General features: G+C 33.6%; 8 protein-coding genes and 1 long non-coding RNA gene across 11 annotated transcripts; 6 read left to right on the top strand and 3 right to left on the bottom strand.

Moving 5' to 3' along the window:
- Positions 1 to 2161: 2161 nt before the first annotated feature.
- Positions 2162 to 8869, bottom strand: LOC25486745 (nudix hydrolase 19, chloroplastic). Its single transcript, XM_013608463.3, has 6 exons — positions 8255 to 8869; positions 6300 to 6440; positions 6110 to 6214; positions 5677 to 5776; positions 3450 to 3542; positions 2162 to 2824 (listed from the first exon to the last, which is right to left on the bottom strand). The coding sequence occupies exons 1-6, from the start codon at positions 8819 to 8821 to the stop codon at positions 2532 to 2534; spliced, it is 1299 nt and encodes a 432-aa protein (XP_013463917.1). The 5' UTR covers positions 8822 to 8869; the 3' UTR covers positions 2162 to 2531.
- Positions 8870 to 16387: 7518 nt separating this feature from the next.
- LOC120578062 (uncharacterized) lies at positions 16388 to 18705 on the top strand. Of its 2 annotated transcripts, XM_039830140.1 has the most exons (6): positions 16388 to 16659; positions 17425 to 17530; positions 17622 to 17743; positions 17838 to 17922; positions 18014 to 18141; positions 18391 to 18705. In XM_039830140.1, exons 2-5 carry the CDS (start codon positions 17493 to 17495, stop codon positions 18099 to 18101), a joined length of 333 nt encoding a protein of 110 aa, XP_039686074.1. In that variant the 5' UTR covers positions 16388 to 16659; positions 17425 to 17492; the 3' UTR covers positions 18102 to 18141; positions 18391 to 18705. The 2 variants fall into 2 exon arrangements, with proteins under 2 accessions (XP_039686074.1, XP_039686073.1); XM_039830139.1 differs by lacking the exon at positions 18391 to 18705 and having other exon boundaries at positions 18014 to 18197.
- A 1446-nt stretch (positions 18706 to 20151) lies between these two features.
- LOC120578362 (uncharacterized) lies at positions 20152 to 20998 on the top strand. The gene is made up of 4 exons (XM_039831041.1): positions 20152 to 20351; positions 20458 to 20547; positions 20708 to 20842; positions 20991 to 20998. The coding sequence occupies exons 1-4, from the start codon at positions 20276 to 20278 to the stop codon at positions 20996 to 20998; spliced, it is 309 nt and encodes a 102-aa protein (XP_039686975.1). The 5' UTR covers positions 20152 to 20275.
- An 88-nt stretch (positions 20999 to 21086) lies between these two features.
- On the top strand, positions 21087 to 21355 carry LOC120578202 (uncharacterized). Its single transcript, XR_005644144.1, has 2 exons — positions 21087 to 21217; positions 21324 to 21355. It is a non-coding gene; the product is annotated as an uncharacterized lncRNA (long non-coding RNA).
- Positions 21356 to 21519: 164 nt separating this feature from the next.
- On the top strand, positions 21520 to 26555 carry LOC112419185 (uncharacterized). Of its 2 annotated transcripts, none has more exons than XM_039830578.1 (6): positions 21520 to 21603; positions 21700 to 22141; positions 22240 to 23134; positions 23223 to 24441; positions 24731 to 26405; positions 26498 to 26555. In XM_039830578.1, exons 4-5 carry the CDS (start codon positions 23955 to 23957, stop codon positions 25324 to 25326), a joined length of 1083 nt encoding a protein of 360 aa, XP_039686512.1. In that variant the 5' UTR covers positions 21520 to 21603; positions 21700 to 22141; positions 22240 to 23134; positions 23223 to 23954; the 3' UTR covers positions 25327 to 26405; positions 26498 to 26555. The 2 variants fall into 2 exon arrangements, with proteins under 2 accessions (XP_039686512.1, XP_039686513.1); XM_039830579.1 differs by having other exon boundaries at positions 21539 to 21603; positions 21724 to 22141.
- LOC112419393 (ATP-dependent DNA helicase PIF1-like) lies at positions 25326 to 26390 on the top strand. The gene has a single exon (XM_024777034.2). The coding sequence runs from the start codon at positions 25326 to 25328 to the stop codon at positions 26388 to 26390; it is 1065 nt and encodes a 354-aa protein (XP_024632802.1).
- Positions 26556 to 36374: 9819 nt separating the features above from the next.
- Positions 36375 to 37924, bottom strand: LOC25486749 (zinc finger Ran-binding domain-containing protein 2). Its single transcript, XM_039830138.1, has 4 exons — positions 37805 to 37924; positions 37046 to 37348; positions 36685 to 36755; positions 36375 to 36595 (listed from the first exon to the last, which is right to left on the bottom strand). Exons 2-4 carry the CDS (start codon positions 37345 to 37347, stop codon positions 36582 to 36584), a joined length of 387 nt encoding a protein of 128 aa, XP_039686072.1. The 5' UTR covers position 37348; positions 37805 to 37924; the 3' UTR covers positions 36375 to 36581.
- A 10943-nt stretch (positions 37925 to 48867) lies between these two features.
- LOC25486750 (deSI-like protein At4g17486) lies at positions 48868 to 52584 on the top strand. Its single transcript, XM_013608469.3, has 4 exons — positions 48868 to 49140; positions 50950 to 51237; positions 52034 to 52108; positions 52217 to 52584. Exons 1-4 carry the CDS (start codon positions 48975 to 48977, stop codon positions 52354 to 52356), a joined length of 669 nt encoding a protein of 222 aa, XP_013463923.1. The 5' UTR covers positions 48868 to 48974; the 3' UTR covers positions 52357 to 52584.
- A 2522-nt stretch (positions 52585 to 55106) lies between these two features.
- Positions 55107 to 61634, bottom strand: LOC25486751 (acyl-protein thioesterase 1 homolog 1). The gene is made up of 10 exons (XM_013608470.3): positions 61484 to 61634; positions 60710 to 60774; positions 60478 to 60592; positions 58564 to 58600; positions 58366 to 58435; positions 57985 to 58089; positions 56433 to 56583; positions 56262 to 56344; positions 55611 to 55704; positions 55107 to 55514 (listed from the first exon to the last, which is right to left on the bottom strand). Exons 2-10 carry the CDS (start codon positions 60732 to 60734, stop codon positions 55427 to 55429), a joined length of 768 nt encoding a protein of 255 aa, XP_013463924.1. The 5' UTR covers positions 60735 to 60774; positions 61484 to 61634; the 3' UTR covers positions 55107 to 55426.
- Between the last annotated feature and the right edge of the window lie 9763 nt (positions 61635 to 71397).

Raw genomic sequence — 71397 nt, 5'->3', positions numbered from 1 at the left:
ATTTTGTCCACCGACTGCTGTTTATTATTGATAAAAGCGAAGAAGAGACGCACCGGCTGCTATTTCAATAATATAGATGCTATTATAGAGACGCATCATCTATAATATTTTAGCTTAATCAATGCCTTGTTTTAGTATATAATATATAGTTTTGGCTATGAATATTAATTTTAAAAGGCTATTCTGTGAACTGTGATGAAGTTGTGCTTGAATTTAAAAACACAGAGTCATTGTAATTTGATTTTGCTACAATTGAAATAGCAACAAACATGTTTTCTGAAGATAGCAAAATAGGCAGAGGGGGATATATGGACAAGTCTACAAGTAATAAAAAATTGATGAGTTCCTCGGCACTTAAGTGCCGAGGTTTTTTTTTTTTTTTTTTTCGTTTTTTCCTCGGCAGTTAGCTACCGAGGTTTTCCTCGGTAGTTAACTGCAGCCGGATTTCTAAAACTTCGGCAGTTAACTGCCGAAGGGCAAAAACGTCATTTACTCGTGTGGCACAGCCTTATCAAATGTGTAAACAGCAATTCTCCTCAATTTTTAGACCCATGACAGGGTTAATTTGGGGATTTCGACCTAATAAAAACCCTAAATCCTATCTTTATCAGTTATCTCAACCTCTAAACAGGGGATTTGGTTTTTCATATAACATATTTCACTCCTCATCACCACTACTTTTGCTAACACAGTTATGAGCACACAATACTAACATAGCCAGTGTAGTACGGAAAAGAAAGTAACTCAGATCTATTGTATAGAGTAAGTAATAGATAGATATAACCGTACAATACTTGTATTATAGTAGTATTTCACAATACTAGGACTATTACCCGTGCTAACGCCCGGGACATTAAAAATGGAGAAGCTAAAAAAGTTCTGATATTATTCATTACATAAAAAATAAAATAAATAAACATAAAAAGTATTTAAGGGCATACAAAATATTGGGTCACACATTTTCGAATATCTCCTTATAAACTACATTTGAAGTGGTGCTGATACAATCCCCATTGTCATCCGTTAATAATTTCTTCAGACCATCCCTTGATGTAACACGTGATATTGCAACATATAGCTGCCCATGTGAGACGACCGACTATGAAAGATAGATGTCAACTTGCTTAAGTGATTGTCCCTGACTTTTGTTTATAGTCATTGCAAAACACAAAGCTATAGATCCAAACAGCTGCAACCGCCAACCCTATAGATGCCAGCCAGCAGCTGAAACCAGCAACTAAACTGCCAACAACACCATGACAACACCCTGAAACCACCAAAAACCTGCACAGCACCACCAGAAAAGCTCCCAAAATGACAGTAGAACCCGTGCAAGATAAATGAATTGAACGTAAGGAATGTTGAATAACTAAATATACTTCGCAATCATATTTTCAATTTATAAACACAGAGCGAAGTGGAAAGCACAATCATTAAAGGTCAGCATCAATGGACATATTGGTGTGTTTGAAAAAAAAATACACATATGATTTTAAAGTATCAATCAATTTATTAACAGCATAATACATGATGGTAAAATCTATTTAAATATCATCAATTCACTTACAAACAAACCAAAAATGTAATGGAATAACAAAGTTAGGGAAAAGTTACAAGAACAACGATTTAGGATATATATAGTAGCATCTTCAACACACCTGGCTGATATGATGCCGCAGACGACAACGACGAAGGTGATGTCGGAATCAAGAGCATTGGTGAAGGGCGACGACAGGAGAGAGCTGCGGCGACGGAGAGAGCGGCAACGGCATAGAATTTTGTTTGAATGTCTGAGATTGAGGTGGAAGATGAACAACTCAAAGGGCGAAGAGATTTTTTTGAGTAAAAGCAATCTGAATTCCAACACATAAAGAAGGAATAATGGGAGAGGAGAGAAGAGAACTTAAAAATGAAGGAGAAAGAGGTGGACATCGATAAGTGTGGAGTCAATTTGGGAATTGGAGGATAATTAATGAGTCAAAACTTGGATAAGTGCATAGGAAATATACATCAAATTTGAAAATTTGACTCAGATTAGATCAAAGGATGAGATGCATGCTTAGCCAAATGATGAGATCCAACGGCCTCCCTTGTTTTGGAGCCAAAACCATTTAGGTTTAGGGTTTGCAATTTCATTAGCAATGTTAACAAAGATTAGATATAAGTATGATTATGGAAATATAAATAACACTATGAAAGTTGGTTACAAGATCACAAAGAAAGTACAATAACTACTAGTTGCTAACAAAACCTCTAGGAGCCAACTCTATCTCAACCAAACCAACATAAAAACACCTGAATGGAAGTAAATCTCCATACTTATTCTATTTAATACATGTAAATAAACTATATTGGGCCTGCTAACAGCAACATCAAAGGTAGATGTTTTCAAATCTAGGTGTGCATACTCTTTACAACTGTTGGAAGTGAAAATTTTGAAACCCATTTGGCCACTTAACCCTTCTAGAGGTTTATGACAATAATATGATATACTTTATATCCAAGTTGTCTTCAAAAGCAATCTGCCAATACTACAAATTAGACACAGAACCACTAGGCTGTTTTGAATGGCATTCAGTACCTTTTACATTTTGATCTGGGAATGCCCAAGAGGAAATAAGGTGATGGGCTATTGCAAAGGGTCCAGGAACAAACATTGGTGCAAGTTCACCACTTTCCACATTGAAATCAGTAGACAGGCTGTGGGTTTTTTCAACTCCTTTACACATTTGTTCTACCTTTGCTGCTGCTGTTGTTTGAGCTTTCTTGTACTCGGCAAATGTCAGAGCTTTTCTTACATCTTCTCTACTGTGCCACTGAGCATCTACATAAGAAAGTTGAAGCATATTATATGTCACTGATCATAAAAAATAATATTACGATAGAAATGGAAGTGTGTGTGAAGTGGCATGGAAGCGAATGCTTGGGAAGTTAAACGAGCCATCAACATAAGAGAGAAAGGCTTGCTAGATAAGAATGCAAATGGGGTAAAGAGAAACACGACATCAATTAAACACTCTTCGTGCATGTTTGGTATCACAATGGCGTTGCCGAAATCATGGTGAGCCACCGTGATTTTACAAAAGCAACAAAGTGTAGCTTTTACACTATTTGCCATCCCCACTGTGATTTCGGCAACCCCACTATGCTTATCACCAGTACTTGCAACTATACAAGTATACAAGACGAATGCATAAGAATGACCTATATCTCAGCTGCATAAGAATACACCTGTAGGGCTCAATCCTCACTGCTCATAATTTAAACGTCTTCCACTCACCGCTCGTGAATGCAACTATACACATGTATGCAAGTGTCAGTCATAACTCATGATTAGTACGTCGTTCTCTCACCACTCAATGTCATGCATATATATCAGGGAAAAAAGGATGCATTAGGTGAGGAGTGGGTATTAAATAAATTCAATGAAACAATGGTGGCTATTATACCTTCCAACTCTTCCTTGTCGACGTTAATTTCCAGGGATTTAGCATATGCAAAGAATCCAACCATAAGCTGACATGGCATACTGTTTGGTCCAACTATATAAAACCAATAGAAAAGAAAGTATTAACATACAAAAGAAAGAAAGTATTAGCATACGAAGAATGTTTTAATCCAGTAATTTAGACTACTTTGCATTTAACTGCTTTTGAAAAGTGATTTCATCTTAAAAATATTAGAACATTCATGTAGACTGAACATATTCAAGACACTAACTCAGATTATGTTAATTTGAATATGATCAAAACACCACACAAGTGATAAAATTTCTTCTTAGATTATGATAAAGGAAGAAATAGTGTATCCCATAACTTTCTTAGATTATGATAGAGGAAGAAATAGTGTATCCCATAACAGATCCTAAAGTAAGTTGAAAATTGGGACAAAATAATTAGTTAACATATACCAATAGTGCACAGCCTATAAGTTTTCTATGACGTTCTGTTTACAACAAAAAAAGTTAATTCATATCATAATACAAATTGCAACATGATTACACATTTGGAAGGTGGTAATAAATGTAGTCAGACTTGTAAGATGTAAGCAACTACATCCATTGTAGTTAAAATCGGGAGTCAGAGCATGGAATCGTGTGATTCTGTGATCATACTAGGTCTCATTGTGTTCATGCATGCCAAGAATAGTTAATTGGTGGGAGCGGCATGGATGTCCATTCAGAGCTGTAAAACTGGTTGAATCATGTGTTAAAGACATGAAAAGGGTGTGGTAGTTAGTTTCTAAGTCACTAAGCCTAACTTGTGGAAACCTGGTACTCTCGTTTGAATTGCTCTGTTTTGCGCTCTTTTTTGGCCTTCAGCCACTGCTTCTGGGTGCTGCCTTCCCATCGTGCATACATAACCGTTTCCATCTCATAGAGTCAAACGAGGTAGAAACCTTCTGGCTTTGTGCGAGTGCTACCCTTGAGCAGTAACACATTTGACCCTTTCCATCTGTCCTGGCACTGCTCTTTTTTATATTCTTTCCCATTGACATTTTATATCCATTGATGTGGCTGTTTGTGCCATTTATGAATTTTGTAAGACATCATGTTATGAATCTTATGATCCTAAATTTGAGTTTCATGAAGTATTTTGGGTGCGATTTGAAGCTTATTTCACTTAAGTTGTTATATTAGGTATTTTGGTAGGATCTTACGATCTTTGTGACATTCCACGATTTACGATCTGGTTATATCTCCCTCATCCTGCACAGGATCTCGACTCGGACTACCCTGACTACATTCATTTCCTTTTTAATAAATTCTACCAAAGACTCCATAAACTAAGTATAAGTCTCATATTCAATTTGGTCATCCTTAAGACCCTCGAAGATAATCATGGGAGAAAGAAAAAGCCAAAGCCAAAGCCAAAGCCAAAACCAATTTTTTTTTCCTTTTTTATACACACAACAGTTAGAACATCCACTAATAGATGTTTATAAACGAAGATTTTTCGGATTTTTGCTGATACTAACAAATGGAGAAATTGGGTGAAGTTATTTGGCAACCCCCTATTGCCAATTGGGTGAAGTGCAACACTGATGGAGCTTCAAACACAACAAACTCTTCTTGTGGAGGTATTTTCAGGAACTCTGATGCTATTTCTCTTTGTTGCTTTGCTGAGAACATTGGAGGTGGATCTGCGTACCATGCTGAGATTTCAGGAGTGCTAAGAGCTATTGAGATAGCTAGCCAAAGGAGATGGCCGAACCTTTGGATTGAAACAGACTCAGCTTTAGTTGTGATGGCTTTTAAAAACGAAGCTCTTATTCCTTGCAATCTGAGAAATAGGTGGTACAATTGTAAGCTACTGCTAAATGCCATGAATTTTATTGTCTCTCATATATACAGAGAAGGCAACCATTGTGCCGATATATTGGCAGCGTTAGGGCTAACTGTCCAAAATTTAACAATATGGTCAGAAGTGCCTCTAGATATCAGAGAATTTTATGTCAAAAATCGTCTTGGTATGCCTAATTTTAGGTTTATCAATTTTTAGGAGGTTTTGGTCTTATGTCCCCCTCCTTTTCTTTTGTATTTCTCTCTTTTATAATGAAGTTTTGAGGTAGCATACCTTTACTGCTCCTCTTTTTGGTTAAAAAAAAACAAATGGAGAAAATAATCACAGTACAAAAGTTAATTTAAATAAAATCATTATGCAAAATATGTTATACCAGGCCATGGCTGAGAACTGTGATATACAACTTCTCCAACTTCAATACCAGTCTCCTCCCATGTTTCTCTTCTCACAGCCTCCTCCAAGCTTTCTCCTGGCTAAATGCAACACCCATAGACAAATTTTAAGTTTTTTAAATATAGTGATAAAATGTTACAACTAAAAAAATAAAAATAAAAATAAAAAGAGGAGTGTTATTTGAACAACCATTTGGTTGACAACTTATGGGACAACCATAATTTACAAAGAAAAAGTATGTATTTGCACGAAAACCAAAGCAATAGAGATAAAGTAAAAAATAATGTGAGTATGAGAGAGAAAGTTGTCACAAAATGGCTGTTCAAGTATCATTTCTAAAATAAAAAATATTCATGCATAAACTAAAATCTAATCTCATTCCAAAGACACATTAAATAAGGTCAAGAATACACCTCTATAAAACCTGCTAAGCAGCTCCACATTCTAGGCACAAATCTGGATTGTTTGCTCAAAAGGGCACGATCGTTCTCTCGATCAATTACCAGCATAATGACCACCTGCATAAGATCAATTGATCAGTCTTCAGCAAAACATCAAATCATTCAATTGACCATTAAAAACTTAGAACAGAAACTAGCAAACCGGGTCAACTCGTGGATATATCCTCTTTTTGCATGATTCGTTTGAACACTGCTTCCGCTTCCCAGCTTCCCTTGGGACTGTTTTCTCTCCACAATGTCCACAAAAACGTGATATATTATGCCATTCTAACAGTGCTCTTGCCTGGCAAAATCTAGGAATTAGTAAAGCAGCAGTTGCCGATTTGTATTTAGATATGTAAATATCTTACAGCAGTCATTTACAACTGAAATATGATAAAGATCAACAAACTAGAAAAATAACATAACTGCAGACACTTGCATAAGTATTTTAGTATTTGTCACAGTGAAATATGATAAATCCTAAATAAGATGAAGACTAATAACTCTCAAGCTTGTAAAATCTATAAACAAATTCTCAGACAATTGAAAGGTGGGAAAGTAAAGAAGGAGATGAACATGAGCAAGTAGAAAATCATCTTCTCTTCCTGTAATTTGATGCCAAACATATAAAAAAAAAGGAAAAACTGAAATCACATATTCAACCCCAACACATTTGGATGCTCTTTTCAACTTCTCCAATTTTCAGAGACTAATCTGAACATAATTTAATTCAAATATTCTGCCAATGAAAGTCGGTCCAACTGGTAAGTGATATGAAACATAGTCGGTCAACAATAAGGTGTTGGGTTCCATTCTTAAAAGATGAAGAAACCAAGACAATGATTTCTACTTTCTAACATTACAAAACTCATTGCTATATTATGTTCTGAACCGTCCTAAGTCCTAATATCACCCATCGCCAACAGTTTTTTACTCGATAAGCATGTTGTTTTGTTATTTATGTATGTTTTTATTATGGTTATATAATATAAGATAATATATTGATATAGTGATAACAATGAACTACATTACGGTGTCATTTGATCCATGTAGCCGACCCCCACTTAGTGGGATAAAGATTGATTGTTGGTGTTGTTTTACAACAATGAACAACATGCAAATCCTAAATGTACCATTCTTCAATCCATCGTTAGTTCTCTTTTATTTTACAAAATATGTTATGTCTCGACCAAATACATAACTTGGTTGGTGAGCTAAGAAACGTTAAGGTAATTCTAACCAAGAGTTTCAAACTCAAACCCAAAAAACTAACATAACCATCAATTCAATCACAATTAACATTTGTTTATCAACAAAAACAACAACCACTAAATCTTATCCACTAAATTTGGTCTGCCACATAGATCAAACGATGTCATAATGCTTTACCATATACCATATTTCTTAATAGTTTCTATAGTTTTTCTAAGTCTTCCTTTGCCTCTAGTGATTCGACTATTCCCCATCTAATCTACTCTCTTATGCTCAAACACATAGTTTCAACCAAACATATATGAACCACGGACACTCCTCGGATTAGGCGTGTCCCGTGTCAGACACCGGTCGGTGTCCGACCCCGACACCGACACGACACCTATGATTACACTAAATTATATCATTTTCTCAAATTATTATCTGTGTCAGCATGTCGGTGTCCGTGTCATGTCCGGTGTCCGTGTTCGTGTCTGTGTCCGTGCTTCATACAAATTACCCTCCAAAAACAATGTCTAAACTAAATTAAAAGTTTCTATAGTTTTTCTAAGTCTTCTTTTGCCTCTAGTGATTCGACTATTCCCCATCTAATCTACTCTCTTATGCTCAAACACATAGTTTCGACCAAACATAGCATCAATTACATGAAGCAAGGACACTCCTCGGATTAGGCGTGTCCCGTGTCAGACACGGGTCGGTGTCCAACCCCGACACCGACATGACACCTATGATTGCACTAAATTATATCATTTTCTCAAATTATTATCTGTGTCAGCATGTCGGTGTCCGTGTCATGTCCCGTGTCCGTCCGTGCCCGTCCGTGCTTCATACAAATTACCCTCCAAAAACAATGTCTATACTAAACGATGTAATTACTCAACAACACAACAAAAAGAAACTCACATGACCAGCAATAGCCAAATTCCCCATAGCTTTAAAATCAACCCAATCAGTAGCAACCATAAGTGTCCTCAACTCAACAAAACTAAACCTCACTCCACCAAACTCCGCCACAAAACCACTCTCCCCAGACACATCAATCGTCCAATAAACTACATCTTCTTCAACATTCGAACCCAAATACACAAACAAATCACCATTCAATTCAGTCCCCAGCACTCCCCTAATCTCCCCAACACCAATCCAACCGAGTCGCCACGGCTCACCACCACCGGCAGTCGCGAGAGGCCTCCCATTCCTGAACGGAAGTATCTTGAAATTCGGAGAGTGGTGGTTGGTATTGTCGGTGATTCGGGATTTTAGGGTTTCGAGAGCGGTTGTGGGGGAAAATAGATCGTTTTTGTTTTGGGTTTTGGAGATTAGTGGGTTTCCGGCGAAGGCGTGGGTGGTAAAGTTTATGGACATGGTTGGGTTGTGATTGGAATGAGAGAAATGTGTTGTAGATTTTTGTGAGAGGTTCTTAGAGAGTGAAAGTAAGGAAATGAGTTTTGTAGATTGTAGCTTCAACATGTTCTTCTTCCATAGAGGTGGTGTTTGGTTTTGATTGAGAGAAAAAAATAAAATGAAAAACAGTTATTGAAAATTTCAAATAAAAAAATTGTAATTTACTTTTTTTTATTTTACCTAAGAAGTAATCCTTCAAAAAAAGATTAAGAAGTGTTTTTTTTGTTGCGTAAATTGATATCCTCTCTCGGCAACTATCGAAGCTAATTCATTAGTATTATGTATTATAGAATCCAACTAACCGACAAATTCTCGCTAAAAATAAAGAAGTGTCTAAGATAAAGTGCTTAATAAAGAACAATAAGTTAAAAGAACCTGAATTAATTATTGGATAGAATAATTTTTAATCAAATAATATGTATTTTACAACAAAATTTTATATCCGTGATTCTAAGGTATCACCACTATATATTGTTACAAAAACTTTATTAATATATCCATATCCATAAAATTTGTAGTTGTTTTATAATAAGAGAGATTGAAAAGATACATGCATCATCGTGTAAAGTGTAAACTAGTGCAACTATTTTTATTCTCATTACAAATTTAGTATAACTTAGGCTCTGTTTGGTAAAATAGCGGATAGCTGATAGCTTATAGCTGATAAGCTAATTGAAGTGTTCGGTAAAATTAGCGGTTCGGCTAGCTGATAAATGTAAAATGGCATAAAAGAGTATTTTTAATTTATAATAAAACTTATATATCAATTAAAATTTAAGTATTTAAAATTTCTTAATTTAGTCATTTAAATTTATTATTCTAATCAATATAATTTTTTTATATTTTTTTATTTCATTCAGTTTGTATACTTTATTAATGAATAAAGTATAAAATTTTATTTTATAGACAAAGTAAAAAATAATCTATCAATAAGATTAAAAATGATAAAACAAAATAAGTTTTAAAAGAATAGCAACAAAAACATAAAATACGTAATCTCTATCAATAGGATTAAAAATGATAAAAGAAATAAGTGTTAAAAGAATAGCACCAGAAACATAAAATACGTAAAAAAAAAAGTTGACGGGAAAATATGTAATCTATATGTATACCTATAAAAATCATAGGTCATTTTTTTTAGGAAAATCATATGTCACTAACGTTGTTGCATAGAAATTGTAAGTGTTAAAGAGAAGCATACGCCGTTTTGTTTTTAAGTATAATAAATGATAAAGGGTAAATTTGACTTTTAGTTAAAATAATAAGGGTAAAAATGGAACAAAAGATAAAAAGCTAAAAGCTATAAGCTCAGACGCTACTTGAAATAGCTTCTGAAAAATAGCATATAAGCTCGTGAAATAAGCTATAAGCTCGTGGTAAGAGAGCATTACCAAACATAGCTTTTTTTGTCAAACGAGCTTATAAGCCTATAAGCTATAAGCTCATTTAATGGGCTTACCAAACAGACCCTTAATCGCAACTGATAAGTGATCTCTTTCTTACATCAAATAAATAAGGGATCTCTTTCTTCATTTATATCATACTCTCTGCCACAAATTTGATCATTGATTGATAGAACACGTCTTCCTAAAAATTTGTTCTTAGTCGGTATATTGGTAAACAACCGTCAAGCAAAAAGAGTTACTTTGAGCATAATCGTTTTAAGCCAAAGAATGTGATAGTTGTCGGAAGGATTGACTATGTCCACCGCTGTAAAGTAGTTTGTAAGTGCTACTCACTTAGTAGCATTTGGAAGAATTAGTATGTGTTTGGCAACCCGTTTGAAGCAGTCAAACCTCCGTTTCCTTTTTCGAACGTGGTTTCTAGAATATTTTTTTTGTTTGGGTGAATGAAAAGTGCTTCCAAAAAACTCAGTTTTGAGATCAAAACGCATGTACAGCTAAATCAGGAATTCCTAGTTTCTACGTTAGAGAAAACGCAGGTACAACCTCTAATTTTTCAAGTGGCAAGAACTTTACCAAATTACCCATAAATTCAAGCCTTCAATTTCTCTTTCTCACAACCTTTCTTCCTTTCATTACTTCACATCACTTCAACCTTGTATTTTACCTTGAAACTCAACCACATAGATCTGAATTTCAACCACACAGATCTGAATTTCCTTCTGTAAGTTGAAGGTCATTGCACAAAGAAGCTTTCAGTTTATTCAATAAGGATGGTAGAAAGAATGGAATGAAATTATTGCGAGATAGAGGAAGAAATTGCAATTGTGTATTAAGAGATGAGGAAGTGTGTAGAAACAGTGAAGAAGGTTGTGGAGAAATGGAAGGGATATGCCGAAACTGAGAAACAGAAGCGTGGTAGTTTTTTCTTTTTTATTGGACGTAGTGTTTTTTTTGTTGAAAAAAGAAAATCATTTTTTTTTAGTTTTAAGTTGGGTTAGGTTGCAGTTATTTTTGTTATAAATTTGATTTTTTTTTATCACTACACGTTAAAAAATACAGCTTTGGTAAATGTGATATAATTGTTTTTTTTTTGTTGGAAAAATACAACAAATTCTACGTTTAGGGGTGTTTGGTCATTTTACATTCAAAATCAATTTTGATTCAAACTATCCAAACAACATTAACTCATCACAATCACTTTTAAACAAGTGTATCCAAACATAAACTATTTCATCTCAAACTCACTTTTAATCAAAATCAATTCTCTCAAACTCAATTCTATTAAATCAATTCTCGCCAACACCATACCAAACACACACTTAAATATCCAAACCCACAAGTCCGCCGCGAACCACCTTGAAAATCAATATAAGTTAGAGGAATGATATTTTAACAACCATTTGCTAACAACTTCAATGACAATCTCTTTTTCTCTCTTCTCATTGGTCAAAAACAATGGAGAGAAAAAAAGAAAGAGAAAAAGTAAGAATATAATGTGAGTATGAGAGAGAAAGTTGTCTAAAAGTTGTTAAAAAATTGTAGTATAAATATCATTTCTCTATAAGTTAATAGCTCACAATATTCACCTACGTGCTCTTCCATCCAAGCAAATAGCCTTCCATGCTTCTTCATTCACCCGAGCCTAAAGAGGAGAGGTTGGCTGCATACTTGTTAAGTACGAACTTAGTTGGGATCTCAATAACTTAAGTTATAATGATAGTAGTACATTTGCATGCTCTTTATTCATAAAATAAATAACTAAACAATTTGTAGTCATACAATCCTTATCTCACAGCCGAACTCTGGATTACTAGGGCCCCTTTCCCTTAAAAACCAAAGGTTAATACCAATAAATAAATGTGTCAGATTTTCTTAAAATTAAATGTTTTGGATTATATTCTATGCGTACCTTTTTATGGGACTGTTTTACTTAAATCACGAGTATTATGAAAAATGGTTGGGTAAGGAATTTATCACAAATGTATGTGACTTTTTTTTGTGGTGGCCGGGATTTGAACCCCGACTTTGCATATTTTTTTTATGCATTGTCTATACCAACTGAACTAAGCTCACGAGGACACAAATGTATGTGAGTATTAGTATTACCAAATTTTGGCTTCTATAGGCACTCCTTGTGTTAGGAAGCAAACTTATTTGTCGTTAATATATATCTCATTTTGGCTTGTTCAAAAAAAATTAGTATTACCAAATTTTCATTTTTTACAGATATATTCAATATGCATTTATGGATAAATAGTCATTTTTGTCCCGAAATGTGTAACGAATAGTCACAATAGTCCTTCAATTGTATTGAAATTATAATATAGTCTATGATTGTGTACTACGTTAGTCAAAATAGTCTCTAACGTTAAAATGTTTTGTTACTATTGTCATATCAGTCCCTTAATATAGTTATTGTCATATCAATCTCTAAGTACATACTTTCATATCACTCTCGTCACTATTGTGATATTAGTCCATATAAGAAAATAGTTATTGTCAACATTAAAAGATTACTTTAACGTCTAAAACTATTTTGACCAACATAGTATACAATCAATGACTATTTTGAAATTTCAATACATTGATAGACTATCATGGCTATTCATATACATTCGGAACAAAAATAATTATTTACTCATACATTTATAGTATTGATAGAGTATATTCAAAGAAAAGGAAAATAAATACATTTAAAAATTTATAGATAATTTTATAGTTAAAGATAAAACTTTTCTTACATAGTCTTATAATTAAAAATTAAAATAATTTGATTTTTTTTCTCGAAGGAAAAATAATTTGATTATTGCGTGAGTTTGGTTGTGCGGTGGAAAAAATTGATTTTGGTAGAATTGATTTTGGTTAAAAGTGAGTTGAATGTAAAGTGATTTATGTTTGGATACCTTCAAAACAAAAGTGATTAGTATGAAAAATGTTGTTTGGATGTTTTGAATCAGAATTGCTTTTAGATGTGTAAAAGACCAAAATGAGCTTTAAAATGGAATATATATATATATATATATATATATATATATATATATATATATATATATATATATATATCAAATTTTACATATATTTGATTTTTTAATCCTTCATTTATTTCTGATTAACTGACAATAAAATTACTAAATTAATATAATTGTTAATCACACAATATTCAAATAAAAATGCATGTAAGGAATATATATAATTTTTTTTTTAAATATGAACCTTCCAATGGATTTGAAATTCATCAATTGTCCAATTCTTACGATATAGTAGTCAACACAAGCATATAATGATTTTGACCACTGTAAAGAAGAAAGAAAATGGAACACTAAGGAACAATACAACACCTAGATGAACAAAATAAAGAGATAAAATCATTTTACAGTTCCACGTTGAATTAGAACTGAACAATTTCATTAGACAATATTAGCAATCTTGGAAAACACAAAATTCATTGCATCCATTTCATTTGAGACAATCATCTCCAACTCGCTAGCATAACTAAGTGTTTGGTTGATGAGTTGCAGAGAGGGTATTTCTTTGCAAGATAGTCATTTGCCTTCTCACTGCATCCTGCTATCTCATCTCTGATGGTCTTTTAAAATTAAACATTACTACAATACTAATGATTTTTCTTGAACACTATAATTTGATCTCGAACCGAGTTTCGAACATGATTCATCTCAGATAAGGAAGCTATATTTAAATTTTGAGATAAATCCAAATTACCTGGTCTACGATAATCATCATGATCAAGGGTTATGTCTTCATCCTCATACAGATTGAAATCGACGTCCATATCAGCATTCCTTCTAATAAAGTTATGTATAGTCATTGTTGCAGCAACGACTTCAACTTGTGTCTTAATTGTGAATTTAGTCATGCGTCGTAGAATTGCAAATCTATTCTTTCATACACCAAAAAGTTCTTTCTATTGTGCACCTTAAACTTGAGTGATAATAATTGAATACCTCGTTATTATTTTCAAACCCATGAGAATGCCGAAAATCAGGGAGGTGATAACGTTCACATCTGTATGGACCAAGATACCCCATCGGTGTTGGATAACCGGCATCCACCAAATAATACATACCTAAAAATAAATTAAATTATAAATTGTAAAAAAATAATACTAAGAAATAAGTTGTAAAGGATAATATTAATAGCTGGAGGAGGATGTGGAAAATTTAGATTTGCATTTGTGAGAGCATGGTCAAAAACACGAGCATCATGGGCAGTACCTTCCCATCCAGCTAAAACAAAAGTAAAGCACATGTTCCAATCACATACAACCATTACATTTTGTGTCAGATATCACTTTCGTCTAATAAATCTAGTTTGATCATTGGCACTAACCACACAGGGAATATGCGTACCATCGATTGCTCCTATGGCATTCTTAAAAAATGGCCAATACCGTGGATCACTTTGAATTTTTGCATGACTATCACGGAACAAAGGATCTTAAGGCTTTATATATTCGATGGACAAACTCAAGAAAGAAACTAACACATCATGAAAACGTCTACTCACAGTTTCTCCTGAGTGTTGGAACCTTTCTTGAATCATTCTATTACCCACTCCATGTCCAACAACAAGTAAGAACATTGCAACCATCTCTTCTACTCCTATGTGATTAGTGGGCTTTAAACCATGATCAACTAATTTAGTGCAAAGTTTATGAAAAATATGTTTTTCCATTTGAAACATCTCATAACAACGAGTGGGATTTCCTTGCAATACTTCTTTCACTCATGCATGCTCTGTTAGCTCACTAGTTCTACATGGCTCTTTACATAAATGTTTTACAGCATACTCACCCATTAGTGCAGCCACTAAAGAAGTTTGTTAAAAAAAAATCATCGTCTTCATTTGATTCTTCATTCCAATAGTTCATTTTGCAATGAGATTTGGCTATGTCAAAGGTAATTAATTAGTAAGAAAAAACAAAAACAAAAAAGTTAATTTAATGAGTTATCTTGAATGTCACACAATCTAAAACATGCTTTGAAACATAAAAAACATAACAATGACCAGAACAATCAGCAAGTGAATGGTCTTTTAAAAATTAAACATTACTAGCAAGTGCATAATATAGTGCAGAAATCACAACAACATTGCAAATAACTGCAATCTAAAACAAATATAGTGCAGAAATCATAACAATATTGCAAATAACTATGATCAGGACATTACTTTCACACAATCTAAAAGGGTGGTAAAAACTGAACAAGAAAACCAGCAAATCAGAGTCAAAATACCAGTTAAAACTGAAGCAAAAAAACAACATAAGTGAACCAAAAATACGAGCATAATTATCACACAACATAAGTCTTCATTAAGGGATAAAAACATTACATAAGTTACTAGTACTTCATGGTTACTACCACTTCTTAGATTACTTCCTAATTGAAAGGAAAAACATAACAGTACTTCATAGTTATTAGTACTTCCTAGATTACTTCTTAATTTAAAGACAACGGAACATTACAACATTAAAGACTAAACATAACAATACTTAATAGTTACTAGTACTTCGTAGATTACTTCTTAATTCATAGTACTTCATGTAACACCCCAATTTTCCAACATAAATATTATTAAATAAAATCAGAGTTAATCAACAAACGGAGTGTTACACTGCTTCTAAAAAATTCTTGAATAGGATAAATTGCTATTCATTAAATAATAGTTTCAATAAAACATATCAATTCATCGCAGCATAATTTATTTTCAACATTAAACATCCTTCAAATAAATCTGGCACATAGCCTCAACATAAACATCTTTAAAGATTTAATCCAACAAAAGGTTCATAATGATACATAAGGAATCTTAATCTTAATAATATACAAATGTAAAGACACAAATAGGAAAAAAAAATTGCACCAATCCAATGTGTCAAAATTCTAAGCCTCCTACAATAAATCATCATTTTTTATAATCTCATTTTATCATCACTTATAGTAATAGGGACCACAAAACCATAACAATTTGAAATTTACACAATAAAAAAAACATGAAAATGCATTTTATGGTATTAAAATTTGAATGAGTTGTTTTCCTCCAAGAAACATGTGCTATCGGGCCTATTTTCAGCAAAAAAACAAAAATCCAAATTGAATTGCAGCCCATTTCAGACCCGGCCCAGCTAAAAAGTCCAACCCGGCTGACCCTTTTTCAGTGGCATTAATTGGAATTTCTGAAAAGAGACATCCTTTCCCTTCTTCTCCGTCGAATCTCAAACCCTAATACTCAAAGTTGAAAAAATCAGGTGCTATGAGACAAACACTATCAAAATCCATCTGATATGACCCAGATACAAAATTTCCCAATTGATGATTGAATATCCAACCCATCGCCGTCGCCTCTCACCCAAAAACGAAATTTTCCATTCAAAGTGCTTTCAACCCAATGAAATTCAGATTTTTTGCAAAGCAAATCTGCTATAATCAGTCTTGGATGAAGGGATTGAAGATAAGGATGAGGTTAAAATCAAATGAAGAGGTAAAAAATTTCACCCAATTCGATTTCAATTTTTTTCCCCACAAAATCAATCCCAAATTTTAATGTTTTTAAATTCAACCCTAACCCTAGGATTTTAGTATAAAAGGGGGTATTGTGTGTCTGTTCAGACTTGCCCCAACATTGCAAAGTGTTAACATTGCACTACTTTTTTGCTCCCCTCTTTTAGTTTACGTTTTTCTGCATTAATATTTACAAAAACATTTTTCATCCTTTTAGAAAAATAGGATGTCTTACACATCTGATTTTTCAGCAATTTCTGAGATTTGTACTGAAAAAACTTTTTGGAACTTGAAGGGTAAAATCATCAGGCTTTGGCAAGTGTCTGATTTCAATGGAAATATGATGCCTTTTTCCATTGAAATGGTCATTCTTGATGAGGCTGGTGATAGGATACATGCCTCACTCAAGAAGACTCTGATTTACAAGTTTAGAAATGATCTCTTTGAAGGAAAATGCTTTAGTTTTGAAAATATGGGTGTTACCAACAATGGTGGTGGTTATAGAACCACTAAGCACACCTACAAGTTGAACTTTCAGTTCAGTTCAAAGGTTAAATACCTCCCTGCCCTTACAATCACTAAGTCACCTTATCAGTTGGTTCCAATCTCTGAATTTATTGGAGGAACCTATGACACTGATTACTTAGTTGGTAGTTTTCTATTTCCCTTTCGATTTTTTTGTTATCTTTCAATAATAGTTTTTATTGTTAATAGTTGTCTATTTAACTTTGTATTATTTTTACAGTTGTTTTAGACATCATTGGTGTCTTGACTGGTGTTGGAAGTGAGAGGGAACGTGAGAGGAATGGAAACATGACAAAGCTCAATGTCATTGAACTTGAGGCTGGAGGGTAATACAATGTTTTTTTCAACTGCTTGATTTCTTTCTTTATTAGTTTATACATTATTGGTTCTTATTTAACTTGATTATGTTTGAAACAGGTTCAAGATTCAATGTACTTTTTTTGGAAGTTATGTAGATGATCTCAACAGTTTTATAGCAAGTGGAGATATCCAAAATGCTATGGTGATCATCCAACTTGCTAAAGCAAAAAGCTTCCAAGGTTAGGACTATTCATAACTTGCTCCCCTCTTATATTGTGTCCTTTCTTTACTTTATGAAAAATCTACTTAATTAATTCCTATATATTCCTTTAGATAAAATACATATTCAGAACTGTATTGGTTGCACCAAAGTTATTTTCAAGCCTATATGTGATGCTGCTGTTAGCATGAGGAATAGGTATAACTTTAGTATTTTGTAATCTATTTGGGATTTCATGTAAAACTGAAATGTAGTAGTTTGTTTGACATTTATTTTTGTGTTTTTTTAGGCTGAGTGAGACTGTTGATACCCCATCCCCACTTGGTTTAACCCAGCTGCAACTAGAAGCAAAACTTATTTTGGTGCTAAGTTTATGACTGATTTGTTGTTTATCAGTTTATTTTGCTACCTTATCAGGTCTGTAATATGTTGATCTCAGCACATTATTAAGTAATCTAATTTCATTATGTTAAGTTTTTGTGTTTGTTCTAGTATATTCAAGTCAGATATTTTTGTGTTTTTTAACTGTCCTGTGTATGTCAACTAAACAAGGTAATCATGTCTCATTTGCAGTTTTTTTTTTTATCATTAATTGAGATTAATACTGCTTATATTAAACTTATAGTAAAATGCAAATAACTTACAATTTCTATTTTGTTTCCATAGGTTTTATTGGTTGCGTGTATGATTGGATGCAAAGAGAGATATTTGGATGGAATGAAGACAGAAACTTGAAGTGTGAAAAGGGTGTCCTAAGGAAAGCGATTGCCTATTGACCAAAAAAAAAAAAAAAAAAAAAAAGGAAAGCGATTGCCTATAATAACACAATATTCTGCTTAATTAGTTTTAATGATGTATTTATATGAAAGTCAAAATGTATACATTACTATATTTAGTAGGACTTATTACTATTAATAAGAATGTCTCTTTGGTGATGTATAAACTTAATTGTTGTGTTTCAATATTATTCATTACCATTCAATTCCCTTCTGAATTCTGATGTAAACTTAATTATATTTATTGACTGTTAATGAAAAGATATATTTTGACTAATGTAAATAGCTACTATTTCAGTTACTTTTGGCATTAAAAAAAAAAAAAAAAACTCTTACAATTACTCTTTACATGGATATTTGTAATAGGGATATGTATAAGGGGGTTAGGCTGTTCACATTTTAGTAGTATCCAAGCAATTAGCTCAAAAAAAAAAAAAAAAAAAAAAGTAAACCCATCATATGCCTAATAAAAAATTGATGTCAGTAAAAGAGATTCACACTAATTTCACACCCATTCATTATAGAGAGAGAAACCGCCCCATTCATATTCAGCAACATAAACCCATTCTTTTAATTAATGAAACAAGCATTTAAGCCCTTTAGCCTTTCACTTATGGAACAGTGCAGATACTCCCATTTCTCTCACACGTGCTTATCTTCAGGTAGCCATAGGCCATGGCAGGTTGTACTCGAAGGTAATATCTCTGCATGGAAAAATACATGTTGGTTGCTGATACTATTTTGAGATCAAGTAAATAATTGGTTCAAGCTTGCATGTTTAGATTAATGACATTGGATTGTTTGATGCACATCATTGCTGTATTTGAAGTATCAATTGGATGATTTTTTGTCATTTTTTCTTCTTTTTTCAAAAGTAAAGTTTTCAATTTTATAGATCTACATTATTGGGAAAAAATCGTGTAAATCTTCTAACAATGGTAGGTACCAATTTTAATTATGGCAATGAATAGGTACCAATTATCAGGTATGAATTTGTCTATATTCTAAGCTCAATTGTCAATTTGAATTATTGAATTTAGATTTATATGGTGCAAAAACCTTTGGTTATTGTTGTTGATAACTTTGGAGCTAAATAGAGATGATGCATCTGTCTTCCACAAGGATTCTTTTTTTTTTTTGGATTAACTGCTATTGAAAGTATTGACTACTTTTTTTTTTTTTGTTATTTAGAGGGCAAAACGAGTATTCATTGTTATTTGTCAAGGATATGCAATTGCTTTTAATAGCATCAAAGTAAATTTTAATCAATGACATATTCAATTTTATGATGACAACATAATAAAATTTAGATTTGTATATTATTAAGATGACAAACTTTATGATGTTATTTCTTATGTCATGCTCAATGCTAATTATATATTACTTATGCTCATGTAACATGATGCAGCTTTAATTGGTAGTTGATATTATATCATATATGAAAAAAGTCAAAGCAAAGACATTCCTTTTCTTGATAATGCTTACAACTTGGTATATGAACTTTGTCTTCTATTGAGACATTAAACAATGACATTCACGTTAAAGCATTGCCTTGATTTTCATATACCATATTTGTGTTTGTCTGTAGAGAAAAATTCATTGACAATGACATATCAATGCTTTGGCAAAGCTTTAATTTTGTCCTATAGTGTATAGGCCAAAAATGTGTTTCATTTTTCCAACACAATATTTCATCTGTCCTTAATCAAACACAAACCTATCCATTTAAAAAATCAGCAATGCAACATTCTTCTCTAACATAAATTTCTTCAACAATGGAACCAAATGATCCATCAAGTAAAGGGATGAAGAAAAAATTAACAGTTGCACAAAGCAATTTTATCAACAAAGGTATGTCAAAATGTTCTTCACCATGTCAAATATATATTACTTGGGTAATGAAATGGATAATATTATTTCCAATCATGATAACTATGTTATTTTATTACCATTGTAGAGAATGTGTTTTGCAGTAAATCTTCAATGAAACAAGTTAACAAGTTATCCAGGGAGCCTTTTAGAAGTCCTCTTTCTCCATTGATGAATGGTAATATGATATATCTACTTATTAACTTTTGTATAATTTTTAATTTTATCATATCACATCCCACCATAAAACAAACCCAATTGTTGTTAGTTTATGTTAGTACCACAAAGATTTGAAGTTTGCAATTAGGTTCATTGATTAATATTACATTAATTTGTAGATACATCGGTGCATCATTCTCCAACTCAATCAATAAGTCCTCCATCCATTGGTAAATCTGGTTGCTCACTTGCAAAGATGAAGAGAAAACATGCAATGTTGCAAAGAGGGTCTAAAGAAAAAAGAATTGATAAAGGTATGTTTAGTATTGAATGTTTATAATTTATTTTACATTTTCATGTATGTTTAATACATTACCGAAGGAATTTACCAAGATGAAAGTATGCTTAATAATTAACCCGTCTCTAACTTCTATAATTAACCCGTCTCTAACTTCTATGAAGTCATGTGAGTTATTTATATGTCTGAATCAATATTCTTAATCTGCAAGATTGGACTCACACTTACATATTTTAATCATTGACATACTATGATAATATTTTAACAGTTCCATCAACACTAAGTCATACCATTTTGTGCAAGAGGAAGGTGGCAGAATCATCTCAACCAATAACCTTACAAAGAAGTCCGCTATCCAACATTACGAACATTGAATATGTTCCTTCTGGCAGTAAGACATTAAATTATTTTTATGCTTATAAATTAGTGCATCTAACTTACTTGGGCCATATCATTAATCTGTTGACATCATCAACATACACTGATGCAATATGCAGTGCCGCGAGTTCTAAATACAACCAAAAAGGGACAAAAAACTAGAGTTCAAAAGAGAAGGAGATTTAAAGAGCTTCCTATTACAAGACTTAATTTTGATTCAGTATTTGAAGAAGGTGGTCCATCATCAAACTCATCAGCCAATGGTAATTGTTGAATATTCAACTTTCTATATTACACAAATAATAGTTAAATTAATACATTGCCTAACATGAGTTAATCAAGAAAATTGAAATTTGGATGCCTTCAAAGTAGATATATATGATGATGCTGAAATCAAAGGTTCGCCCATAATCTTTATTAGTATATATACATATAGTTTAACTCCTTAATGATATTTTCGATATCTAATATATATATACAAAAAAACCTCCATAGGAACTCTTTATTTTGGATCTCTAGATGTCACATGCAAATGGTGCAAGGCTAAACTTTGGATAGAAGAGAGGGCAATAAAGTCTAAACCACCGACCATAGACTCTGAGTTTTCTCTATGTTGTCAAAAGGGATATGTTGATATTCCATACGTAGAGGAACCACCTAAACTACTGTTATCATTGATTGATGGAAGTGAACCTAGAAGCAAGCATTACCAAGCCAACATCAGAGCATACAACAGTATGTTTGCCTTTACATCCCTTGGAGGCAAAGTGTTTACAAAGCTCAACAATGGAAATGGACCGCCTCAATTTATCTTAAGTGGATAGAATTATCATAGAATTGAAAGTCTACTGCCTGAGCCTGGAAATGCTCCAAAGTTTGCTCAACTATACATCTATGACACTCAGAATGAAATTCAAAATAGAACAAGAGTTTTTGAGTATGTAAAGTGTTAACTTTATCATTAATTGTTGATTGTTTTTATATATGAGGCTATTGTTGATCAATTTATTTATGATATATTAACTTTGGTTGCAGTGCAAGCGATGCCGATGGTGGGTTTGATCTCTCATTGGTGGAAGATCTAAAAAACATGTTGGACGAGTGTAACCCTCTGTGCAAAAGTTTTAGAAAGATCCGTGATATGGTTGAACAGGGTCCACCTCCTAAGATGGCTTTAAGATTGTTTCGAAAGACGGAAAAAGACACAAGGATGCACAATCTACCTACTGTAGATGAAGTTGCTGGGTTGATAATAGGTGATTATAATGAGGCCGAGCAGGGAAGAGATATTATAGTGGATGATGTACACAAAGGCTTAAGAAGGATACATGAGACACATCCCTTATACGTGCCACTTGAGTATCCTTTAGTATTTCCTAAGGGTGATTATGGTTATGAGGAAGATATCCCTTATAGAGAATTTGAAGATGAAAATAGAAAATCAAGAGGTTCAAGGGATAGAGTTGCTATCAGAGAATATATTGCCTATCGAATTCAAGATAGGGATTGCGAGTTTGGAAACATTGTTTATGGAAGAAGATTGCTTCAGCAGTTTTCCGTTGATAGTTACACAATGATTGAAGCTCAAAGGCTATCTTATATTCGGAATAACCAGGGAAATATTCGTTCAGATCTGTTGAATGGATTACAAGAAGCAGTTGAGATGGGAGACAATGACCCGCGGAAAGCTGGACGTCGTGTCATACTTCCTGATTCCTTTACAGGTTCACCAAGGTACATGTTTAATACCCGGACCTATTCATCACAGTAACTTGCAACCAAAATTGGAAAGAAATCAAGGAATTTGTTTTAGAGAGAGGCCTTAGTGCATCTGACAGGCCCGATATTATTTGTAGAGTTTTTAAGATGAAGCTTGATCAAATGATGGCAGACTTTAAGAAGGATGAAATGTTTGGCAAAGTTACAGCAGGTTTGTATAGAATTTAGTATGTTAAATAAAAGTTTAATTTCTTATAAATAATACATTGTACAAATATTAATATTTTCACATTTCATAGGTATGTATACTGTAGAATTTCAAAAGAGGGGGCTACCACATGCACACATTCTTTTATGGTTAGAAGGTGTCAACAAACTGCACACAACTAAGGAAATAGATAGGGTGATATCTGCAGAGATTCCCCATCCACAACTATATCCAAAGTTGCACTTGGTCGTTTCAACATACATGATGCGTGGACCATGTGGAGGTGTGAACTTGAACTCACCTTGCATGAAGGGAAAAAGGTGCACAAAATACTTTCCAAAGAAGTTTTTAGATTCAACTTCCATAGATGAGGATGGTTTTCCAGTCTATAAAAGAAAAGACAATGGTGTTAGTGTGATAAAAAAATGGAACTCCTTTGGATAACAGGTATGTTGTTCCTTACAATCCAACCCTCTTGATGAGATATCAAGGACATGTTAATACTGAATATTGCAACAAGTCAAATGCAATAAAGTATCTATTCAAATATGTCAACAAAGGTCCTGATAGAGCAAACCTCCATATTAAAAAACAAGCAGGAGACAAAGATGAAGAAGGCCCGATTGATGAAATTAAGCGTTACTATGATTGTCGATATGTGTCACCATGTGAAGCATGTTGGAGAATATTCATGTTTGATATACACGAGAAATGGCCTTCTGTTATGAGATTAGCTTTACATCTAGAGGGTCAGCAATGTGTTAGGTACAAGGAAAACCAGAAGCTCCAAAATGTTATGAATTATCATCAATAGGTTCCAACTATGTTTCTTGCTTGGTTTGTTGCAAACCAAGAGTATAGTGAGGGTAGACATCTAACATATGCTGAGTTTCCATCTAAATTTACTTATTATCCTGACAAGAGGAAATGGCATCCAAGGCAAAGAGGTTTTCAGATTGGGAGGCTTTCTTACATTCCTGTAGGCTCCGGTGAACTTTACTATATGCGGATTTTGTTGACATTTCAAAAGGGTTGTAAAGGGTTCAATTGTATTAAAACTGTTGATGGCAAGCTGTATGACACTTTTCAAGATGCATGTTATGCGCTTGGGTTATTGTCTGATGACAAAGAGTTCATTGATGGAATTTTCGAAGCTTCTAGATCACAGAGTGGTCAAATGCTCCGTGTTTTGTTTGTTAGACTTTTAATCATGAGTACAATGCACAAGCCTGATAATGTATGGAAAGCTACTTGGAAGTTATTAGCTGATGGAATTCTCTATGCAAGACGAAGGATCCTCAATATTCCAGGTTTTTGTAAATTCTTTCTACCTTACTCAACATTGTACTTGAGAAATATTGCATATAAGTGGAAGTATTCAGTACATATTATTTACATAAATTTTAGGTATAATATAATGTTGTTATTTTTTTTACAGAACAAGAACTGCTAAATGTAGTGATGAACACCACATAAATAAAAGGCAAAGTGTATTATATATTTTTCAACTTTAACATCATAACATGTCTGATACGGGATCGTTATATATGTCAACATTTAGAACCATAACTTTATGTTGTTATATAATAAATGATGCAGATTTGCGCATTCCTGAGAGTGATTTGCAAAATCTTTGCCTTATTGAGATAGAGAAGTTGCTGATGTGTAATGGGAGATCATTGAAAGATCACAAAACTTTGCCTTACCTAGTGTTCGATGAGTTACTGGCCCAACCAAATAAATTTATTGCTGATGAATTGAACTATGACAAAGATCAGCAAGGTCAGCTACATCAATCCCTTCTTGAAAAACTCACTGATGAGCAGTATGATGTTTATGCTACAATCATGAAATCTGTTGAGGGACAGGATGGTCAGTTCTATTTTTTGTATGGATATGGTGGAACCGGAAAGACCTTTATGTGGAAGACACTATCAGCAGCCATCAGGTCACAAGGCAAGATTGTAATTAATGTTGCATCGAGCGGAATTGCATCTTTATTGTTGCCTGGAGGCAAGACTGCACATTCTACCTTTTGTATACCATTAAAAATAAACGAAAAATCAACTTGCAATGTGAAACAACAAGATCCTAGAGCCAAGTTGCTTAGAGAAACAAGTCTTATTATATGGGATGAGGCTCCTATGATGCACAAATTCTGTTTGAAGCATTTGACCGTACTATGCGTGATATAATGAGAGTTGTAGATGAGGATAACTTGAACAAACCTTTTGGAGGAAAAGTTGTGATTTTGGGTGGAGATTTCAGGCAAATTTTACCTATCGTTAGGAAAGCCAATCGACGTGATATAATGAAGTCCTCTGTTAACTCTTCTAATATATGGCATAGCGGTAAGGTCTTAAAGCTCACAAAAAACACGAGGTTAATTGGTGATGGCACAAGTGATAGTGCAAATGAGATCAGAGATTTTGCAAAATGGATTTTGGGAATTGGAAATGGTGATATGGTTGCAGATGAAGATGGAGAGAGCATCATGGATATTCCAGAGGATTTGTGCATTCCTCCATGCAACAATCCTCTACAAACATTGGTTGATTTTGTTTATCCAGGTATTGTTAATAACATTGACAATCGAAGGATCTTTGAAGAGAAAGCGATACTTGCTCCTACTCTTGATTCTGTTGAACAAGTCAATGAGTATGTTTTGTCACTAATTGAAGGGGAATCAAGAGAGTACCTCAGTTCGGATACACCTTGCAAATCCGATGAGGACTATGATATTCAAGGGGATTGGTGCACTACTGAATTTCTGAATGACATAAAGTGTTCGGGAATACCAAACCACAGGTTGATTCTGAAGACCGGAGTTCCCATCATGTTGTTAAGAAACATTGATCAAGCAAATGGCTTATGTAATGGAACACGACTACAAGTCAATCACCTTGGAAAAAATATCATTACTGCTACTGTCATTACTGGCAAGGGTATTGGCCAAAAAGTACTAATCCCAAGGATGGATTTAGTTCCCACAGATTCAGGATTTCCATTCAAATTTTCAAGAAGACAATTTCCGATCTCATTGTGCTTTGCAATGACCATAAACAAGAGTCAAGGACAATCATTGTCTAAGGTTGGATTGTATCTACCTCGACCTGTTTTCACACATGGGCAGTTGTATGTAGCTGTGTCTAGGGTAACCACAAAGAAAGGGTTGAAAATGTTGATTTTCGATGAAGAAGGCAATCCATGCACCTCAACTCTCAATGTTGTTTATCCGGAGGTGTTTTCTAATTTGTAGAAATTATCTTATCAGGTATGAACTTGTCTATATTCTAAGCTCAATTGTCAATTTGAATTATTGAATTTAGATTTATATGGTGCAAAAACCTTTGGTTATTGTTGTAGATAACTTTGGAGCTAAATAGAGATGATGCATCTATCTTCCACAAGGATTTTTTTTTTTGGATAAATTGCTATTGAAAGTATTGACTACTTTTTTTTGTTATTTAGAGGACAAAACGAGTATTCACTGTTATTTGTCAAGGATATGTAATTGCTTTTAATAGCATCGAAGTAAATTTTAATCAATGATATATTGAATTTTATGATGACAACATAATCCGTTTTCTCTAACCACACATTATAAATTTGTATATAGGTAGTATGTTTAGAGTAATAATATGTTAAAGCCACGAAAAATGATTGTTTGCCCGTGCGTTGCACGAGTGGAAATACTAGTGATGAAAATACAACGACAAAGTTTTCCATCCCGTTACGTATCAGAGCCCTAAGACACATGTGAGGAAAGTCCACTCACAACAGCAAATAACAGCAACTACTCTGGATCATCTGCAAGTTACCCATACGAAGGGCAACATTTCCAAGCAAAATGGGTGAGATTCACAAACAATAATAATAGATATATATAAATCATCACTGTATTTAACAACTTAATTAAATAACATAATTAGCAACATATATCCAACAAAAATGTTCATACTTCTTCAACTTTAATAACACTTACTAATTCAACCAACAACGACGACAACAACAAGATTCAACAACAACGACAACAACTCACTCAACAACAACGACAACAACAAGATTCAACAACAACAACAACTCACTCAACAACAACTACAACAACTCACTCAACAATAACGACAACTACAATATGCATGTGGTACCATTTTCAACATGTTGAATGACTAAGCATTCCGGGGCATAAGCCCCCAACAATTTGAATGATAAACATTCCAGGGCATGAGCCCTCAACAGTTGAATGACAAAGCATTCCAGGGCATGAGCCCTCAACAGCTTATGAGTATACAATGGACTCGACTTTGTGTATATCAACATACAACTCAACTACAACATCAACAACATGGACAACGACAACTACTACTCAACAGTGCATATTTAAATATGTCTTACACCTTAACATGGTCAACTCATGACACAACGACTTTTGACAATGGAATCCAACAACTTGTATATTCTATTTAAATGCAACTATGCATAAATCAGAAATCAACAATCAATATATTCAAATCAACAGCTTAGGTAAAATAACATAATTCATCATAACTATTTGTTCCCCCAAAGAATCCAACCCAACAGTACGTAAAACACAAATACGGCTTCAGCCACTGTGCAACTCGCCAGGCGAGTGCACTGCTCGCTATGGCGAGCTCAAGAAAATGGGCTACTCGCCATGGAGAGTAAGTCGTTCCCCGTGGCGAGCAGAAAATTGCTGCTCTCGGGAGTTTTGACATTTTTCTTACTAAATCCTCATTTTTAAGCTCCCTAATCCTCTTTTTGATCTAAAAACTTGATCAGTCCTCTCCATAAACATCTAGGCACTCAAAACATCCAACATACGACCTAAAACAACATTTTAAAAATCAAAGTTTCTTTCTCTGGTACTCGCTATGGCGAGCAATCTTGCTCGCGAGGCAAGCGATGAACATGGTTCACTCGCGACGCGAGACAAGCTACTCGCTGAGGCGAGCGATGAATGTCAGTATAGGCAGATTGCAGTTTTTCTCAAAAATTCACCCAATCCCATGGTTCTAACCTTAAAACTGATTCTAAACATTAACCTATGAATCTTCTAAGGTCTGTACACGGTTTTTGCACCAATTCAACATGTTTCCATCATATAACCCTCAATTCTCACTCTTAACCCTAATTTCCAATTCTCCAAAACTATCCATAACCTTTGCTAAAACAGAATCAGAATTATATAAACTATATTCATTGAAAGTTAGCCTCACCCTTACCTTAGATCGATGAACAAAGCTCTACAGAATATGATTCTCCCCACTTGGCTCTTCTCTTGGTTTTTCTCCCAAAACTCTGTTGTACGAGAAAACTGCTTCTGACTTCTATTTTCTAGTTTTCTTAATAAATATAACGTCCCAATATTTAATTAACTCCCACTTAATTCACTTAATTCTCATTTAACCCCAAAACTCCAATTAAATCCTAATTCTCACTTATTCTATTAAATAATAAAAATAGTCATTTAATAAAATACACCACACCACAAAATCAACATAAATCATTTAAAATCATATAAAAGACTTTAAATCAACTAAAAATAATTAAATAACAACTAGGGCGTTACACTTCCTAGCTTAATTCCCATCACATCCTAGTCACACAGGTTCCAAATTACATAGTCATGAATGGCAATGAGTTATCAATTGTATGCTTAAGCCAATTCAACCTCTTCTCCTCTGAACCTCGTAGGGAAATAAAAATCTCCCTTGCAAGCCTAAACATCAGCAAGTTGCAACATTGAGCATGCAAATAAAGATCATTTGAGATTTCATCCATGGTGTGAAGCTCAACCATCACTTCACCAATAGATGCATTACCCGCAACATCATTGCAAGAACGACATGTCTCTACAATTAAATTAACAACTTCAGCTAGCTTTGATGATGCACTTGCTTTTTTCTTACTTGGCTTGTCTGTTCTAACAGCTCTTTTCCTCTTCTCACAACTCTTTTTACAATCGGTTTTTTGTGAAGAATTCAGTCCAATATTTGCAAATTCAGTTGTTGCTCCAACACTTGCATCCTCGCTATTGCCAGATCCTTTTATAGAGTTCAAGAAAAATCATTAGTATTGTAGTAATGTTTAATTTTAAAAGACCATTAGAGATGAGATAGCAGTGAGAAGGCAAATGACTATCTTGCAAAGAAATACCCTCTCTGCAACTCATCAACCAAACACTTAGTTATGCTAGGGAGTTGGAGAGGATTGTCTCAAATGAAATGGATGCAATGAATTTTGTGTTTTTCAAGATTGCTAATATTGTCTAATGAAATTGTTTAGTTCTGATTCAATGTGGAACTGTAAAATAATTTTATCTCTTTATTTTGTTCATCTAGTTGTTGTATTGTTCCTTAGTGTACCTTTTTCTTTCTTCTTTACAGTGCTCAAAAGCATTATATGCTTGTGTTGACTACTATATCGTAAGAATTGGACAATTGATGAATTTCAAATCCATTGAAAGATTCATATTAAAAAAAAGTATATATATATATATATATATATATATATATATATATATATATATATATATATATTCCTTACTGCATTTTCATTTGAATATTGTGTGATTAACAATTATATTAATTTCGTAATTTTATTGTCAGTTAATCAAAAATAAATGAAGGATGAAAAAATCAAATATATGTAAAATTTGATATATATATATATATATATATTCCATTTTAAAGCCCATTTTGGTCTTTTACACATCTAAAAGCAATTCTGATTCAAAACATCCAAACAACATTTTTTATACTAATCACTTTTGTTTTGAAGGTATCCAAACATAAATCAACTTACATTCAACTCACTTTTAACCAAAATTAATTTTTTCCACCGCACAACCAAACACACGTGAATAGAAGCTTCACTTAGACTTGAGTTTGAGGAGGGAAACGTACGGTGGCTTCATCTAGTTGAGAGAGAACCAAACACTCAAGAATCACGTTGGGATGGTTGGAAGTGCGTATTTCACTTTTCACCGTGTAACCAAACACTCACTAAGTATAGTGTAGGCTGCCACGTTCATGACCCAAATTGTGGTGGTTGAGGGTGTGGTTGGTTCCTGGAGCTTGGTAGGTGTTGTAGAAGAGGAAACTTTTGGCTTTCCTTTTCACTTGCATTTAATGATTAGGGTATTTTGCAACAGTCACGTAGTATATCATGTCATCCTCTTTTCACTATTATTAGTAAAACTTTGCATTTTAGATTCATTCAATTAATGATGTATATGATCTTTATTGTAGATCACATACATCATTTAATAAATGAATCTAAAATATTAATTTTTGCTTATAATAATGACCGGAGGGTGTAATCATTTTCATTTGTAATATGTGTCATTGAATGTTGCTCTCCTACAACTATTTCTACAATGCTATGTAATCAAACTAAAGTAAGACCGTCATTGATTGAAACTTTGTTAAGTAACAAAATACTTATTTAAATTATCTATAAATTACATTATATATTTTTAGCATTAAACATTATGTTTTGAGAGATAACATTTGCAAAAAAAGAACTCATTTTACAGAATGATGCCTATTGGCAACAACGTGCAAAGATACATTGGTACAAGGATGGTGATAGAAATACAAAAAATTTCCATGCATCCGTTTTAGCTCGAAAGAAGGTAAATCGCATTATTTCTCTTGACGATGATGTAGGTAATAAAATCACTAATGCACACGGTTTGTGTGATGTGACTCGACATTATTTTGTGAACATTTTTCAACAACAAACAGGTGATTTTTCTCTCGTTATTGATGTTATCAATCCTTCTATTTTCACTTTTGATAATTAAAAACTTACTGCTCCGAGCTATTTACAAAGCTCGTTACTTCCCCTCGGGGTCCTATTTGACGGCTCAAATTGGTCACAATCCGAGCTATGTTTGGCGTAGTATCATGCATGCTAGATTTCTAGTGTGTGGTGGTGCAAGGTGGAGTATAGGTTCAGGTGCGTCTATTTCTATTCTTAATGAACCTTGGTTACATAATGGGGAGTGCATTCGAAGTGATATCCCTGGAGCTCATTTTGTCCAAAACTTAACCATTAATAGCTTGATGAATTTGTACGATAAAAGCTGGAATGAACAGGTTGTTCGACAGGTTTTTAATGTTGATATTGCTGATACATATAGAATTATTTGGAAAGCGGAATGACATGGTCGTTACTCTGTTCGTAGTGCTTACAAGTTATGTGTGTTTGATATATATATATATATATATATATATATATATATATATATATATATATATTCCATTTTAAAGCCCATTTTGGTCTTTTACACATCTAAAAGCAATTCTGATTCAAAACATCCAAACAACATTTTTTATACTAATCACTTTTGTTTTGAAGGTATCCAAACATAAATCAACTTACATTCAACTCACTTTTAACCAAAATTAATTTTTTCCACCGCACAACCAAACACACGTGAATAGAAGCTTCACTTAGACTTGAGTTTGAGGAGGGAAACGTACGGTGGCTTCATCTAGTTGAGAGAGAACCAAACACTCAAGAATCACGTTGGGATGGTTGGAAGTGCGTATTTCACTTTTCACCGTGTAACCAAACACTCACTAAGTATAGTGTAGGCTGCCACGTTCATGACCCAAATTGTGGTGGTTGAGGGTGTGGTTGGTTCCTGGAGCTTGGTAGGTGTTGTAGAAGAGGAAACTTTTGGCTTTCCTTTTCACTTGCATTTAATGATTAGGGTATTTTGCAACAGTCACGTAGTATATCATGTCATCCTCTTTTCACTATTATTAGTAAAACTTTGCATTTTAGATTCATTCAATTAATGATGTATATGATCTTTATTGTAGATCACATACATCATTTAATAAATGAATCTAAAATATTAATTTTTGCTTATAATAATGACCGGAGGGTGTAATCATTTTCATTTGTAATATGTGTCATTGAATGTTGCTCTCCTACAACTATTTCTACAATGCTATGTAATCAAACTAAAGTAAGACCGTCATTGATTGAAACTTTGTTAAGTAACAAAATACTTATTTAAATTATCTATAAATTACATTATATATTTTTAGCATTAAACATTATGTTTTGAGAGATAACATTTGCAAAAAAAGAACTCATTTTACAGAATGATGCCTATTGGCAACAACGTGCAAAGATACATTGGTACAAGGATGGTGATAGAAATACAAAAAATTTCCATGCATCCGTTTTAGCTCGAAAGAAGGTAAATCGCATTATTTCTCTTGACGATGATGTAGGTAATAAAATCACTAATGCACACGGTTTGTGTGATGTGACTCGACATTATTTTGTGAACATTTTTCAACAACAAACAGGTGATTTTTCTCTCGTTATTGATGTTATCAATCCTTCTATTTTCACTTTTGATAATTAAAAACTTACTGCTCCGAGCTATTTACAAAGCTCGTTACTTCCCCTCGGGGTCCTATTTGACGGCTCAAATTGGTCACAATCCGAGCTATGTTTGGCGTAGTATCATGCATGCTAGATTTCTAGTGTGTGGTGGTGCAAGGTGGAGTATAGGTTCAGGTGCGTCTATTTCTATTCTTAATGAACCTTGGTTACATAATGGGGAGTGCATTCGAAGTGATATCCCTGGAGCTCATTTTGTCCAAAACTTAACCATTAATAGCTTGATGAATTTGTACGATAAAAGCTGGAATGAACAGGTTGTTCGACAGGTTTTTAATGTTGATATTGCTGATACATATAGAATTATTTGGAAAGCGGAATGACATGGTCGTTACTCTGTTCGTAGTGCTTACAAGTTATGTGTGTCTGAACTTGCCGACTCCTATTATCTTTGGCGCCCAGGGTATTGGGCTGGAATTTGGAATCTTAAAGTCCCGCCGAAAGTAAAGAATTTAATTTTGCCGCATATGTCGGGGCTGCTTCCTACGCGGATACGACTGTTAGACAAAGGTGTTACTTGTCATACCAATTGTGCTAGCTGTGCATCAGATTACGAAAACCTCACTCATGTTTTTTGCTATCCAGGTTTGGAATAGAATTGGTCTATGGGGTTCTATTCAACATGCTCTTTCAAACACTACATCATCTACGGCTGCCATTTTTTCTTTGCTTGAAAATTTGTCGGTTGAACTTTCACAATGTTTAACAACTGTAATTTGGAGCATTTGGAAACACTGCAACCTTCAAGTATGGGAAGATGTCACAGAAACCAGCGCTACAACAGTTGAACGAGCCCGGAATATGGTTCTTGATTGGCAGCTAGCTAACACTCCCGAAGTGCCTGCATCAACTAGTCAAAACCAGCCGACACTGTCACTTGAGGGGGGACCTACCACTTCGGTTTCACCCAATGTCTGAAAGTGGTAGCCTCCTCTGCCGGGTAGATATAAATGTAACATTGACGCTGCTTTCTCCTCCTCCCTCAACCAAACAAGTATTGGCATCTGTGTTCATGACTCCGATGGTACTTTTGTTCTGGCCAAAATTGTGTCTCTACCTTGTCTTGTTCCAGTTGATGTGGGCGAAGCTTTTGGTCTACATTTAGCTTTACAGTGGTTGAGTGACATGCAATTTGATAGCGTGGATTTCGAAATGGATTCTAAATTGTCTGCTGATGCCTTTCTTCTGACAGGAACGACACATCCGAATTTGGTTGCATTTCTTCTTGTCGTTCTTTGTTTACTGCTGTATTTTCCAACTCTAGGGTGGAGTTTATTAGGTGACAGCCAACGAGGTTGTTTATGCTCTCGCAAGAGAAGTCACATTACTAGCTAGTTCCGCTGTTTATTTTAAAATACCCAATTGTATTGAAACTATTATTATTAATGAAATGTTATAAGCATGTTTCCCTAAAAAAAATTGTGTGTTGCATGTATCAAAGACTAATTCTAGTTCAACAAAAACTACGATGTCTCAATGTATTGTGTTGATGGTAAAGATGAAGTAAATGTTGTCTACCAATAATTTGAAGGTTGCAAAAAGTATTTTTCTCAATGCAAAATGCGTACGCCAAACAACATGACACAATGAGTAAGGTGTGTTGCATCAATCATGTGTCTAATCTAATAGAGAAACATGGAAGCAGTTTGCTCAGTGATCTCATTCATGTTCTTGGTTTAGTATCCAAATCTTTGGTTTTATTTTCTTATGCCTTCTACCTTCTCACTATATATATTTTAATAGATTATTAAAAAATATCTTAGAAAATAATAAAAAAATGGTATGCAATTCTTTCATATGCAAGGATTCAAACTGATTTGTTAGAGTTTTGAGAGAGGTTAGAAGCTTCTCCCATGCCTCCTTAGTGGATGTTACATTGGAAATATTTTCTACTTGATCTTCATCAAGTGCTTGGTAAGTGAGGAAGACAACTTTCTTGTCTCTGCTCAAAAAGGGCCTTCATTTTGACTCCTTCAAACAATGCTACATCTCCTTATCATTTTATATCTTAGTTAATTACATTTCTTTGATCCCCCAATTACCAGAAGGTATTTAGGATCAATTTTTTTTGTAGAGAAGTCGTACATTCTTTCAACTAAAGCCATTTAAATGGTCACTTTTAAGGAAAAATTTCATGTTAACTCTAATGTTTTATCATCCCTTAGCTTAGAACTTAGACAAAACAATTTAGTTTGAATCTTAGGCATCAATTAAATATTGCATACTTTTTATGAATATCTAGTGCATCTTTTTTCTATAATGAGGATAGCAAGAAAAGAAATATTAAAAAACAATAAGAGGAAAATAAAAGCATCCGACATATGGACATAAATGGTCCTGCACTTTGGATCCATGCTATATATGCTAGGGAACTAGTTCATGAAAAGTGGGGTACCTTGCTAAGCTTAACATCTTCAAAGCATATGGCTAGAATATATTGATAGCTAAGTAATAGGGAACAGTTAGAAAGTAAGAACATATATATATGCTTTTTGACTCAACATCCACATACCAAGATTTCTATCCAAGTCAATGAAGGAAAACAATAAAGGGTTGACAGTACCTTACCTCTTGTAATATAGGTCATTTCTGATTTTTCCTCTATAATTTTTTTTTTAGATTTTGTCTTTGTAATTTGAAGCTTTTTTATTTTGGACTTTCATGAATTTTGACTGCACAAAATCGATGATATGACAGGGGTGGTAACCAAAATTTGCTCAAATTACAGGAGTAAATCGAAATTTACTCAAATTACAAGGGGCGAAAGTACCATAAATTTTGTAATTTGATGCCATAAAGATTTTACGGGAGCAAAACCAAAAAATCTCCAAATTACAAGGATGGAATCTAAAAAGAAAAATTACATGGGAAAAATCGGAAATAGTCTATATTACAAAGGTAAAACACTATTAACCCAACAATAAATGATAAGGATGCCCCTATTATAGAACTCAAAAAATGTCATATGATAAACCTCTTAAAATTTACATGTTATGGAAGGTTATAACATACTTTTTAATTTGTAAATGATATGTTTATGTAGTGAAAATTAAAAGTAAAAAGTATGTGAACCAGCTATAGCAAGTAAAATTCAAGAGGTCCACCATTAAAAATCTTTTTTGGGTGCATATTAGGGGCATCCAAATGATAATGAAGTTCTATATGCTTGATTTGAGACTAAGAATTTTACCCATTTTGGAGCATAATAAGGAATAATCACTGTACTTATTCCACCAAAACAAATTAATTAAGAAAAGCATAATTTGCTTGACATACTTGGAACTTACTTATAGCTTTTTGCTTTAAATGGTGCATCAGGTTCTTATCCATTCAATTATTTCATGCTTGGGAATTTTTATTTTTATTTTTTTTTGGATTTTGAAGCAAGAACAAACTTGATTTTTAACTCATTTTAATTTTCATTGCAATTTTGTAGTGCTGTTGAATCTATTGATTATGCTTATCCAATACATGGGCTCTTCTAATTCAAAAGCCATGCAAATCATTATTTTTACCACCCCAAAGGAAACAGCTGAATAATGTAAAAGTTCCACACAATAAGTTTCTCAATTTGGTAAAGGGCTTGAAATAGCAGTTGCGGTAACAGTCGCGCCGCGATCATTGATATTATGAAGAATCGCAGTCAAAGGCGCTCATTGCAGTCTCAAATGTGGTTGCATTGTCGTTTTAGCAATAGAAAAAATTGTTACGTCACGTCCCAGATCACACGATCGTAGACCTTTATTTAAAATCTAGCTAAGGGAAGCAAATAGTGGGAGTGCAAGGTCCAACATGACAAAATATATAATTTTCATTAGTATCTTGTCAAAACATCTGGCATAACAACAAAGGCAAAAACTTCCTAGTACAAAAACAAAGGCTGTGATGATGCTAACAAAGGACCTTTGTCCATGATCACTCAACACTTTGGAGAGCAAGATCGAATGTTAATCGCAGAAGAAGGCTGTGAACGAAGCCGGTGACAGCTGAAATTCTTCTTTCAATCTGAACCACCTGAAATAGAAATTAATTATATAAGCATCATGGATCTAATGAGGTTGAATAGCATATACTTTAAGTAATGAAGGATAAACATTTCATACCAAAACTTTTGGGTGTTTTGCACTTGAAGCATTCGCCTCTGCTAGCATAATTGTGCACTCCACAGCCATATCTGATACATGAGAAGCAAAGAAAATAAAAATGTATTTCTACAATATTTCATATTTCTTTTTATGTAATATAATGAAACGAGTTATTTTCTGTCAGCGCCGAGGTGAGAGTTGACTTTGAAGTCTAAACCGATAAATTTCAAATCTCCTCGGAGACAATTGTAAACATGTCATTAGCGTCATTCTTATTAATAATAATTTCTCCGTTTCCCAAGTCTAATTATAGATATGTTTGATTTGTATAAGCAATTTCAGTACATGAAAATCCAGCAGCATATTTTAGTGAAAATACCTAGTGCATATCCAATCACCAGTTTTCCATCCAGGGGGGTAATTGCAATCAGATCCATAAGAGTTATCATTTTTCAATGCACCACATCTATAACAGCTTGTTCTACTAGCATAATTATGAGCTCCACAGTTCATACCACTGCAATACCAGTCCCCTGCCAAGGTTTCAGTCCAGTTATATCTATAGGTTTCTGGATCAGGGCCTCCAATCTTAGGGTATCCACAATTTTGGCATGCATCCCTCTTCTTGAAATTTATATGCTGGCAAGCATTGCACATCCAATCTCCTCCTGACCAGCTCATTTTTTCCTGTTAACATGTATACACAAACTTTAGTTCTATTATATTTTTCCATCAATTCCCAATGCAGCCTGAAAAAATAAATATAGCATAACCTCATTGCATGTATTCTAGTTCTAGAAATAAGACATGTCGGTGAGAAATAATACCGACATTTCAGATCGAGGGTGTGGTTGGTGTTAGAATGTTTCGGTTTCCAACAAAGACGCGACATAGGATATGTGGTTACAATAAAATATTTTACTTTCTCAAATTATTACAGGTGCGGATGTGTCAGTGTAGTTCCAAGTGTTCGTGTCTATGTCAAATGGAGCCATGAAAGTTATGAATAACATGCTTCTTAATTTTACTATTCTAGCTTGGTTAATTTAAATATTAGGAATTTCAAGTACCCTTTTATGTTAGGTATATAATTGAACTATGAAATTCCACTTCACAAAATTATTATTGAAAGAGAAATTTACCTTATAGAAGAAGGAAAAGGAATGATAGAAGTATGAGACAAGTAATGACTAATATCCTTTGAAAATCAAGATGGTTGATGAGTATTTTGCTTAGGTTGAGAGGCTATATATACTAGCTGGTGACTTACTGTGTGGGGAACATATGAATGAATGTCTCTTTTAGTACTTTTGTAATCTAGATATCAAAGAACTATCACTTGTCACATATTCTCGTTTCCTTACTTTTCCCTCCAATAAAGATGAGTTAAATGCGTATGGATTGAGCGTGTAGTTTTCTTTTACACAATCATATTCTAATTATTTACGTGGTAATTTTTGGTGTTAACCTTCCGATTTTTAGAGAAAAATAAATTGAATATCTCCACACGCAACTGCGGAAACTAATACTTCAAGCATTGTGGGTCTTAAATGAACGGTAAACTTTTTATAAGAGTTTTATATAATTAGATGACTATGTAATTCTTTTTACAATCTTACGAAATTACTCAAGAAAAAATTTTAACTTGCACTTGACCAAGAAAAAGAACCTACTTGCCACAATACTTTTTTATCCTTTTTTTTTTTTTGAAGAAACTAAAAGATATATATATATATATATATATATATATATATATATATATATATATATATATATAAAATAATCAGTCCCTTAAGCATAAGATGTGCCAAAGAAAGCTGAGAAAGTTAATTACAATACAAAAAGGCTAATTCCGCCATAAAACAAAGGCCCAAAAAACAGACTTTACAAAATAGTCTGTAAACAAGGTAAAGGGTTTTGTCTCCAAAAACGAACAATATGTAGTTAGCTTTCAACCACCAAAACATTTGGAGTTTGACCCTTTCAAGAAGAACTTCCAAATGAACAATTTGGTTTTGAAAAATCCTCCTGTTGTGATCTTTCCATATAGTAAATAAGACCGAAATCCAAATAATAGAAAATGCTTTCAAAGAATTCTTTGAGAAACCTCCAAGAGTACAAAACTGATTTGCATGTGAATATAAATTGCCATTGAGAACCGTAACAAAACCTAACCAATTCGATAGCATAAGCCATAACCAACCATAATAATCACATTGGAAGAACAAATGATCACTTTCCTCCTCTTTACCACATAAAGCACCACAAAAAACATTGGTAGCCTCGAGGACATTCCTCTTGCGAAGATTATCCTTTGTAGCATGTCTATTCAGAAAGAGCCGCCAAACAAAAATATTAACTTTTAAAGGAACCGCTTTAAGCCATAAAAATTGATCAAACTCTGCAGTGATATTAGTATCCACCACTGTTAAGTAAGAATAAGCTGAATGCACCGTATATACTTGTGACGAGTGAAGATTCCACACCCACCTATCAGACATGTCTACCTGCAAAACAATTTATCCCTTTTTGATTTTGACATTCTTTTTGTATTAAATACTTTTCCTCTTTTCGTTATTTTTTATTGAAAGAAATTTGAATATAATTTCAAAAATGAAAATAGGATTTATAAATGTGAGTGGAGAGCCAATTACTCACGAGTAACTTTTACATAGTAACTCCATTTGAGAACTCTTTGTAGACATTTTTAAGAACTCTGTGTACACAAGAAATTACACCAATTAGACTATTAAATTTTATATTATATTTATAAAAAAAATTAAGCCTGCCCACTTAAATTGGTATTCGAAAGAATCGAACCTGTGACCTTGAGGAGTAACACTCACATTTAAGAAGAGAGTTAAGGATGCTTTATTTTCATCACTCACTCTAACATTGATCTTGAGGAGGAGCACTCACATTTAAGAATAGAGTTAAGTATGCTTTATTTTCAATACTCTTTCTAGCACTCACATTTGGATGATCTCCTTCACTATTATGTACATCTCTCTCCCACTCTCTCTCTCCCTCCCTCCCTCCCTCCCCTCCTCCCTCCCCCACACTCATGCTCCAAATGTTTAGTCTTAGACGTGAGGAAGTACGTACGTGTTAACATTCCCACATTCACATTGTATGAGGTAAGACATGAACATTTGCTTATAAGTGGAGAGAGTCTCAACCTTACAAACCAGTTTTCTAAAGATATTGAGTTAAGTCCTACTCAAATTCTAAAATATTTTTATCAATGTCTAATCAATTTAACGAATCATAGTTTTAATACATAAACATATTGAATACTTGTAATAAGATGATATATATAATGAGTTTGAACTATGGTATAGCTATTGAACTGCAAAATTTGGTAAGGTCATACAAGGTCAATACAAAATAATTTGAAGAAAATTGCGGTCAAATGCAAATATAGTATAACATTAATCTGGATTATATTTCGATAGTATTATGTTTCAAATAACATATCAAAGATTGAACATGTGAGACTTGTTGATCAATCCTCAATTGATTCAACCATGTTTGAAGTGGATGATAAATAAATAAAATTAAAATTAAAATCATATTAAAAAGTAAATATTAATCGAGCTTGATTCTATTCTATATCTCAATTCAATCCTGCCCAATGAGAATAAAATACAATCAAAATAAAACCAATCATTAAACTAATTAATTTTTAGTTAAATGAATAGAACACCGATCGGTTCGGTCTGATTTTTAAAACATTAGTCCCAAAAACATCAAAGATTTTAGCATCACTGTCCATATCATAGTTGTGGACCTTTTTTTCTAAATTGTGTTTATTAGTGGAAAAGAAGTGGACTTCTAATTTTGTAAAGGTGGGAAAAAAATGGTGCTTGTTCCCCTCTTCCCTTCCCCTCTTCCTTTTTACATACAAAACCCCTCTTTTGCCCTTCTTTAAACGATTCCAATGCATTATTGCAGAACATATCCATGGTATGAGGTGTTATGAGGGGAAGTTCTTATATATGTGGCAGACTGCAACAGAATCCAATAACCCCTGAACCCCACCTTAAATAATAATATGACGACATTATCTTATATATACATAATATCGCATCCTAACTTGTGGTGGCATCCTAACTCTGTGGTCTATACTAAGGTGCAAGTTAGCAAGCTACACTCGCTTAAAATTATTAAGATGTAAGTCAGCAATTTACACTCACTTAATTATTTACACTCATTTTTATAAGTATTATTAAAGTGCAAGTTAGCAACCTTCACTAATTTACATCCACTTTCATCATTTCAAAAGACACATTTATGGATGACTTATAGCAAAACCCTATATATATATATATATATATATATATATATATATATATATATATATATGGATTTGCTAGAACACACCCACTAGTTTTTATGTGGGAGTATTTTAGCAAGCTACACCTTAAGGTGTATTTAACTACTTTTTAGGTGGGTGTATCCTAGCAAATGCCTATAGGAGTTGCTAACATACACCCACTTATTTTTTAGAATGTGTGTTTTAGCAACATTCACCTTAAGGTCGTATTTAACTACTTTTTAGTTATAACTTGTTAAGATACACCTTCTAAAAAATAAGTAGGTGTATCCTAACAAATGTCTATAGGAGTTGCTAACATACACCCACTTATTTTTTAGAATGTGTGTTTTAACAAGATTCACCTTAAGGTGTATTTAACAACTTTTTAGTTATATCTTTGTTAAAACACACCTTAATAAAAACTAGTGGGTGTATCCTAGCAAATATATATATATATATATCGCAACCTAACTCTTTGGTCTATACTTCACTCCAATCCAACTTGCAAATAAACCTTCACTAGGAAATATGGGTAGGCTTGTAGAGCATGGTGTTGGTGTCTATTAAGTTGAAAGACCTTGTGAAAAATCACATGATGGGGGATTGATTCCTTATTCACTACCAATTGCCCATTTCCATTATCAACTTCTTCTTTACTCTCTTTTGAATCACTTTATAGCAATAATAGAAATGCCATTCGAATATTCATATCATATCCAACAAAAATAAAAAACATCAATCCTTTGTTTCTCTTCACTGCATGCCATATATTTCTTGGTAACATATGTCAATCCTTTGTTTCATGAACACACATTAATTACAATAGTTGTTTGTTATTTGAACATCAAAATTATAAAAATATATTTATTTCTATCTTTATTTTACTTTTTATATTTTACATTTAACATATATTTCAAAAATAAGCATCAAAGCAAATGAAACCTTATTTTGCATCGTGCACAAATATTTAACATGCATTGGTAAAATAATTTTGTATATCTTTTTCATCATTATATCAATAAGTCATTTTATATTGTATTATTTCTCTAATTAGAAACCATAAGATATGATTCTGATTATTATGGTTAGTCACGCATTTCTTGTCTGCCGCGTATTGTGACATGACATAGTATATAAAAGATTACAAGCATGGCTATCAAAGTTTCTTTTATTGCTTTAACATGTTTCTTCTTTTTTATTTATTAGTAAAGTGTAAGAAAAATTGTTAGAATATGGATGGCGGCGACTTGACGCCGTTCAAAATGTAAAGATGAACTTGGGTTTATTTGCAAGTTGGATTGCCACTTTGGTACGGAAATAAACAAATTAAAAAGGAGTGACAACGTTAAATATGTTTAGTCTCTATAAATATTTCAATTTTTCGTTTTAGTCTGTTTAAAAAATTTCTTCAACTTTTAGTTTTTTAAAAAAATTATCTTCACTTTTAAATACTACTAGAAAAAACAAAATTAGCGAGGGAAATTGGTGACGGAAAAAATGAAATTCTTCACAAATTTCATGGTCGCAAAATTTAGTGACGGAATTAGAGAGGGATTTCACGTTTTCCCTCACAAAATTTCCCTCACTAATTTTTATTTTTTAGTAGTATTTGGTCCCTCATTTAAAGTAAACTCATGTAGAATTCATATTTTCAATAAAATTTTGCAAGAAAATTTATAATATTATAAGGATCTCTCCCAAAAAAAAATTAGAATTATTTATCAAAACTCTAATATTTTATGGGAGAGATTTTTACAATATTCTATACATCTCTGCACATTAAAAAATACAAAATTTACTTAAATATAAGGACCAAAAGTAGTGATTGAAAATTTTATAAGATTGAAAGTTAAATGAAAATTTTAGAGGGACTAAAACAAAAAGTTAGTATATTTATAGGGACCAAAAACATATTTAACTCTATTGAAAATTCCCAATAAAATTTGTTTATTTATGCAAAATAGGCGTGTTTACTGGTGTTTTTGTTAACAAGAAGACTAGTTTTGATTATTACAAGCATGATCAAACCAGAAATCCTAGGACATGTTGTGCAATCTTTTTTAAAGAATACGCGAGTGTTCATCATATTCATAGGTTGCTTTACAAATACAACAATTTTTTGCATGAAAGTAATGTCTTTCGACATAATGAAGTATAGAAAAATCCAAATAAAAAGACTTAAACGCAGAAACTTAAAGAAATTGAAATTGCATTGCATTCAAATACAAAGGTGGTTCGACAAATTAAGTTACATACATTCTGTGACTTTTTATCTAGATGCCGATACTTTGAGTGCTAGAATTTTATAAATGATTTGTGACCCGTTTTTCCTATGAAAAATTATTATTTATACATCGAAGAAATAACTGCAAAAAACTAAACTGCTAAGCACTACATTTCCTCGACTAGAAACTGCCTGTCCCCCACGTCCTGGACGTTTGAAGCCAATTTCTTCACCAATTAACTGTCTGTCGAATCGTGGCTTCTATCAAACGATCTCAGTGTCAGTCAAATCCAGCAACCTCTAATCAAGAACTTAGAGAATTTAGCAGCTTTGAACCTGCTTTTACCTGTCGAATGTATGTAAGATACAATATTCCTACATGATTAAGTTTGTCATTTTTCTAAGACATAACATTTTAGCACTAGAGGAGGCATGTCGATAATTTATTATGGTTGATGTTTGATTTAACACACATAAGATGCTTCAAGTTATCATTCATGAGAAATGGTTTGAGTTTAAGAGCCCAAAATTGTTAGTAATGATCACCTGTAATGTGAAGCGTGATGAATGGACAACCGAATTTGGTTCATTTTTAGTTGTGGAACAAATGGTTTGGTTCACACACAACCTAAAAAAAAAAAATATTACTTAGATCCTTAATTATAAGATCATTTTGAATTTTTTATTTGTTCTTCTTTTATAAGACTCGTTAGGTATTTCCAACCACATCGATTATTTATTTACCAATCTATCTCTATTTATTTTACATCTTTTTCATCAATAAACAATAAATAATATGATTAAATATATTTTTGGTCCCTGTAATTATACGAACTTTTCATTTTAGTACCTCTAAAAAATTTCTTCAACTTTTAGTCCCTATAAAATTTTCAATCACCAATTTTGGTCCATATTTTTAAATCAATTCATGAGTAGAATTTTTATTTTTTAATGAAATGGTGTAGAATATTGTAAATCTGTCTCCCCAAAAAATTAGAATTTTTCATCAAAATATGAATTTTTAACCGCAAAAAATATAAAAATTTATATTTAATTCATGTATTGTTAAACAATTCTAACTTTTTTCTGGAAGATTCTTATAATATTATAAATTTTTCTGAAATTTTTTATTTAAAAAATGAATTTTACATATGAGTTTTCTTAAAAAGAGGGACTAAAAGTGAAGATGGAAAATTTTTTGGGGACTAAAAATTGAAGAAATTTTTTAAGGGACAAAAAATGAAAAATTTGTATATTTATAGAATCAAAAATGTATTTAACCTTAAATACCATGTTTAAAACATAAATTAACTATCTCTCTTTTGAATGATAAAATTATAAAAACAATAATAGTAATTACAAATAAATTTAATATTATTATCAATTTTTTAAAAATGTGTGATTGCCATTTGGTTATTATTTATGGTGGCAGCATCCCCTTGTCTGTTTGGGGATAGACTGATGTTTTATTTCCATCTCTAAACTTTGCTTTCAGACGATTTGTTGTAACGTTGTAACTTTGTTTTGTCTCTTTATACATTCCTTATGTTAGGAAGCAAAACTTTTGATTGTTAATATATATCCCATCTTGACTTGTTAAAAAAAAATATTATTATCAATTTTCTTAATTTCCGTTATTCGACCACAGAGTGGTCTTATATTTTGCAAGGGATGTAGTATTTCAGTTATCTATATTAATTACTTTAAAACACACTAACAAAACTTTATGAGATAGAGAGAATATGAACTTATGAAGAGAGAGAAGATGAAATAAATAATGTAATTAAAAAATCATATCATATAGATCCCTTCTTTGCAAGTGAATATACTCAGCTGTTTGGAGACTCCTTGATCATAGCTGGAGGGATCCACAACTGCTGACATGGATAGAATATTAGTCAAATCCTCATTAGCATCAAGAGAAATGATATTTGTACAATTAATTTGTGATAATTTTTATACAATTTATTCATATTATGGTCTTATTATCTCTCTTCCTTTTTCTTTCTCCATTATTTTTGATCAATAAGAAGAGAGAAAAACAAAGTTGTCGCTAAAGTTATCATGGAATGGATGTACAAATATCATTCCTCTTAGCATCAAATATCAATTATGGCAGGTTGACCCTTCCTTGTGTTCGATAAGGGAGAATCCTTCCTAATCACCGTTATTAGCCAGACAAGGTGAATATTTTAATTTTAATTTAATGATTAAAACAGTTATGATGAAACAAAACCTTAGACAATCCACTATTTATTCTCAATCTTTTTCTCTTTACATGAACACTGGATATTTCCAAAGAGAAGCATCTCTCTCCAATAATACTTTGGAGAATCCACATCCAACGACATTAATTACATTCAAAATATAGCCGTTGCTTTTGCATTCTGAATATTTCCCTTTACACTCAATGAAGCTATTATTATGGGCTTGTCAAAAAAAAAAAGGGCAGCTGGTCCAAGGATAACACAATCAACATACTATTTGCATGTCTATTCTCAAAAGAAATAATATTTTGACATCAAAACTTTTATTTCAATCAAATATGGTGATTTTTTTTTTATTTGTATTTATGAAAAGTATTTACGCCTTTTTTAAGGGAAATTTCGATGTCAATCAAATATTTTTTTTTTTGTTTTTATTTGTATTTATGAAAAGTATTTAATTTTTTTTAGGGGAAAAGGTATTTATGTTTTTTTTTTTTCCCGAAAGGAAATGTATTTAAGTTTTATAAGATGAAAAGTAAGAGAATGATAAAGATAAATATAAATATATAGGTTATCATTTCCTTCAAAAAAAAAATATATACGGTGTCATATATAATATTTGTATTTGGATGTTCAAATAACACAATTGACATCTTTTTCAAACTCTTGTTGGCATTGGTGTTTACATAAGACGACGAGAGGCGCCTTGTCCTTGGAAAAACATAATGGTTTGCGTCGATTGTTGACGTTGATGTGGGGGAAGCAATGAGACTCTTGACCGCTATGCAATGGGTTAAAGATTTACAACCGCTGGATATAGATTTTGAAATGGACTCCAAAATGGTGGTCATTTATGGAGGAAACAATGGTGTCTCAAATTATATGGCGATTATCAATGATTCTAGACACATGTTAGTGTTGGAACAAAATGTGTTTTACAATAAACCTTAATAAGTTTTGATGATAACAAGGTATTAGAAATTGTCAATTGGATATTGCTAATATTTGTTCAAGTGTACAGGACCATAGACAAAGTTGATCAATCTTAATAGGTCTTGGAAGAACAAAAGAGAGCAAAAGAATCAACAAAAGGAGAAGCCTAAATCATCTGAAGTTATGAAGTGCTCCTGAAGACAAAGTGCCTCTAAAGTGATGACGTCATCAGAAGCAAAATTCATCAGAAGCAAAGTTCATCAGAAGCAAGTTCATCAGAAGCTACAGTTCATCAGTAAATTGAACTCAAAGTTTCAAAAGTTGTTTCAAGGACTCTAACTCGCCTAGAAATTACAGAAGACTGGAAAAGTATGGCAACGGCTATTTTGAAATGCATTGGATGCTTTCTTCTCAAAGAGCGTTGACCTAGTACAACTGTACGAAGTGTACAACCACTACTTCCATTACTCTAAGTTTGTCTCTGCTACAAGACAATGATAACAGCTCTGCCTGCAGAAATGTTCCTTCAGAATAGAAATGGATTTGAACGTGATCCTTCATAGGACAACAACCAAATCAGGCAAAAGATCATTGGTGATTGATCAAGATTTCACAACGACTTTATTGACGTGCTTAAAGATCTCAACGACTCTTTCACACCTCTATATAAAGGAGTGAAGACTTGAAGATCAAAAGAACGAGACAACAAGTTAAAAGCGCCCAAACTTTGCAAAATTTGTTTCACATAAAAGCACTTAGAATTTCTGTGTTCATTTGATATATCTTAGAAATTCTTAAGTCTAGAGAGTCTTTCAATTGCATTGTATTGTGAACACCACTGATTGTATATCAAGTGTTCAAACTCAAACAATTTTCTGTGTAATTCTGTTTGAATAGAAGTCTCTTACTTTAGTGCTTGAGCATAGGAAGTCTCTTGCTTTAGTGCTTGAGCAAAGGAAGTCTCTTGCCTGCGTGCTTGAGCAATTTGAAGTCTCATACTAGGTGTAGTATTGAGCAGTTGTAATCAGTTGTGATTAACTTAGTGAAACTCTCCTTGGAAGTGCAAGGGGGACTGGACTACTTCCGGTTTGTGGAAGGAACCAGTATAATTGCTTGTGTCCTTCTTTCTTCTCTTTTACTATGTTTTTACTCCGCTGCATATCCAATTCTGAATTGCACATCAGAAGCAAATCAAGTGCCTCTGAAGTGTCATCACATCAGAAGCATTTTCAAACAGCTTCTGAAGTGATTTCAGAAGAAGATTTTATCTTGAGAAAAAGAAAACACAATTCAACCCCCCCCCCCCCCCCCCCCGTCTTGTGTCTTTCTCATCTTCAGTTAGCAACTGATTTAGCGAACCAAGACTTGAAGTTCATTCGAAGGCAAGCAACAGTGTTGCTCATAGCTTAGCTAAGGAAGCATTGACTAATCCTAGTTTCCATATTTATTCTAACATTCCATCTTGGATTTTCGACATTCTGAATAATGAAATGCAATAAGTTCATTTTTGTCCAAAAAAAAAAACACAATTATTGTTTATGCAGATTCAGATCTGGCTTATTTCAAAATCGTTACATATGAACTTTATTTTTCTTTCTCTAATCAATTAGGCCTATTCTTATTTGTTAAATCAATTATAGATAATTAAGGTATGTGGTGATATTCTAAGATTTCTATGTAAAAGTGATTCATTTAGATGACAATTTAAGGAATTTCAACTATGTTATGTTTCAATTATCTGTGAGAGTGAAAGTCCCCATCTTAGTTATCTGACCGTGTATAGAACTCTGGAGGATTGACGACCATTAACTCCGTATTGCACATATGACATTTAAGGTGATTAAGGAACAACATGACATCTGAATGGATGCTAGATCCCACCGAACTAACCACTTAGGTGAGAAACATGTCTTTTAAAGTTACATTAGAACATCCAAAATAGAGAACTTCAATTTTGATTACTTAAATGGGTTATACGTGTACACATCATTCTTTTATAATTTTTTAATAACAATATCAAATAAGCACTCAATCGCTCCAATGAAGCACCTCTAACGAAGTTCTAAATGGGTCTCATCAATAACTCTCCATCATTTACATTCTAACAATAACATATTTATTTAAGACACTATTATCTATTTTATAATGACAAGTATTGTTGGATCCACTTAAGAATGGGATGCTTAAATGAGATCCTGAGTTTTTTAAAACCCCTAAAAAATTTCTCTCCATTGAAGTACCTATTAAATATCGGATCTTAATGGTTAAGACCTTGAAAATAATCTTATATCAATATATTGATAAATATGTCTTTTAGTGATTTGCAAAGAGCGTAATCCAAGTTTGTTGTTATATGTTTTGTAAGGTTACATTATATCAATATAGTTCTTGGTGGGGCTTTGCCCCCTACCATTCACCCAAAAAAATAATATCAATATAGTTAGTTATTATTAAATAATAATAATGATATATAAGAATTGATAAAAATCCTCTCAAACAAAAATTGATAAAAATTTAATTAATTAATCCAAATTATTTTGGAGATTTGCAACGTTGCCTTTTCCTTTCCCAAATGATTTCATAGAGAGACAATGTTGTTTTGATAAATTAATCTCTGTGAAATAAAATGGGGACAAAGTGCAACACAAATTCTACATCCCAATCTGAAAAAGACTATGCAAATAATAAAAGCAACAATAACACCAATGTTGTGTTGAATGTGTATGATCTCACACCTCTTAATAATTACTTTTATTGGTTTGGATTTGGAATCTTTCACTCTGGCATTCAAGGTTCGTTTCCAATAACCATCATTCAAGAATTTGATCTTCTTATTGTTTTAACATTTTTCATTTTAATGTGTAATGGTTTCATCTTCATATGGATTTAATATTTTTCACATGCTGCATGATTAAATACATATTTTCTCTTTGAATTTATATAGAACACGTTGTGATTACATTTTCTCTCTATAGATCTTACATGTTGGATATGTTTCATACGTGCAAATTGTCTTTTATAAAATAAAAATATATAAATTTGAAATCAAGAAATAACTTTCTCCTTCTGGAATGGATGATACCATGAATTTTAAACATGATCCATTTGTGGTAACCAAAATACCTCAATAGCCAAAACATATACACACATATAATATATACAAACCCAGAAACTGCCTCAACAAATATATATTGAAATTCATGTGAAGATAATAAGGGGTGTTTATTGAATTGCGATTTTTAAATACAATTTCTTATGAAGAAAGTCGTGTGAAATTACCCCAAGAGCGTTTATATGAGATGATACTGGTCTCTTTTAGTTTAACAAAGGTCCTAGTTTGAATCTAGCATCGGGCATGCAAACAGCGTTAAAACTCAGGAATAGTTTGTCGCCCATTTAGGTCTCACAAGGCTCAATAAATTAGTTGCGCGCGTGGAGGATATCTGATTTATGCCAAAGAAAAGTCGTGTGAAATTTAGAAGACGGTAAGATTTTAATTGCTTATAAGGTTTTAATACACAATCCATTTCTTCTTATACGCTTGAATGCGGTGTCGTCTTTAAATCTAGAGAGCTCCCAGTGTCTTTAGAAGGGGTGGCACTTGGGTGCCATTGGCTTTTGGTGCCATTGGTGTCATTGGTACATTTGTGTCTATCTCTCTCTTAACAACTCATTCTCTATCATCTAAATAATTTATTTTAATCATTCATTTATCATTCTCTCTCATCTAAAATGAACCTATGTCACCAAAAAACTATGGCACCCAAGTATTTCAGAGGAGGATAAGTATATACATTTTGGTGCTTATTTCATTTAATATTTTATAAAAATTGTTCGTACAATATGATAAATGATCATATACTATTGCATCAATCTTAATTCATTGAAATATATTATAGAGTCTGTGATTTAAAAATTGAAAACAACCTCATAGGATCATGGAGGTTAGAATAATGAATCTTCTAGTTTATTCTAGAAGAGGATCTTTTAAGCATATTCTACTAATTTGTTTGGTATCATTGTTATTGTGTAGTTGATGTAGCTATCTTATCATGTGTTTGCATCAACTTATATATGCATTGTATGTCTTATGATTAGGGGAACCAAAAATGGATGAAAAAGGTTATTTTATTTTCTTTTAAAAAAATCAAAACCTTCCATCAAAATATAACCTTTATGTACCCAAGAGAACTTGGATGGGTTGATAAGGGATAGACTGAGTTCGAATTCAGACATGGACATGATACAGTGTTAATTCTCTTGAGGAAAAGTTTGTTACATATTGTAGTCATACCCGGCACGCAGAGGATACTCGGTTCACGCAAACAAAAAAAAATGTACCCTTTACATGCCTGTTTAATGCTGAGAATCCTGATCAGCAGCCATCCAACTTGAGAAGTTTTATCCACCTAAGTAGGGTTAAGGAGTTCTTTTTAATAGCATATCCTTTTTTTTTGTATTTTGTATTTTTGTTTGGAAAGATTATTGATTTTTCTTTTCAGTTATTCTTATGATGTTACAACCGAAGACATTATCTCTTTTGTTTTATTGTTTTGATTCTTTTACTGATATTAATCTGGGAAATTTCTGTGTTTGAATAGTACATAATAAGGAGTATGGATTTGGAGCTCATGACTTCCCATCAAGTGGAGTATTTGAAGTGGAGCCAAGGAAGTGCCCTGGATTTATATACAGAACATCTGTCAATATGGGCCAAGTAAACATCCATCCTTCCGAGTTTCGGACATTTATTGAGAACATGGCTAGTGAATATCATGGAGATACCTATCACCTTATATCCAAGAACTGCAATCATTTCACCGATGATATCGCGGGTCGATTGACCGGAAAACGAGCCCCTGGTTGGGTGAATCGGCTTGCTAGGTTAGGTATGTTAGAACATAAATCCGCTACTCATTTATTTTTGTAGTTTGTAGTCGAAGTCATTAAGAGGAAATCGAAGGGTGAAGATTTTCACTGGACTCGCTCAAGTGAAAATCCTACGGGAGACGATCCCAACCCCTAATGTTTTTACACCATATTTCCCTTCTGAATCAACTTGTCTGTGCCTAAACATTTATGGTTTTTGAAGTTCAATTTCATGATTAGATTATGTGAAATAGAAATATATCATATAATTAAAGCTTCACTGGCAATATTATAGTCTATCATTTCCAACAAATGACAAAAACATTGTTTTGTCAATTGCATTTACTATGTTTAGATGATGTCTGCATTGTATTCTATCCATCTATTTAAGTTATATTCTGGTAGAATTTTACCTTCTCTAAAAATACCACTTTATAGTAGAAACATTCATTTGTAGCATCATTACAGGAAGAAGATAACTTGGGCGACAAATTTAAATCATTGCATCACTTTCTTTGTTCAATATACTTTTCATGCCATATCCTCAATAGTCCTTTATATGAGGGGTAACCTTGGTGCAACTGGTAAAGTTGTTGTCATGTGACTGAAAGGTCATGGGTTCAAGTCCTGGAAACAGCCTCTTGTGTAAAATAGGGTAAGGCTACGTACAATACACCAAATGGTGGGACCCCTTCTCGGACCCTACATATGCGGGAGCTCTAGTGCACCGGGTTGCCCTTTATCCTCAATAGTCCTTTATATTTACATATACTTGTGTTTATATTCCTAAGTGAAGCCTTTTGGTCAAAATCTCAGGTTCTTTATGCAGCTGTCTACTTCCTGATAGTATTCAAGTAACCACTGTTAAACAGCTGCCTGAGTACCATTCAGGTGTGTAGTGCACAATCTTTTTTACGACTTTTTCGGCCTATAATGTTTATCCTTGTTCATTCTGATTTTTCCATCTCAATATCATATATCTTGGTCAATGTTTTGCAGAAGATGAAGTTACCGATTCTCTTTCAACGGCCACGCCTTGTGAATCAATGGAATTAGATGATGAACAAGCGAAACGCCTTCTGTCATCTCTTGATAGCACAGAAGATGTTTCTTTTGTTAAAGGGACTCAAGTAAAATGATTTCGCATTTTTTTTATAGCTTTCTGCACTGCTTAAAGAGTTTTTATGTGCTAGGGCATATGCACTGATTTTTGTGTATTAACGGTTGTAAATGAGGTTAGTGTAATGGGTTTCATCCAGGATTTTTTTTATTTTTTCGAGGGATTGTTGGAGCTCATAAAACATGCTTGTGTATGACATCTAAGTTTGCAAAATGTCTGAGATATTAAAGATTCTTTTAAGAGTGTATTTTTTGTTATTTTCTTTGATGGATTTATATGGAAAACTTCAAATTGAAATAATGATGTTTTGGTAAGTTTGCTATATTCCTGATCCAAAGTGAAGTAATCATTCTCTTATATTTGATCCTTCAACATAGAAATATAGTAAATAGTAATTTCTAAACTTCTTTCAATTCATCAAATTAGTCTCTGTGAACCACTCTTGCGTGTCTTGTAAGAAATTGCATTACTGTTGAATATTTCAAACTAAAATTTTAGAGAGGTGCTATTGATAGCGAAGGATACTATCCTGAGCCTATTCCGAACGAATTGTGAGCATTAAATATTGAGATTAGTGGAATACAAGGATGGTTGGAAGTGAAATTGAAGAGCTGCTACAAAAACCATATGTGTATCGCTAACTTTTCGTGAATTATTTTTCGCATCAATTAGCATTTCTCAAAATTTTAACCTAATCTTATTTGGCAGGACAAGAATTCGTTGTCTTTCGTGAAAACAAAATGTCTTTTGTGTGGGTAGTCATTAGTCAATTGCAACAACTTTTCATGCTCTTGTGTAGGGATGTGCATAGGTTAGATATTGTCGGATTCAGACCAAAAATCATCCACCCAAAGATAACCGATGAAGAAAGATTATCACCCACATTCATTAGCTTCAACTACAATTAGGGCTGGTGGGGGGTTGGTGGGTGGGTTGATCTTGTTGTTGTGTACCTCAACACAGTTTGCGGCAGATACTCTCATTCCTTCCTCTCACCGCATCTCAGTCGACCACCTTTTCATGCTTTTGGTCACTTTCCCCGCCATTGATAAAATTCTGCATCATATAAAGCTTTCTTCGTCTTTTAGGTGCCACAGCAGTGGCCAACTTTTGGGCAATATGGTGCCTCCATACCAACATTCAGTATTTCACATGGAATCATCATCAATTTGATTGGTTCCCGAAGTACAATTTTCAAGTAGATTGTGATCATGAATATTGATTATGGTCTTAGTGGTGCTTATGAAAATTACATCAGTAGCTTCCTAAATTGCAACCGTTTGAAGGATTTGAGCCTAAGCTTCAACATAGCTGGAAAATGTTTGAGTGTTATGGCGAATATGCTGGGAAGAATATAAAGACTTTTAGCATTGGATATATGTTTCAAAATTTTACAGTAGTTTACATTGATGCCGGTGGAGGAACATGTATCAAACACTGCTATTGCGTTGAAAATGAACACCTGGATATAATTGTGATTTGTGAGCAACAAGTGGTGTGTTTCTTTGTTTGAGATATCCTTTGAAAGAAAAGTGGATTTTGTGACGGAGCAAGATTTCTCCGACAATCTCACCTTCAACTTTCAATTAAACCAGTGGTGAAATTTATACTCCTCTGAGAGTATCAGAGACCTTAACCATTATTGTGTCAATCTTGGGGACAAACGACAACATTAAGCTATGGAGAACTTCTTCCGGAAAAAAAAAAAACGGAGAAGAAATGGAGGTCAAGGTACTGCATCTCTCTACTGATGACACTGAATAGATATTGAGGCTTGTTTTTATCACAACTTTAAGAGCATGCCTATGGTAGGTGGGTAGGGAAATCATGTGCATATTGGACTTAAGAGAGTTTCCCACCCTCTGCACCTACTTTGAATTCTAAAATACAGAATGATGTAGTGTGTTTGACGTGTTTTTACACTCTTCGGATTATATAATCTGAAATTTTGCAGTACTTGCAAAAAGCTAGTAAGGTGGGAGTAGAAATTCTCCGGACTTAATAGTCCAGGAGGCCAATGAAGTAGTGCAAAAGACGCAAACAAACACAACTCTCTCTAAAGTGATTGCTCTACAGTTCCATCAGATTACTCAACCTCTAAAATAAACTAATTGGGATACGCCCTGGTAAAGAAAACAATGATCGGGTAATAACTTTCGATGGATTTTATGTGATTGGAAGTTAAGATCCGATAAATCCAATGGACTTTTGAGTAATATGAGAAGCTTATAAAGCAATTACCCAACTCTAATGTCAACTTTCAATTTATTTCCTTTGACTCTAATTTCTTGATATGCCTTTGAATTCCCCTAGATTTTGAAACTTTCATTGTTGTTAGACCCTTTCCCTTCATTTGATAGAGATTTTCGTTTGAAGAGAAAAGAGAGATAGACACCGAGTATAATATTATTTTCCAAAACAAAGCATCGTTTAAAGTGCATGAGATATAGATCATGTTTTACACTTTTTATCTCTTGTTCTCATAAGCAAAAAATTCAGGGAAAAACATAGTGCAACCAGAAAAATGATTCAAATAGATACATCTGCATCATACCAACTAGAGGATGGAGCAAACATAACCATGAAAATAAAAATGTTGAATAATCACAGGCATTAATCGCAAGCAGAGAACACATTATTGTAACCAACCAACAGAGATATCAAAAGGAGATAAACATATGTTTTCGAGAACTAAACGATATCGATTTTCTTTTATACTTGATGATGCGGTATAAAGTTGGATGCATCTAACTAAGGAGATAAACATACTGTTGTGCCAAGATTGTAAATCAGATGTTAGAAGTTTACCATCCATCTCCATCTAACAATCATGATTTACGGACTGTATTAACTGTTAACATTTTGTGACAGCAGACAATCTGGATCTGTCAAAATCACATGTTTATTTGGAAAGTAGAAATAGGACTATTAAATACTGTTCTCCATTAAATACTTCTCGAATTTGTTTTCCTAACCAATACCCCAATGTACTCGCCCACAAATATGCGACTAATATTAAATCATAATAATAGGAAAAAGGATGAAAGAATTCTTTTTTCACATTTTGATTCTTTTCTTGCTAAAGCTAACTAGGCAGCATTACCCTCAAGGCCCAATTTTGATGTTAGCCAAGCACAAACATCGTCTGTTTCTTCTGGAATTGTGTAGTGGCCAAGCCTATAATGTGTAAGAACCAAACCAAAAATTAATACGAGTGGTAATGATTCTATAAAATCTAGAATAAAATTTATATTATAATTTTTCGGCTATTACCCATTATAAGCTTTGAAAGTTACATCTTGAAATCCATTAGAAGTCAAGCACTTCGATGATTTCTCACCAAACTTGTACGGAACCACATCATCACCTGAAATAATATATCTGTAAATGTTATTTCGCCATCTACGTTAAATCACGTATGTTTCATGGCAAAAAAAATCAAGACTAATCTCTATCAATATAACAGTTTATAGAATGGAATTGTGGCTTATACATTCATAAGTATGCAAAAAAAGTTCTACAAACTAGGTCAACAAAAATACTCTTTGAACATCAACTTCGGACAAACTAGGTGAACGCAATTCATACACATGGTTAATGAGGTATTAGATTTGATTAATAGATATATCAGCTGTTCAACTCCACATGTAGTTGGAACACTTGAAGTTTTGATTAATAATGTTCGGATTTGTGCTTAATTGAGTCCAGTTAATGGTTAGTGAGTTATCCAATCTTGATATCTCACTAACCACATATGTGAATAGCATTAATCTTTTCAGTTAATGGTTTTTTATTTAATTTTGAGAACCCAAATTAGCCCCAGGCCAACACCAGTCAGTTAATGATTAATGAATTATCCAATTTTGAAATGGTGATTAACAATGTATAATTAAGTTCAGTTTAATTAAAAATCATAGATTTTACCTTTTCCATGACACATCAAAATGGGAAAGGACTGAGCACGCCTCGTGGCTTCATCTACCCCTTGTAACTTGTTACTCAAGGTCCTAGACAACAATAGAAATATAAATATTTCATTATACAAAAAGTGATTTTTTCCACAACATGATGTGTTGAAGTATAATAAGGACATACTTTGAACATGGAAGCCAGCCACTTAAACCAACAGCTGCACTTATGTTGGCTGGATAAGCATTGCCATTCCCATACTTTCCGGCAGTAAAGCAGGATGCAGAGTAAAGGGCAGTAGCAGCTCCCATGCTAAACCCTCCAACACCAAGCTTAACTGCCACACACATATCAGAATTGAAATTAATATAACATCTAATAAATAAAATATCCTGCGATTGAAAAAAAACTATACAACCCATAGAAACATAAATAGCATGAAAATCATACAGAATAAAAAAAAAAATAATCATTGCCTTCCAACAACTGAATTTGAGGATTTACCTATGATGCATAGGTACGAGTACAGTACTCGATACGGGTACGAAATACGAGAATTTTAAAAAATTGAACGTACGGGTATGGGTACTACTGTTGTTGTAAAAACACATGTTTAGGAAAAAAAAAACTCAATTATAATACTATAAAACTATTCATATTTTAACCATGTGTTTAACCACACATCTATCATCATGCTTCAAAGATTTGTTTATCTTGTCCAGCAAATCCACTATTTTCATCAAAAGCAAAAGGGGGATAATTGAAATACAATAAAAAATCAAAATAATTTCTGCTGTTTTTTCACCGTCTGCATGTGTACAGAACTTTACATATGGTACGAGTACTATGCCCATACCCGGTACGGGTACTTCACCATTTTAGGAGTACCCATGCTTAAGAGGGATTCACACTTTCATCCGAAGCATAAGTATAGCAAAAATTTGAGAAATTTAGCATATAAACAAAAGTTAATCCTTAGACTAATACAAAAAGAACATTCATACACATTTACAGACATAACTAAAAGGTTAGACAGGTATCCGTGGTAAATACCCGAGATAAGTTATTTGGGCAATTTTCGCTTTTATGCAAATTCGAAATTGCATTATACTGACCCAGTGAGCATAGCTCAGTTGGTAGGGACATCACATTTATATGCAGGGGCCCGGGTTCGAACCCCGGATTCCCCACTTATTCACCTTAAAGGTGAATTTATAGCCATTAGGCTACTTGATTAAAAAAATAAAAAATTTGCATTATACTGAGAAGAGATATCCAGGTTGACCAACATGGAAACATCAACATGGGTCACACAAGGTAGAAGTTTACACTTGATTATACAATATAAGGATGCAAATAGTTCTTCATCTTTCCCTTTTAACGTTATGTTATTTTTATATCTTAATTCTATTCTATATTTTAGTATGTAAGTTCATCATGTGTCAAGATAACCAGCATATTTTCTGTGTTTGTTTACAATCATTAAAATATGTTTTACGATAACCTAGCATCAACATAAGAAAAATGCTAGGAGCACACTCACTCTCCAATTGGGTGAAACTCATGTGGGTCTCGCCGCTTTATTTGGGACCCATTTCCAAAGTGTGGTACCCACATGGATTTCACCCAGTAAGAGAGTGAGGGTTAGAAAGAGTGTTAGAAGGAGTGTTCATAGCACTCCACAAATACGAATTACGTCAGAAGCATTAACAAATAAAAATTCATGTAAGAAACCTACTGTCTGTGGGTTCTGTAGACAACAAATTGGCAACATGTGCAGCTGAAGCATCCAAACCTTCTAGATCATCAGGAGCTTCTTCAGAAAGCTCTGCCACATCAAACCCTAAAAGACATAAAGTCGCAGTTAAGAAATTTATCAAGACTAATTTAAGGTTATTTTAAGATTTAAACTCAAATCACCTCTTTCATTGAATGCATTTTGATACTCCAAAGCATTACTAAATATGGAAATTATTCAAAATTCTACTAATCAATATGACACAGTAATTGTGCATATTCTGTATCGCACCTCATACGCCTAATTTATTATATGAAAACATTAAACACTAAAAGTTGAAGGCAATAATCAGAGGATAGCCTACAAAATAATCAAACGTACAAGCAGTAGATGGAAAGCCACCAAATAAAGACATTGGTCGAGTTGGAGCAGTTGGACATATCCATTTAATCTGCATCACACAAATCAACAGTATAAGTTTTTTTTATTAGTATAGAAGCGATCTTATTGACTCTAAAGATAAATAAGTTGGCATTAATCATGTATGTGTTTCTCCAACAATCAAAGTCGTGTCCTTACATTTGGAAGAGGAATAGTCTCTAAAAGCTGCGACCAACTGCAAAACAAAAGAGTTAAATCAGGGTTCTGACTTCTGAGTTTTACGTATCTCTTTTTATGGATTGTTGCATTTGATTAGAAACAGCAGGAGAAGCATCAAGTGGAACATTTCACTGTTTTCAAATATATGTCATGTGCAGCTCACATGATGTTTTGAATGTTATAATTAGGGAAAAGGCATAAAAAACATAAACTTCCTTGTAAGCAATAGCCACTATCACCGATATGCAAAAAGAAACCGCTATTGCAGTGTTTAGCGGAGTCACGATAGCATATCGACTTTGGGAATCAAACTGGTTCTAGGAGTAATGGACCACATGGAGGAAATCTAAAAATTCTGAATTTTGAAGCCACTAAGGAACCGGTTGCATTGCAACTATCATGGAGCAATTTGCTTCATATAAACTTTTGAGGAAAAGGTGATGCTTTTGTGAGGGAGTATTTATAGACCTCTTATTAGTATCGTTATTATGAGATTAGGCTGCAGTTACTGTGTATTAGGAGGCAGCTATATACTAGGTTACAGACTTACAGTTATGTACTGGCAACCCCACCATGCGAGCTTCATTTATCTCCATTATCATTGGCTCTACCTCAATTTAGGGCAGGTAAGACTATTTGATATGAGTTGAAGAGAAATAGTGATGGGTCCCCGTGAGCTTAGCTCAGTTGGTAGGGACATTGCATAATATATGCAGGGGTCGGGGTTCGAACCCTGGACACCCCACTTATTCACCTTAAAAAGGTGAATTTCTAGCCATTAGGATATTTGATCCAAAAAAAAAAAAAAGAGAAATAGTGATGGTACTATTGATTGAAAAGATATGTGCAATATAACAAAAGAAAGCCCCTATAATCCCATAGCTAAGCTCTCTAAAGTAAAGATAACTGTGTCTTCTCAAACCTCTAAGGTCCTAACCAAAAATTGCAGAACTATTTCATTTTTACATGCCCTCTCTTTATAACTACGTTGCTTTCTCCGAACTAACTGCCATATTATCAATTTCTCTCTAACTTTCCTAGTTAGCATAATTATTTGGGCTTAGTCCCAAAGTCAGTGTCCTATCACATGTCAGAAAGTTCATCACAAGTTGACAACAGAAAATAAGATAGAGAAATATAACACCAGCAGCTTGAGGAAAAGGCCAGCTCCTCCTCGAAACCTGATTAACCTACTGTATACCAGACAGAAATCATCTCATACCCCTCCTAGCATGAATCATGCATCCTCTCTCGCACTCTCACCTGGTCACTTGTCATTTTTCTTTATAATCCAACTCTCTCTTCAAACCAAATCCTCTCGTGCAAACTTTTTTCTTCTTTTATAAACGCAGGTCTCTATCTTACAGCCCATTATCCTTCTCTTGTCCTCTTTTCCCTATTCTAAGACACACTTGTAAAATGGGACTACCAAAGCATATGCTGAACTCTCATATTATAAAGTAAAGAGCACACAAGATGTTCTATTACATGGACAACTAACAAATGTACTATCGAAGACCCAACAAAACACAAATTCTTCTTGTAAAAAGAAAGGATTTTTCAGAAGATAAATCAGACAAATATGAAAGCCTGTTTGGTTTCTGTCTTGAAATTATCTCTTCCATTTGGCCCCACAAATCAAATAAATACATTATAAGCAATTATTCAAAAGGGGCTTCATCACAACAACACGAGTAACAGCTTCTTTCACTGGTAAGTTATGAGGTGGAGAAAATGTAAAATAATAAAAATTAAAGCCTAAAAATAATAAATTGTTCATTTCATAACTACCTACGTGAATAACCAATTATTATAAATTAAAGCCTGAAAACTAATCGGAGAATTTGCAGTCATAGAAATTTGGAAAAAACAAAATAGGTAATGTCATATCACCTGGAGCCATTATCACCGAGGCCGTGCAACCAAACTATAGTTGCTTGGTGTTTACCTTTAGGCCTGACTACATAGGTTCTTCCAAACTCATATGCTGTTGCAGCAGATCTACCACCTGATGAAAACAACAGTCATCCACCGTAAGAGATCCCAAATAATAACACGAGAACTCCGAAGTTACACCCGAAAATCACACGCATAATCAAAATGGTGATTGCTGAGAAAAACTTACCAACTGATGATGCAGCAAAGCTCATTTTAGCCTCTAAACAATAAACCTATTGAGCAGTCTTAAAACTGCAATGAACAAACATTGACAATTAGTGTCAGTTAATATCTATTTTCAATAAAGTGGGATTTTAACTTTATAACCTCAATGGATATAATTCAAATCCTATGAAGCACGGAAACAGAGACGGACGGACATGACATGGACACCAACATGTCGTCGCAGATAATAATTTAAGAAAATTACATAATTCAGAATAATCATAGGTGTCAGTGTCGGACACTTTCCGTCAACGGAAAGCACCTAATCTGAGGAGTGCAAATCTCATCAATACAACAGTTCTTTTTTTTTTTTTTCGTGGTGGTCAGGGTTTGAACCCCAGACCTTGCATATATTATGCATTGTCCAAACCAACCGAGCTATGCTCACGGGACTTAATACAACGGTTCTAAAATAGTCATTAGTGTCACCATCATTAATAATAATTTTATAAAAAATTAAAAAAATTAAAATAAATGTCCATACAGGTATAAGCCTCATTGTAAGAAGAACAAGTTGAAAATAGAGGCAATGAAAAGAATCCAAGAAAAGAAAAAATAAAATATAACATGGCATAAATCTGAATAACGAAACAGTGAAGAGAAAAATAGATAAAAGTAAATAACCCCAATTCAGAAATCATAATTGAAAATGAAAAGGAAAGAGAAAAAAGCATGAGATTGTAAGGATTGATGGAAACCGAAAAGAGGTTTTAAGATTTCAGTTTCGACTTTCTACCTTAATGGCCGGCAGTGTTGAGACTCCGAAGCTCGGCGTTGTCTTCTTAACTCTCTTACTCGTTTTTCTCTTTAGCTACTTATTTAGATTTTTTTTTTTTTGGTGAAGATATCCAATATTTTGTTGGTGAAGAGCTACTTATTTAGATTTACTATTTCTTATAAACATTTCTTAATTATATTGAAAATAATTATTTCTTCCGTTTTAAAATACATATCGTATTCTTTTTTTTATCAAGTTTATACATGTCGTATTCTGATAATGTGTATTATTGACATAATTTGATTTGATTATATTTTTTGACTATTTCTTTTTTTACAAGAAGAAATTTATTGCATTTCGTTCATAATAATAGTAGAGATATAAGATGGAATCTTAATATGAATATGGAAACTAGCATGATGCGAAGACATCCTAACAAAACTATGAGCGACTTTGTTTGCTTGTCTCCGAATAAACCTAACATTAGAGGTTACTAAATCAGAAGCTAACATGCGTCTACAATCATTAATTACTAAACTAAAATTAGAGACGTCACTTTTACTATCATAAAGACTATCCACCACAGTTTTAGAATCAAGCTCAAAGTCCACAATACCCAGCTGCAATCACGAACTCAATACATTGCGATAGTAAACCTAAGGCCTCACCCAAATCCACATCAATGAGCGGAGTCATCCATTCAGTTTTGGCTAAAACAAAACGACCTTCATCATCTCGAATACACACACCAATGCGACTTGGTTTTACCCACTTCAAATCGTTCAGTGTAATGGAGTGCTAAGGGATGGGATGACGAATAATCTGAGCATTCCTCCAGCTAGTAAGAAGTGAACATGTACGATCACAAATAGCTTGAGTTGTTTCATTAACGTTGTTTCAAACTTGTTAAACGGCAGGAATCCAGCATGTGATGAGCATCTTGAATAATGGTATTCAAGTGTCAAGGAATGCACCTCATTATTTTGACACTTGAATACCATCATTGAAGATGCTCATCGCATGCTAGAGTCCTGCTGTTTAACAAGTTTGAATTTTCCCCATTCAAGGGTAAGATAATTGTTGCAGTTGGAATGTACATTTCGGAATGTAATGTAATGCAATGTAATGTGATAACATATATAGTTGAATATGCATAATACATTTTGTTTTGAATGGAACAATAATTATCTTATTTATTCACTTTTCGAATTTATTTATTCATTACACAATTTTAATTAGTTGAATTCACGTTACATTTAATTAGTTTTTATTCGAATACGCAATTATTCAAAACGCGACTTTAATTGAAATTATTTAAAATGCGATTTTATTCTAAGTACCATAATGTCAAACAAAATGTGAGCGACACAAAAATAAAACATAAAAAAATCCAAAATAATTAGGCATTAAAAGTCATTACATTCATTCTTCCTCATCACACAAGTCAATCGGGTTGCCCGCTACAATCCCTGGGGTACCTTGATTTGGTTGAGGACCAAAATAGCATGTCCTCCCGCTCCTCCTCAAACTCGACTGATTGTACACCGGCACCTTCGAACCCTTCTTTTTTTTCAGAACCATCACAAACAATTCTGTGTCATGTCATAGGCGATTTTTCTTTGTTCTTCTCATCACCCTGAATGTTACCCTGATTCTGATTATGAGAAATTTCTACATGAAAAAATGGCGATTAAAACCTAAACTAAACAACAATGCCATAAAATCGTAAAATCAAAAACTAAACCTAAACATAAACTATCATCAAAACCTACACCTAAACCTAAACAATTCTACAACGATTCATCAAAACCTAAACCTAACAGTTCAATCAAAGTTCTCTAACAATTCTAACCTAAACTATCCTAACATATCATAAAATCAATAACACCTATATAATCGAAATTTAACAAAAAAAAAAAAAACAATTCGACCACAAAACAACAATGCAATAGGATTCAAAAAACTTACTTGTTTGTGATTGAAATTGGCTTGGAATGGCTTCAAATTGCTCAAAATCGCACCTAGGAGAATAAAAACGTAACAATGGAGTTTTGGAAACTCCTATGTCTGTTCCGTACTTATAACAAATTTTCGGCAGTTTACTTCCGAGGTTTTCCTCGGCAGTTAACTGCAGCCAGTTTTTGAATTCCTCGGCAATTAACTGCCGAGAGGGCAAACGCGTATTTTACTAGTGTGCATCAGCCTTATGTAACGTGTCCACAACAATTTTCTTTCTCTTTAGTGATGAGTCATTTATTATCTATTTTAATATGTTATTTAGTTTCGTTTTAAATAGATTTAAGTTTATTTTATTTTAGTATTATTTCCTTTTTGAGATAGTTTACTACAAATTGCATTTTATTATATTTCGGGAACGAATATTGGATGGATTGAGTCTTGGAGCAAAAGAAAGGGACTTGGAGCTGATTCGGTACGAAAATACGAAGATTCGGAGACAAAAATATGTCTCCCCCAAAATCAGAAGCTTGGCACGGCCGTGCCACCCTCCAGAGTCACTTTTGCTTAGATTTTAAGCTACTCTATTTTAGCCCGCAGTTTCTTGTGGAACATTCTAGTAATGTAATTGCTTAGATTTTAAGTCGAATGTATGCTATAAATAGAGTAGTTAGCCATCACAAATATTCATCTTTTCTTGGAATTCAATAAGTGACAATTGTCTTTCTAATAAAAGTTTTTTTCTTTTCCTTTACTTTCGTGTCATTTACTTTTCCGCTTTCTCTCTTCTTCCCCATGTCTACGATGAACATAAGTGAGTAGACTTCTCTTTGTCTTGGGATTGTTGGATAAGTCTAAATGACATAATCCTAATCAAGCCAAGCTCTAAGCCTTAATCTTATGTAACCCTAATTTCTTATCTAAATTCACCGCTTTGACATGGATCAACCATTATCAAACTGTGGAAACGAAAGTGGAGGGTTTGATAATTGTTTATCCATCATCTCAAATATCAATTCATAAAACGAAAGTGGAGCTTTGATATTCGAACAAGTGAATTTAGACAAGGATTGCAAAGGCAGCGAAATAGTCTTTGCAATCTTTGAGACATATAGTTTCGATCTTCAAGGGAACTAATAATGATCAAGTCAGCGAAATAGGCTTGTGATGAGATAAAACCGCAAGTGCACGGTCTTACCGAAGTAGTATGAAAAGAGTATCGTTCCGACAGGGAGTAGTTTAATTCAATTAACCTTTGATGATGATTAGAGGAGAAACGAGTTGTAAGTTGGGGTTTTCAAACGATTGAAAGATAATAATATAAAAGGAGCCTTGAGATCATTGGTTCATCTAAATAACAAGTCCTTCACAAACCAAACTATAAGCTTATAACTTTATGTTAGACCTAATTTCTCAAGACAGTTTCTCTTTTGTTCCTATAGCAACCAAGCCTATTTCGCTGACTTGATTACTATTAGATTTTGGTTCCTCTAACAACCAAGCCTATTTCGCTGACTTGATCATTATTAGTTCCCTTGAAGATCGAAACTATGTGTCTCAAAGATTGCAAAGACTATTTCGCTGCCTTTGCAATCCTTGTCTAAATTCACTTGTTCGAATATCAAAGCTCCACTTTCGTTTTATGAATTGATATTTGAGATAATAGATAAACAATTATCAAACCCTCCATTTTCGTTTTCACAGTTTGATAATGGTTGATCCATGTTAAAGTGGTGAATTTAGATAAGAAATTAGTGTTACATAAGATTAAGGCTTAGAGCTTGGCTTGATTAGGATTTTGTCATTTAGACTTATCCAACAATCCCAAGACAAAGAGAAGTCTACTCACTCATGTTCATCGTAGACATGGGGAAGAAGAGAGAAAGCATAAAAGTAAATGACAAGAAAGTAAAAGAAAAGAAAAGAACTTTTATCAGAAAGACAATTGTCACTTATTGAATTCCAAGAAAAGATGAATATTTGTGATGGATAGCTACTCTATTTATAGCATACGTTCGACTTAAAATCTAAGCAATTACATTACTAGAATGTTCCACAAGAAACTGCGGGCTAAAATAGAGTAGCTTAAAATCTAAGCAAAAGCAGCAAAAGTGACTCTGGAGGGTGGCACGGCCGTGCCAGGCTTCTGGCTTTGGGGGAGACATATTTTTGTCTCTGAATCTTCATATTTTCGTACTAAATCAGCTCCAAGTCCCTTTCTTTTGCTCCAAGACTCAATCCATCCAATATTCATTCCTGAAATACAATAAAATGCAATTTGTAGTAAACTATCTTAAAAAGGAAATAATACTAATATAAAATAAAATAAAATCTAATTAAAACTAAACTAAATAACATATAAAAATAGATAATAATTAACTCATCAAACTCCCCCACACTTGAATCTTTGCTTGTCCTCAAGCAAAAGGCATAAACATGGTAGCATAAAACAACATTATCATATGACAATTAAATCAAAGCACATGTCTGTTGAGGCAAAATCCCTAAATTAATTTTAAAGATAATAAACCAATATGATTAGAAAATTAATGGACTTTGATTAATTCCTTGGTATTTAACTTGTGCTCTTGAGTGTTTTACTAAGACAGGAACAAGGTTTAAATCATACCAAGAATCAAGAAATCAAAGGAAATTTGAATTCATGATCTAACACTGAGGTCAGAAAGTTAGATCAGAATGTTGCTTGAAGATCAGAATGTTCAAACAGAGATCAGAAGGTTGTTCTTATACAAGCCAAGAGTCTCAAGAACTTTGATCAAGGTCATGCACGGCACATGTGACATGGGTATATGTCCAGGAAAGTACATTTGCATGGATCAATCAAGCAATAAAGGCATATACAAGGAATATGTCAAAGAGGTTATTCAATGTTCATTTAAGACTATGAACATTGATGTACTAGGAATATTCCACAAGGGAATATCATCCTAGATGTTAAAATCGCTGCTCTTCATTATTGTTTCACTATTAGGATTTGATTACATCAAATGGTAGTCTTACAAATCATCCTAAGTGAAACAGATGGAACATTCTGATGGTCAGAATGTTCAAGCTCTGCACATGCTTACTTTATGAACGGTACAGTAGGTGAAAAGCAAAAAGCAAAAGCAAATCTGTCTTAATCAACAAGAGATAGACACGTATGGGAGTTGGTACAATACAAGGACCACACAATCCCTCAAAGCATGGGCATGAAGATGCAGAATACCACTAGATCTTTCCTGCACCGGTCCCAAGGCAAATCTAGGGAAGGAACATTCTGATGTATGTGGAAAAGCCCATACCTTGATTGTTGCCCAGAAATTCATATGAACAGCATATGACACGCCCAGAAATTCATGTGTTCATTCATACATGATGAACCCAGATGAAGATCATCATGAACACAACAACATTCTGATGTTCATCAAAGATCAGAATGTTTGCCCAGAATTTCAAGTTAAAACTTGTGGGACCCAGGACACATGGCATAACACCATTGGACACCCTACAACGGCTATATGAGCCCAAAGACTCTATAAATAGAGATCAAGGCCTTAGCAAAACTTGCACCATCGCAAAGCATACAAGAAAACAACAAAGATTGTTTGAAGCTCTTGCAAACTGAAATTGATCAATCTCTAAGGCTTTCGTTTACTTAGTGCAAATCAATACTCTATGTTATCTTAAAGATAACTTCTTCTTTCTCATTTGTTTGATTCACAAACATTCAACCTCCATACAAATTGTAACAAAGTCTCATCTAACTTTAGGGGTACTAAAGTGTTAGTTTGAGCAAAGGTTGTAAAAGTCTAAGTAGTTAACTTAGCAACAAGGTGCAAGCTTGCTGAGGCTTAGAGAATACAGAGTTCTAATTGTTCAGGTGAACAAAGATTGTAAGGTGCAGGACTTGAGAGGTTATCTCAAGCACCATAGTGGAAACTCTCACAAGATTGTGAGGAGTGGACTAGCCCACGTTGGGTGAACCACTATAATTCTCTGTGTGTTCTTTCCTTCATCTCTATACTCTTTAATTATAGTATACACAACACACACTTGCACATTCACTTTATTAAACTGTTTTTGTGTATGAACTTCAAAACGTTCTGAAGTCAGAAAGTTAACTTAACTATTCCAAGTAAACTACTTGAGAATCACTTTTAAGTTTCAGGATAATTTTTAAAGGGGTCACAATTCAAATCCCCCCTTCCTTGTGACTATTTTATCTAGTTCAATGTCTCCTCAAAGGCTTTTATTTCAAAGGGTACACTAATCACAAACTCAAGCATTTCTTGTAATCCTTTTTCAACCCAACAATCAAGTCTTAAGTGAGTGTGTGTGTGTAGTCCAACCCTTTTCTTGCTCCTGTATAAGATAGATATAATGAGGAACATGTTCTAATCCTAGTACTAAATCAACCAAGAAAAATTCTTTCTTCATTTCATATAAGAGAGATGGGAGTTTTTGTGACCTTTTGATCTTTTGCCAATTACATATTTTGGGTACTTGATTTAAGGAACAACACCTTCACGTAGGAGGTTGGAGGACCTACCCCCTTCCCCAATCTAGATTAAATGGTGCCCCTTAAAACATCATCTTCACGTAGGAAGTCGGAGGGCCTACCCCCTTCCCCAATCTAGATTCAATGATGCCTTTTAAAGTTTTTCAAGATAACATTACCTTCACGTAGGAAGTCGGAGGGCCTACCTCCTTCCCCAATCTAGATTCTCTAATGCAACCTTGAAATAAATTTTAGCTTGGCTTTTTATAAACTCCTTTATACTAACTTATACTATTTTTACTTTGAGAATTTTTAAAGGTTAACGTACCACTAAAATTAGAATGCATTTCCTTAAAATACCTATTCATACATTTACTCAAGGGAAGCAACTTGTGCATTTCTCATTCGAGGTTTTATTCACTTTAAAACAAGATGTGGGTATATCAGGAGAACTTAAAACACAAGAGTTTACTTTCATGTACAAGAAACGAACAATAAGAGGAGACAATAAATATTTTATGTCATGATTTTTCAATAAAAACAAGCTACTTAATCATGCCTTTCACAATAAAACAAAATAAAAAGAATAAAGTTCAAGGGAGTTTGGAAACACTACGACTAAAGACACTTTATTAGGCTCCCCCCACACTTAGGAGAAGCATTGTCCTCAATGATTCAAAATAGAAGAAAGAGAGGAAGGAGAAGAAGTAGTAGAACGAGATAGAGATTGAAGAGATAAGATGAAAGAGAGGAAGAGGAAAGCTCACATTTTTATTGAGGACCTTGGAGGTGGAAGTGTTGCATCATGTTCCGAAGCATTTGGTTATTCTCTTCAGATATGCGGTTGCCCCTTAGGACATCATTTCTTAGCCTGGATAATTCAACACCTTGCATTTGATGCTCGGTGCTTATCCTTTGTACCTCAGTTTGCATCCATGCCCATCTTTCATTGTTGGCATTATGGTCATGAGGTTCCTCTTCATGGTGCATGTTTGCACGTTCCTCTTCACCTTGATTATGCTCTTCATGTACCTGTAATCCATCACCAACATACAACTAATTTGCCTCCACGTCGGTGTTAGTCCGAGATGGGTTAGGAAGTAGAAAAAAAAAGAGGTATACGAAGTTGAAGTGCATAAGTGTAACACCCCGTTTTCCCAATATAAAAATTTCTTAAACATTTATCAGAGTAAACCACATAAACAACGGGATATCACATTTAACATAATCCAAATCAGTTAAATAACAATTTAACCAAATACTTAAACAATGCAGCGGAAAATTATTTTGAAAAGCCATAAATCGTTTTGGCACGTAGGCCCCATCAAAATATTCCAATAGTTAATCAACATTATAAAAATAACATAAATGTTCACGTAAGAGAATGAAGCATGCATAACAAACACCTCATCCCGTTACGTATCAGAGCGACCTAGACGACTCAGTGAGGAAGGGCCAGTCACGATAGCAACTGCAAACTTAAGCACGATCACCTGCAAGTTACTCATACGAAGAGCAACATTTTCAAACAGAAGGGGTGAGATTTCATAACACAATAACATTAATCAATGTAATTCGAAATCATAATTAACATCATAATTAGTCTTAAACAACATAGCATCTTTGATAAACAATTATCAAGTAATCACAGCTTCAATCATAATCAATAACATATACATCTTTAAACTCGACAAATGCGACAATGCAACTTAGACACTTATATCCATGTGGTACCAATCGTCATCATAAGTATTAATATACTTTCATCGTGCGGAGGACAAAGCTCCTAAACGTGCGGAGGACAAAGCTCCTATCATGGTGAGGACAAAGCTCAATGAATGCTAATGCATGGACCCTAACAACAAAACATCTTAATCAACTTATCACTTATACATCCAATAATTTTGAGTTCATCATCAGCTTATTCATGCACATGCAACTTAGTTAAATAACATTGGCTTAATTGCACATTCCCTAATCAATAGTAGGCACCTAAAGGTACTCAAAGGCATCTAAGATTCAACTCAAAAGTCAAAAACTCAGAAAATGACATGCTCTCTGGTCAAGCTCGCTATGGCGAGTAGGGTTGTTCGCCGTGGCGAGCTACGACTTGTAACTCGCGAGGCGAAGGGAATGGCTCGCGTGGCGAGCGATGAATATTCATCACTCGCGAGGCGAGGATCATATCTCGCTATGGCGAGCGATGAATTTTGGCTCGGACAGAATGCAGTTTTCACACAATTTCCATCAACTAACAAGGTTCTAAGCCTAATTTCAATTCCAGAATTCATCCTAAACATATTCTAAGGTTATAGGACGGTTTCTACATCAATCTAACCAAGTTTTACCGTTTGATCATCAATTTTAGGGATTTGACCTAATTTCAAAACTTTTCTAAATCAATCCTAACTTTGTCAATTAATCATCAGAATTACAACAATCAATATTACTGAATTATTAGCCTCACCCTTACCTTGTATGAAGAAAATTGCGGCACTCTAAGGTGATTCTCCCTTCTCTTGGCTTTTTCCTCCTTTTTCCAAAGTTTGATCATACGTGCAATTGTTTTTCTAAAACTAGGTCTATCTCTTTTATACTTCTTCCTAAAATCTTATCTTATCTCACTTTCTCCCCCAAAACTCTCTAAAATCTCAAAACAGCCCTCAACTAAATATTTTTATTTTCTTATCAAATCTTATTTTATTTAACAATAAAATAAGTCTCATAATCTTATCAAATCATCAAAACACATCAAATCATTCGAATCGACTTAATCATCTTAAATCAACAAAACTCAACAAAACTCACGCATATATTATATAAATATAATATAATTGCCTAAACTCGATTAAATAAATAATTAAACGAAAGTGGGCGTTACAACTCTCCCCCACTTAAAAGATTTTCGTCCTCGAAAATTTACCTCAAGCAAACAACTCTGGATAAGACTCCAGCATCTTACTTTCAAGCTCCCACGTCAAGCTTTCACCAGTCGCTCCAGCCCAAACGACTCTAACAAGGGGTATTTCTTTGCCTCTCAACGTCTTCACTTTACGATCATCAATCCTCACCGGTAAAGTCTCTACCGTAAGGTTGTCTCTGACTTGCACATCATCACTTTGGATCACATGAGATGGATCCGGAACATACTTCGGAAGTTGCGACACATGGAAAACATCGTGCATATTCGAAAGATGCGGTGGTAATCCCACTCGATACGCCACTGTTCCAACTCTTTCTGATATCTGATACGGACCAATAAATCTCGGAGTCAACTTCTTTGACTTCAAGGCACGTCCAACACCGGTCACAGGTGTGACTCTTAAAAACATGTGGTCTCCTTCTGAAACTCAAGATCCTTCCTGCGCTTATCATGATAACTCTTTTGTCGACTCTGCGACGCTTTCATTTTCTCTTGAATCATTTTAACTTTCTCAGTAGTCTGCTGAACAATCTCTAGTCCTAAGACCACTCT

Source organism: Medicago truncatula, chromosome 2 (assembly GCF_003473485.1).
Source record: "Medicago truncatula cultivar Jemalong A17 chromosome 2, MtrunA17r5.0-ANR, whole genome shotgun sequence".
NCBI lineage: Eukaryota > Viridiplantae > Streptophyta > Magnoliopsida > Fabales > Fabaceae > Medicago > Medicago truncatula.
This window is presented reverse-complemented; position numbering and strand designations above follow the sequence as displayed.

Bases quoted from the DNA above. Each gene is read 5' to 3' on its own strand.
- LOC25486751 (XM_013608470.3), bottom strand. From the start codon at position 60,734: ATGAGCTTTGCTGCATCATCAGTTG. The intron at 58,601-60,477 runs GTGATATGACAT...TTTGTTTTGCAG, and splicing joins CTCGGTGATAATGGCTCCAG to TTGGTCGCAGCTTTTAGAGA. The intron at 58,436-58,563 runs GTAAGGACACGA...TGTGTGATGCAG, and splicing joins AGACTATTCCTCTTCCAAAT to ATTAAATGGATATGTCCAAC.
- LOC25486750 (XM_013608469.3), top strand. From the start codon at position 48,975: ATGGGGACAAAGTGCAACACAAATTCTACATCCCAATCTGAAAAAGAC. The intron at 49,141-50,949 runs GTTCGTTTCCAA...GTGTTTGAATAG, and splicing joins CTTTCACTCTGGCATTCAAG to TACATAATAAGGAGTATGGA. The intron at 52,109-52,216 runs GTGTGTAGTGCA...AATGTTTTGCAG, and splicing joins GCTGCCTGAGTACCATTCAG to AAGATGAAGTTACCGATTCT.
- LOC120578062 (XM_039830140.1), top strand. From the start codon at position 17,493: ATGACAAAGCTCAATGTCATTGAACTTGAGGCTGGAGG. The intron at 17,531-17,621 runs GTAATACAATGT...TGTTTGAAACAG, and splicing joins ATTGAACTTGAGGCTGGAGG to GTTCAAGATTCAATGTACTT. The intron at 17,923-18,013 runs GTATAACTTTAG...GTGTTTTTTTAG, and splicing joins GCTGTTAGCATGAGGAATAG to GCTGAGTGAGACTGTTGATA.
- LOC120578362 (XM_039831041.1), top strand. From the start codon at position 20,276: ATGGAACCAAATGATCCATCAAGTAAAGGGATGAAGAAAAAATTAACA. The intron at 20,352-20,457 runs GTATGTCAAAAT...TTACCATTGTAG, and splicing joins AAGCAATTTTATCAACAAAG to AGAATGTGTTTTGCAGTAAA. The intron at 20,548-20,707 runs GTAATATGATAT...ATTAATTTGTAG, and splicing joins TCTTTCTCCATTGATGAATG to ATACATCGGTGCATCATTCT.
- LOC25486745 (XM_013608463.3), bottom strand. From the start codon at position 8,821: ATGTTGAAGCTACAATCTACAAAACTCATTTCCTTACTTTCACTCTCT. The intron at 6,215-6,299 runs GTTTGCTAGTTT...GATCTTATGCAG, and splicing joins TATATCCACGAGTTGACCCG to GTGGTCATTATGCTGGTAAT. The intron at 5,777-6,109 runs GTGTATTCTTGA...TGTTGCATTTAG, and splicing joins GCTTAGCAGGTTTTATAGAG to CCAGGAGAAAGCTTGGAGGA.
- LOC112419393 (XM_024777034.2), top strand. From the start codon at position 25,326: ATGAGAGTTGTAGATGAGGATAACTTGAACAAACCTTTTGGAGGAAAA.
- LOC25486749 (XM_039830138.1), bottom strand. From the start codon at position 37,347: ATGAGCTGGTCAGGAGGAGATTGGATGTGCAATGCTTGCCAGCATATA. The intron at 36,756-37,045 runs GTATTTTCACTA...CTCATGTATCAG, and splicing joins GGTGATTGGATATGCACTAG to ATATGGCTGTGGAGTGCACA.
- LOC112419185 (XM_039830578.1), top strand. From the start codon at position 23,955: ATGTTTCTTGCTTGGTTTGTTGCAAACCAAGAGTATAGTGAGGGTAGA. The intron at 24,442-24,730 runs GTTTTTGTAAAT...TAAATGATGCAG, and splicing joins AAGGATCCTCAATATTCCAG to ATTTGCGCATTCCTGAGAGT.